Here is a 71,105-nt window from a genome sequence, read left to right as displayed (position 1 = left end):
TTCAAAGTAATAATGAAGGCGAGTAAGTTAATACCGAGCTTCGCTCTTTCTTTGATATGCACGGTATTGTTCATCACACCATATGTCCATATACTTCTTAGCAAAATGGAGTGGCTAAACGGAAGAATCAACATTTGTTAGAAATGGTTTATGCTTCTCTTCTTGAGGCATGTCTTCCCTTGCATTATTAGGGGTGAGGCACTCACGTCTGCTGCCTACCTTATTAATCGGCTTCCCTTTTGTACTCCCAAGTTTCAGACACCATTTCAGACCCTTATGTCCCTGCTCAGTTGCCCACTAATTCCCAACCTTCCCCCTCAAGTCCTTGGATGCGTGGTTTTTGTCCACGTGCACTCTCCCTAATGGCAAAACAAACTCAAACCTCGAGTTCTTCGATGTGTGTTTATAGGGTATACTACTACGTAGAAGGGCTATCGTTGCTATCACCCTCCAACCAAGAAAATGTTTATCACTAGCATTGAGCAACAGGCCACTACACAGCAACCTGTCACCAAGCAAATGTCGATTGCGCAGTAGCCTATCGCTGAGCAGCAAACCACAGCACATTAGCTTACCGCTGACTAGACACCAATTGCACATTAGCCTAGTTTCGAGCAAGTTGTTGGCGCACAGCAACTTCCTGCCAATCCTGAGATGGCAGTTGACACGGCCCCCTTGGAGCTGGACCCCACAGTTATAAAAGAAATAGTACATACCGACTCGTCTCTTAGTGATTCTCATAACTAATCGTCTTTTACGTTAAATGGAACACATCTCTGTAGTCTCCCAGAAAGGATTAATCGAGGTATTCCTAAACCCACTTATGAGGTAGACCCTAAGTGTAAAACTAAATATTCAGTAAGCGAACCAATCCATAACTCGAGAATGAGGTACCCATTAAATAATTATGTGTCTACCTGTCACTTGTCTGAATCAAATAAGTCATTTATAAATCAATTGTCTATTGCATATATTCCTAACAGTGTGCATGAAGCCTTAGCCGATCCTAGATGGAAAGAATCAATGAATGAGGAACTAAGATCGCTAAAGAAGAATGCTACCTGAGAACTATCGGACTTACTAGCGGGGAAGAAATATGTGGGATGTAAATAGGTCTATACAGTGAAATATAAAGCAAGTGGAACAATTGATCGTTTTAAAGCAAGACTAGTGGAAAAGGGATACACTCATAAACATGGCATAAATTACACGGACACCTTCGCGCTCGTAGCCAAGATTAATACTGTTTGAGTTCTATTATCCCTGGTAGCAAACCTAGACTAGCCACTTCAACAGTTCGATTTCAAAAATGCATTCATACATGGAGATTTAACTAAAGAAATTTATATGGAGCTTCCACTGGGATGTACCAGAACAGACATGAACAAGGGTAAGGTATGTGTAAGCTAAAGAAGTCACTATATGGATTGAAACAGTCACCAAGAGCATGGTTCGGTAGGTTCACTAAATCAATGAAGGCATTCGGGTATCGATAAAGCAATTGGGATCACACTTTGTTCTTGAAACGGAAGAATAAGAAGATTACAACACTCATTGTATATGTGGATGACATGGTGGTTACAGGGAATGACCCAGTTGAACAGTCGGCACTAAAGAAGTATTTGTCCACGAAGTTTGAAATGAAAGATCTCGGATCTCTGAAATACTTTCTTGGAATTAAGGTATCAAGAAGCAAGTCTGGAATATTTTTGTCCCAAAGAAAGTATATTATTGATTTGTTAAAAGAGACGGGGATGTCAGCATGTAAACTTGTAGCAACTCCGTTGGCTGAAGGAATGAAGTTGAGTATCGACCAAAATCAAGTACCGGTAGATAAAGGAAGATATCAGAGGTTAGTTAGGAGATTGATATATTTGGCCCATACAAGACTTGATCTTGCTCATGCCTTAAGTGTGGTCATTCAGTATATGCATGATTCGGGAGAACAACATATGAGTGCGGTTATGAGAATATTGTGTTATTTGAGGGGGAGTCCAGGAAAAGGAATCTTGTTTAAGAAAAATGAGCATCAGGATTGAAGGATATAGCGACACCGACTGGGCGGGTTCGGTAGATTACCGACAATCGACATCAGGTTACTTCACTTTTGTTGGAGGTAATCTGGTAACATGAAGTAGAACGTAGTAGCTCGGTCGAATGTAGAAGAAGAATATAGAAGTATAGCTCTTGGTATTTATGAACTCTTGTGGGTTAAGTTTCTATTACAAGATTTGGGGGTTAACCATAGTCGGCCGATAAGGTTATTCTGTGACAACAAGGCTGCAAGGGATACCGCTCATAATCTGGTACAACATGATAGGACTAAGCATGTGGAGGTTGATAGGTTCTTCATTAAAGAGAAATTGGAAGGAAAGGTAATTGAATTTCCCTAATTAGGACCGAGGATCAAGTGGCAGATATAATTACAAAGGCCGGTTCTAGTGACAAGTTTTCAAGTTTTTTGGACAAGTTGGGCATGTGTATATGCACCAACTTCAGGAGGAGTGTTGACTTGTATAATATGTCCTTTAATTCTGGGATTCCTATAATCTTGTGTTTCCTAGTTTAGGTGGTAGATTGCTTGTAATTATTCTTTCTTTATTGTAGTAGGATTGTATATGATTATATATACCTCAGAATGAGAAGAATACAATTAACACATTCAAAGCATTCTCTTCTTATTTATTTTTTTTGTCAAGTCCTCCCATCATTTACTGTGATAACATGTCAGCTATTGCCCTAAGTTCCAATCAAGTCATTTCCAGAATTAAAAATTTTGATATTGATCACCACTTTGTGAGAGAAGGGGATCTCCAATGAGATCTTCATGTTAAATGTCTATATAATGATGATCGAACTGCTAATTTGTTGACAAAAGCACCTCACAGTCCTGCATTTGTAAGATATTGTTTCAATCTCAAACTAGGTTGCCCTAGTTGAGATTGAGGGGATGTTGACGGATAAGTCAGTAATGAGGTGCCAAGGCTGCCTAGTTATGTTTTGTTAGAGAGTCGGTTAGATATCTTAAAGATTAAGCAAGTTCGTTTCTTTTTCATTTCTATATATAAAGCTGTGACTATTGCATTCAATTCAGTTAAGATAATAAACAAAAGTTCAGCTTTTTCTGTATTATTCCTCTCTCTTATCTTCCTTTTTCTCTGTTTTCTTCTTGCCTATTCTTCTAGATTTCTGCATAATGGTTAAGAATGGCGAGCACATACACGGTTCCTTCTCTCCCCAATATAAATTCATACTCTTTACAATTAGAAAACATTAAAAACGCGCATTGAAAAGTTGGATTTTGACCTAAACCAATAAGCCGTGAATATATAACAAATAGAAACACACTTATATAATGCATTCAACTCTGATTAGTGCCCCTAAAAAGAAACGCAAAAGTACGTTTATCATATGTAAACTTGGCAACTCTTTTCTTGTTCTCTCTTTTGTTCAAAACATGACACCTCTGATTATGGCGTGGAGTGCATGCCGGTAGATCTTGTTGATATTATACCAAAAGAGACACTAAGATGCAATATAGGATGTCAAAGCAGGTTGGCATATATATTCTTGGAACAAAATATGCTCAAATAGATAGTCGGTGCATATAAGATAAAACTGTGCTTTAATTTTGCAGCTAATCTTAGGACCCTCTGTGTCACTTTATCCTCCAAAAGGCAAAACAGTTATACCGATATTAAGCATCTGGGTCAGTATATTAGTCCTATAATCTTTAGGGTATATACCCTGTCCAAACCGAGTAGAGAGGCTTAAGACCGTCTGTTGCATTGTTGTATGGTACCCCAGGGGGCCTCGACAAAACGACAACGGACAAGTAAGTTTTGGGGCAGTGGTCCCTCCCAGAGGCACCCTAAAATGAGGGGAGTTTAGTGTTGAAGGTATATGGCTATTGCCACATCATCAGTCGTCTACCACAGCATTTGACACATCATCACAGATTACCACATCAGCTATTGGAGTTAGTTTGTTATCAGGTAGTTAGAGTAATAGCGTAGCTGATAAGGCATATCTGCAGGATATATAAACATGTACTCTGTGTGTGTGAGGAAGTATTGAATCAGTTGAGAAATAACAAAAGCTTTCATTCTTCTTAATCTTTCTCTCGCTCTCATCTCTCTATTTCTTTAGGCTTTGCTGTTGTGTGTTCTGCATACATACATTCATCTCTATTTATCTGGATGAATGTTATCATTTAGGAGCACTAGACAAATTTTGGACATCACAATATATTTACAACTTTGAAGGGCGGGTGCGCGGAGGGTCACTCACTGGTCATCTTTGTGAATTAAATCCGTGGGCAACGTATAATTAACTCTATTTCTATATATATATATATATATGTGTGTGTGTGTGTGTGTGTCAGACTGTACTATCATTTCATGCTTTGGACCACACATTGTGCTCCTCCATTCGAATATCTTGCATTATATAATTCAAACCATATGTGCTCCTTGGAAAAACCGAAATCCAAATCCTACCCTAAGGTCATCTCTAACCGAGGGCTGGCCAGATGGCTCGTTTTAGCCCTCTGGCCTTCCAAGATTCTTCAAGATATTAATATTTTAATGAACAGTACAGGGTCATATTTGCCTCCGTCTCCAACCGAGGGCCAGAGGGCCAGAGGGCTCGTTTTAGCCCTGTCACAAAAAACCGTCTCCAACCGAGGGCCAAAGGGCCATAGGGCCAAACATAATTTATTATTTAAAAACTACAACTTAATTTTATTTAAAAATCATGTTGGTTAGTGTTGTGTAATTTTTATGTTGGTTAATGTTATTTAATGTTGTTTCGTATTGTTTAATGTTGTTTCATGTTACTTAATTTAATTTAATGTTGTATAATGGCTTAGGAAGTTATAGAAAAAAAATAGAATTTAAAAAAAATATGAAACAAATTTTGTGAAATAGAAGTTATAAGAAAAAAATGGAATTTAAAAAAAAATATGAAACAAATTTTGTAAAATAGAAGTTATATGAAAAAAATATGAACCAAATTTTGTAAAATATAAGTTATAGGAAAAAAATAGAATTAAAAAAAATTGAAACAAATTTTGTAAAATAGAAGTTATAGGAAGTTATAGAAAAAAATAAGAAAAAAAAAGGTTTAAATTCATAAAAAAAAAAAAAAGGTTTACAACGGCTAGTGGCGCTAGCCGTTGGAAGTTTGAATTCAAATTGTTATTTATGTCGGTTATAACCGACAGAAATGAGAAACATTAAAAAAAAAAAAAAGCCAGCCAGCCAGCCCTCCAGCCCTCCAGCCCTCTCCGATCCCGTGGGACCCTCCCAGATTCCCGAGCCCTCTGGCCTAGCCCTCGGTTGGAGACGGTTTTAGGGCTATTTTCGGCCCTCTGGCCCTCTGGACCCTTCGGTTGGAGATGGCCTAAAGATCCACTTCATTACAGTTTTGTTTCTGTTTCATCTAATTTACCTAATATTGTGAGAAAACCAGGGAATATTCTTGTATGATATATATTGTTATAAGCAGTAAGCACAATATATAATTAATTATTTTTGCATCTTTATTCTACGTATTTTCTGAAACATGGAACCTAGTTTACAAATGTTTCGAGTATTTTTTATATGGGCAATGTGTAACCTCGATAGGATGATATCCCAATATATTAATTTCTAAAGTTTATCCATCTGTTGTCATGATCATTTTCAATTCAGATATAATTTTTTCTCTTAAGCCATATAAAGAATTGCAATTCTGCAATTACATATCAGGAATGTATAGCCTTTATAAAAAGTCATAACATTTAATTTTGGAATATATAAACAAGATATGGGAAAGGATTACTCTGAAAGAAATGAATGCAGAGGAGAAAAAGTGAAGGGGAAAAAGAAACAAAAAAAATGAAGGTATGTGTTTTTTACGCCAAATGAATGATTGTTACATATATACTTGGTGAGACCTGCAAACCACACGAGCGGAGAGGTAAGGATGGGGCCGAGCCATGATATCTGGGAGCAGAGGGGTCTTGCTGGTTTGCCTGGCTTTCAGTGGCTGATCTGAGGGAGATTGAGACTGATAGACAGCAAATTATTTGAATCAATCCGCAATACTCTAATTGGATATTGAACTGAGCCACGTCTACGCACCCATGACCATTCATGGTTGTCATCATAGCTGCAGAGGGTGGACCCCAACCAACCTGGGAAAACGAAACACCATCATTCATCATTGGACCCAATTTGGTTCTCTCTAGTCTTGTCCTGGTAAAATTTACACCACACGATCTTACCCTAGGATTTTTCTACCATGCAAGTCTTTGGTTTCTGCATGTTAATGGTTGTGCGGTTGTAGATATTATGTATATATTTTTAACAACTTCGATTCATAGTTGTGAGTAGCCCATCACGAGAATATAGTTTTTATGATTAGCCAGATTATTTTTCTGCATGGTCATGGTGCGGTTGTCGTCGTATTTGTAAGAACTTAAATATTTGGTTGTCACTCTCGTTTAGTTTTTGTAGTGGCAAATGTGAGATCCCGAGTTTGTAGCCCATTCATACCAGGATTATTATATTTTTCTTTTAATTTTTGGTTAAGATTAAACACAAAACTGAAAAGTAAAAGGGGAAACCAAATGATAGAGAAAAATGACTTCCATCAAGGTTCTGACTCGATCCAAGGCTACTGAAGGATAGATGGGCTTGCACATGTATATAGTTCTTAGGTTGAGACTTTCGAAAATCTGAAGGCTGATAATGGTTGCTGGATTTTCCCCAATTAAAATCGAAAATAATTTTTGGATTACGGGCCTTAAAATATTTACAGGCTTACCATCCTAACTTGTACCTTTAACCAAAAGGTAAATTACATTTTGCCTTCTCAAGTCAATTACAACCTCATACTTCTTAAAATATTTTCACCTTATGCATTTAATTGTTATTTCATTTGAATACCATGCAAAAGGTAAATTACATTTTGTCTTCTCAAGTCTGTGTTCAATTACAACATCATACATATTAAAATATTTTCATCTCATGCATTTAATTATTATTTCATTTGAATATCATACACATGTTAGTTAATTTGTTAAATTAGCCGTTAAGTAATGATATAACAAGCATGATTGATCTAAAGATAAAGGGTAATGTTAAGAAGATTAAATTTGTAGACGAAATCTTGTAACCTAAATGACATAGAAGTTGATGTTTAAATTAATTATTACTTAAGTGTTGATTAGCGTGAGTGTTTTTATTGGTGGCACATCATTTGGTTTATAAATTTAGTTTACCTCGCATTACTCAAAGATAAATGAATAGCGTTTGACGATTTTTTTATACATATCTATCCTAGAAATACGCCTAATATCAAGTCAACATGCACACTATCTAGCCCCTCAACGTTGACATGATCATTATCCATTTCTTGAAAGAGATTTTGAATTGAAAGTTCAAGAACAATAGTGGTTTACTAGTAAAAAAATGTTGAACATTCATTTGCAAGATCAAACCATCATCGGTTATCTAAATGCGGAAACATATAGTACCAAACATTTCATTTGAAGACCATCATACTAGAATTTGACCATCCATTTAAGAACACACTTGTTTAGATCATAAAGGCTACATGAATTCAACGTTTTTAACTCATTCCGGTCTGCTGTTTACTGAATTGCTCAATTCCTAAATTTCATTTACATGTCATGTATTTTATAGGATTAGAGACAAAACATATAAATGTCAAACTCTATGACAATGAATGAGTATATCTCATAAAATGTTGGTTGCATGTATTATTTGCCACACTAAAATAAACTAAATATCATTAAATTCATGTAACTTTTTGTAAATGAATGTTCAGCATTTTTCACATATTATACTCGCCTCCTATTGTGCCTATTGGGCTTGGGTTATTAATTTACAATTATACTTTGGTTTTAGGTTTCCTATTATTAGCTTGTGTACCAGGTCATGTAATTATGTATATTCCTTCTTATAGAGAAGAATAAAATAAGAATAATTTAGAAATGACTTGTTTTATAAACACTTCACATATTATTAAATATACATCACATACTTATTACGTTCTACATCTGCTTTTTTAATTAAAATCTATCTTAATACACCTCATGTAACATCTCACATCGATCAACAGCAAGGGGGTGATGTACCTTATATGTATATGCCCACCTCCATATAGCACGAGGCCTTTTGGGAATTCACTGGTTTCGAGTTCCATCAGAACTTAGAAGTTAATCGAGTTCGGGCAAGGTCAATCACAGGATAGGTGACCCACTGAGAAGTTGCTCGTGAGTTCCCAAAAACAAAACTGTAAGGGAATGGTAAGTCCAGAGTGGACAATATCGTGCCACAATAAAGCTGGTTTGGGATGTGACAGAATGGTATCAGAGCCACTCTGTTGTTCGGTGCGGATGTGCAGGCGAGGACGTCGGGTTCTCCTTAAATGGGGTGGATTGTAAGATCCCACATCGACCAATGGAGAGGGGGTGATGTGCCTTATATGTACATGCTCCCCTCCCTATAGCACGATGCCTTCGAATTCCATCTAAACTCCGAGGTTAAGTGAGTTCGGGCAAGAGCAATCCTAGGATGAGTAACCCACTAGGAAGTTCTCGTCTGACTTCCTAGAAACAAAATCGTGAGGGAATGGTAAGCCCAAAGCGAACAATATCGTGCTACGACGGAGCCGAAACTAGGATGTGGCAATTTGATATCAGAGCCACTCTGTCATTCAGTGTGGATATGCCGATAAAGACGCCATGTTCCCCTTAAGTGGGGTGGATTGTAACATGCCACATCGATCAACGGAGAGGGGATGATGTGCCTTATATGTACATGCTCCCCTCCCTATAGCATGAGACCTTGTGGGAACTCACTGGTTTCAGATTCCTTCAAAACTTCGAAGTTAAGCGAGTTCGGACGAGAGCATTTCTATGATGGGTGACCCACTGGGAAGTTCTTGTCTGAGCTTCCCAAAACAAAACTGTTGTTGGAGCAATATTAAAAAATATGAAAAATATAAAAGAATTCCAATGATAATAATCATAAAGAAATTCACAACATCAATTATATATGAGATTAATATAAATAACTAGGGAGAAAGTTAGAAATACTAACAAACTTGGAGATTGAGGCTTGCATAAAAGCAATGTCCTAAAGATAGAATTTCGCCCCTACTCTTGTGCTTGTAGTTCGATAGGCGTCCATCTCCCAGGATTCAACAATCTATAATCCGAAGTCAAAGCACTTCAATTTTCAGACTCTGGCAAACTTCATATATTCCGTACTCTCAAGACATGACTCGGAAAACAAACGAAGAATGAGAGAAATAGAGTGGGGAAACCCTATTTCTCAAGAGTAATTAAATTTGTTATTCTTCTACTACTTTCATGGCTTAGTGTTACTGGGTTTATATATAACCCAAGTGCCTTCTTCTAAACTGCGTGACTAACTCTATACCGATGCTTTGCAACGAAGAATGAGAGAAATAGAGTGGGGAAACCCTATTTCTCAAGAGTAATTAAATTTGTTATTCTTCTACTACTTTCATGGCTTAGTGTTACTGGGTTTATATATAACCCAAGTGTCTTCTTCTAAACTGCGTGACTAACTCTATACCGATGCTTTGCGGTTCGCACCACTTCTATAACCATGACAACCAATAAGGGAAAGGTTACAACTATTATGTTTTAAATACTATACAGAAAGTGTTGCATTCTCTGCATGAAACACTTCACAAACTAATATTTTCATTCAAACTAATATTAAATATTATAATATTATATTATAATATTAAATATCCAACAATCCCCCACATGAATGAAAATTTAGGAAGAATTTGAGAGTACAGGCGGAAAAGAGATGCATCGGGAGAGGTGTCTTTTGGACTTGAACCTACCCTAGTGAATACTTATCGGATTTATTTGGTGACGCAGTGAATATAGAATCTTGAACTGTTCACCGCAGTAGTAAACCGAGACAATAAGCAACACACATCACTAATCCTAATATATTCCAGTTCATACGGTTGTGTTCATTTTGGTCCTGAACAAATCCCGGATTCATGAGAGCTTTAGAGAATTTAGCCATCTCATTCTCATAGAAGCGACCCACTTCTACTCTCACATAGGTGACCACTGATTAAGAATAGTCTGCTCTATTCCTCTTATTTATAAGATATCACTGTCATTAAGTATAAATATACAACCTAAAACATCTGCAGACAACACACTTCTTCCATCTTAGGAATGAGGTATATAGTGTGTTAACTTCTTTGAATCATGCCCAACCAGTTTGCCTATTGAACTTAGACCATGGGATCTCCAACCAACTAAGTTAGGTTTCCGCTCGGCTGATTCATTAGTTATGTTGGCTTTAGCCTCATTCCCCTCGATGATCAACTTACTCTCTAGTCTAACCTTTAATAATTGGATTCACTATTAGGTTGACTATTTTTAATGGAATGCACAATTCATCTTATGAAATTATATTTCATACGAGAGTAGTTGTTTTACAACGTCAAGTCCTCAACATGTTGGGACTTTAGTTAGTAATTTGCTAATACTTGGGCATACTCCCCCACATTTAAGGTAGTTGTAAAAAGGTCTCTAACCTTGCCATACCTTAAACAATTACTCATTACAGGAGATGACATCTTAAATGTCTTTCAATCAGCAACTTACTTTTAACCAACCCCCACAATTCTTTCATAATTGTAGTTTCTTGTAATGCTATCATTAAATCGATCACATTTTCCACTTTAAGAAGTAAGGAACAACTAAGATAGACCTTATATATCTATCTTCTTAGGCCTTCATGCCTCACTAGCCATTATGGAAAAATCACTTCTTGGCTTTCATCCTTTCCACACTATGACTAACATACATGACCCAATGTCCATGTCCATTTATATGCTTACTTAATAAGTATCATCATGCATGTCTAATACAATTATGTGAAATGCCCCGCACATTTTTAGTGTTGTCTTTTCCTTTGTGAAAGACCCCCACAATTTCAAGATTATTTCTCTATATTGAGATCATTTTGAATAACACTCAATAATATTCATTTTCTCCATGACTGACATGGCAAATGCATCACTCTCCTCGGCAAAGAAGCAAAACACATAAACTAAATGCTTCTCAAGAAATCTTCCAGAAAGTTAAGTGTTGCATCATATACTAGTTGGAAAGGTCGTACCCTTTCACTGTCAAAAGCAGCACTTCAAATGGCATGCTTTTTCCTTGGAATCTCATATGGCAGACCAAATACAGTTCAACACTATAGTTTTTCAATATATCATCATGCTTTATGACATTTTCATTTCGGAAATGATAAAACCTTAATAGTTATTGAGTTCCAAACCGTTTGACATGCAAAACAACATGATCCATTGTCCAAAAATGAATGTATTATGGCGAAATTACCATTCAAAACTATGTTAAAACACCAATCCAAACTATTGTAAGAGATACGTATATTCAACAGTATGCAAAACCCATCAAATGTAAGCAACAGTGTAGCTTTTTAATCAAAGCAAATGGCAATTCATTCATCTACTAAATCAATATATCTAAAACTGATTGTCAAAAAGAAACGAATCTAAGTTTCTTAATTTAAGTGCTTTGCGAACACAAAAACCATACTTCAATGAAAATACACACACACGGGGCAAAGCCTCTTAATTAATTGTGACTTATGGTACGATTCATGTAATCCAACATGTGTTTGGCTGTTTTACCAATTAACATGTCTTTTTATTTTAAATGCAAAAGATACACCATTTACGTCTTTAGCAGGAAGACGTGATTGCCAACCGCAAACTGATGCTGTTCATAAACACCATTGATCTCCTTCGTTAGTCTGAAAAAGATCAAGTCATAACCACATCTCCGTAACTCAATATAGTTACTGACAAAAGACCCATAAGTCATCATGCCCCTTCAACATTTTTGGAAAGATGGCATCTACTTAGTCTTCCATGCATTTGTTCGATTTGAACAGTCATAGCCGTTCCCTTTTGGGCTTGGCAGGAAGGATGTAATTTCCTGCCTTTGACATCCTTTCACTTGTATTCAAAAGGTTTAACATGAAAATTACAATCAACTATTACAGGTATATTCCCTTAAGCCTGAACTGTACCGAGAATATAAACATAGCCAAATGAATCCATATTTTTCTAATTATTGCATGAAGAAAATTCTATCTTTAGATTGTTGGAGCAATATTAGAAAATATGAAAAATATAAAAGAATTCCAATGATAATAATCATAAAGAAATTCACAACATCAATTATATATGAGATTAATATAAATAACTAGGGAGAAAGTTAGAAATACTAACAAACTTGGAGATTGAGGCTTGCATAAAAGCAATGTCCTAAAGATAGAATTTCGCCCATACTCTTGTGCTTGTAGTTCGATAGGCGTCCATCTCCCAGGATTCAACAATCTATAATCCGAAGTCAAAGCACTTCAATTTTCGGACTCTGGCGAACTTCATATATTCCGTACTCTCAAGACATGACTCAGAAAACAAACGAAGAATGAGAGAAATAGAGTGGGGGAACCCTATTTCTCAAGAGTAATTAAATTTGTTATTCTTCTACTACTTTCATGGCTTAGTGTTACTGGGTTTATATATAACCCAAGTGCCTTCTTCTAAACTGCGTGACTAACTCTATACCGATGCTTTGCGGTTCGCACCACTTCTATAACCATGACAACCAATAAGGGAAAGGTTACAACTATTATGTTTTAAATACTATACAGAAAGTGTTGCATTCTCTGCATGAAACACTTCACAAACTAATATTTTCATTCAAACTAATATTAAATATTATAATATTATATTATAATATTAAATATCCAACAACTGTGAGGGAATGGTATCGTGTTACGGCGGAACCGAGACTGAGATGTGACACCTCACATATTTTTCTATAATAGCCTCACGCTGCATAACCCACATTTTCTACATACACTCCACACTTTAGGTGCAAATACATATTTTATGTTTTTATTTTTATTTCTTATTTATGTGTAATCACAAAACAATGAAATTGGGTAATGTGATTTCGTATGTAGAAAAATGAATATAAAGCCTCCATGAATCATTAGATCGAAAATCGAGATACTCTGAATGAGTTTTTTCTTCTTTTTTTGGTTATATAACGTGCACAGCTTAGCCAGTGATTATATTCTTAGCAGCAGGTGTCTAGTTTAACAGCAGTCTTCTGTCAAAACATCGAAGGAAAAGTTTTGGAAGATAAGGGTTTTTTTTTTTTTTTTTTTTTTTTTGTTATAGTTTCGCCCTTTTTTCTTTATCATAGCAGATCGATTAATGAGATCTTTCTTCTCTTCGTAAAAAAATTCTGTAATAAATTTAGATTTTGGGTTTGAGCCGTCCTTCTCTATTCATTGGTTAGGGTTTTGTAGCTTGGGATATACACGTTTAAAGTGATTTGTGGTGTATTTAAAGTTTATTTTTTAAACGTGAGGATCAAAATTGTCATTGCATATAAGGGTATACAAGTCATTTAATATGAAAATGTAATATTGAACATTATGTTAAGTGCTAATTAAAAATGCATCAAAATTCTCACAACCTTAGGGGGTGTATTCAATTGGGATTTTAAAGGATTTTAATTCTTTTAATGAATCTAGGGGTATTCAATTGAGATTTTAAATGATTCTCTGAAATTCTAGGTGTATTCAATTAGAATTTTAAGATAGTTTATTAAAATCCTTAGAAATCCAGGTGTATTCAATTAAGATTTTAAAGAAGTTTATAACATTACAGGTGTATTCAATTAGAAATTGATTTTAAAGAATTTGAGAAAGTTGAGGAATTAGAGGGAATTGGAGAGATTTCGTAGTGTATTTTAAGCATCCACAAATCTCACCTCTTACCATGAGATTTTGAGGGAATTGAATCAAAATTTTATATGGAATCTCTACAAATCAATTAAACTCCATAAAAATCCATGGATTTATAAATCCATTAAAATCTCTCACATTCTCAATTGTAAGCAATCTTTAGCAAAAGAGTAAATTGTAGCAATGGTATTTCAACTTTAATCAAATTGGAGCAATGGTCCCTCAATTAAAAATTTATTATCATTGGTCCCTTAACTCATGAAAACGTATAGCTATGGCCATTTTCATCAACTTTGTCAAAATTTTGTCAAAATGAGTTATGTTGGAAGGACCATTGCTACAATTGGATTAAAGTTGAGGGATCATTTCTCTAATTGGGTTAAAGTTGAGGGACCATTTCTTTAGTTAGATTAAATTTGAGGGATCATAGGTAATGAATTTTTAATTGAGGGACTATAGCTGCACGTTTTGATGAGTTGAGGGATCACTGCTAATGGATTTTTAGTTGAATGACCATTACTCCAATTGAGTTAAAGTTGAGAGACCATTGCTACAATTTACTCTTAGCAAAAATATAAGTCAATCCTAGAAACGCACTTGAAATGCTTTATGTGCTTCTTGCATGAAGCAATTCAAATTTTTTTAGAACCCAAAAATATTTCTCTGAAAATACTTTCAGTCATATTAAAAGTACTTCCAAACAAATTCTTTATCATGCAATAAGAACAAGTTATTTACCTAGACCTGAGCTACTGAATCCATTCAATTCTCTGGTCTTGGGGTATTTATGTGCTAACGCTCAACTTAAAGGACCAATGTGGAATAAGAAAGATAACGACCTGAACTAAAGTATTTATCAACCAACTTTCTTCTAAAGAAGATTGGCGATCTTCTTTTGTCACCCAATAACAGATTTTAGTATCTTCATTGATATTTAAACTTTTGCAAGTAGTTTGTCAACCCTGTGTATACTATGGAATCAATAATCAACGTAGACGACGATGGTTCGTGATGTTTCGATATGCGTGCTAGAGAGTCGTAGCGCAAACCTCAGGTGAGTGGGTCTTTTCCTTTCTATCGTATATTATATATATGGTTGACAATTCCACAAACGTTTATAAATTGATTATTACATATAATTACTGCGAATGCTTTGAAGTACTATTGTGAACTACGAATGGCTTGATCCCTGTTTAGGATACATAGGCAATCTAACGAGGAGTTAGATGCAGCCATACAATAATTGAGACAATAGTCTTGTTTAGGGAATTGAGCAATGTGAGAGACATTGGTGGAAAAATATGAGATTTAACCTTATGTTTTGGTGGCTAAATGTTGGTCATAAATCAATGTGTAAAGAATCAAGAATTTGAAGTAAGGAAGCGTAAGTAATGATAATTAATTAAACTAGTGTCTAGTTGGGCTCGTCACCAATAATTATTTCCGAAAATAAATAATTCGGGAGTAGAGTGTTACAGCTTATGCATTTTTTTTATGCCACATTATATATATATATATATGTGTGTGTGTGTGTGTGTGTGTGTGTGTGTGTGTGTGTGTGTGTGTGTGTGTGTGTATAATTGGAAATGCTATAATGTGGTTGAGTATCAGATTTCATCATGGTTTATCTATATGTATATTACCGGCACATAATTATTATGAACGCTTAAAGTGCAAAGGTCAATGCAGGACACCCAGGTAAGTTCAGGTGAGTTTATGGTATTAGTTGAAATGATGGGGTTATGGTATGACTACACGTATGTTTAGGCAACTCTGACCTTGTCGTATAGGTTGCAATGATAGCCAACTCCGACACTGTCATACAGATTGCCCATGAATAGTATATGTTACAATAGATACAATTAGAGCTCATAAACCTGCACCCCGGTGTTAGTGCTTCCGCCCGTGGCCAGGGCACAATCCTTCACGTGATGTTCACCTCCCGCACCTCACGCTCACCTTGGATCCAAGGTAGGTGCATAGTCCTATCGTACAGACCACTATAGGTGGTTCCGACTAGGGCTGGGTTCGGTTCTTATCGGTTCGGTTTTTTGCCAAAACCGAAACCAAACCGAATTTTCGGTTCGGTTCGGTTCGGCTCAAATTTTTTTCGATTTTTTTCGGTTCGGTTTTTTTTTCGGTTCGGTTTTTCCGGTTCGGTTTCGGTTTTTTTTTTTTTTTTGTTCCTCCAAAAAATGCAAAACAACCACAAATAAGATAGAAATAGAAAATATGACATGTTTCCATCTCCCCGAATGCGAATCATATGCAATATGCTTAAACAAACATCAATTATTTATACAGAGAGAGGATGATAGCATCAATCCTAATCCAGATTCGCAGGATTTACCTGAAGAATTGGACCAGCATAATACAGTACACTTGGTTGTCCAGTTATCTGCAATGTAAGGTAGTAAATTGGCTTACTTATTCTTAGTATTCTCTCAAGTACATGTTTTGAAAATATAAAAGCAAAAGAGTTATTCTCTCAAGTACTTATTCTTAGTATTCTCTCAAGTACATCCTCCCTTGAATTGATCACTTTAAATAAATGTTCGGCTGTTGCTCTATCAACTGATCTTCCTGGTCTTCTCCATATTCTTATTAGGACCTTATCTCTTAAATGACCATAACTATCTTGCAACATAGCAACAAAGACACTTCCCCAAGCACCTGCACCTACACCAACTATCCTAAGCGGATCACCTTCTGCTTTGCCCATTAAACTCCGAAGCTCATCAAGCTTCTGCTCAACAGAATCACTTGAGTGGTGAAGCAACCCATTTGAGTAGACATTATCGGTCACTCCATCAGTCCTCCCAACCATTTTCTTCTTCTTTTTCTTCGTCCAATTAAACGCGTATCCAAGCAACTTAATATATGCACAACCAATTACAACAACAAATGCTCACAGACACTACAAATGTTTCCAATATTATACTCACTGAGAAGCGAAATCAAGATCAAACTGGTAAATGATCAATCGCAAAAAGATCTCTTCGCTCTTTGAAGCTGCAAAACCTAACTTCCTAATTCCTAAATTCAAACAAACATACAAAGTTTGAAACAACTCACATCTGATTTTGTATCATAGATTCACACCACCCTCAACTGCACAGCTCAGATCAACAAATCACAACAACAAAATCGATTCGGAAAAAAACTTTAGATTTTCTTGGTGGGGTTTTCACCAAAATCTAAACAACCCCTTTTGTCAAACTTCCAGCTACCTTTTTCCCCTACCTTTTTGATCATATTAAATCACTAATCATCAAAACAAAAAACAAAAAACATAAAGCTGAAGGTATACCTGTAAAGAGAGGGAATTTGTGGGTCGAGACTCGAAATGGCGAGAGGAAGTCGTGGGTCGCGCCCGGGTCATGGGTCACGGGGGTGAGAGACTGATAGTGAGATGGCATCGGCGAGATGTGAGACAGGTCGCAGGTCGCAGGTCGCTGGGAAGGAAGAAGACGAAGCGGAGAGAGACCCAGCGAGAGAGAGAGGAGGCTCGGCTGCACGAGATGGTTACTTGGTTAGGGTTAGACTGGAGGCAGGGAACGAGAGAGAAGAGAAGAGAGGAATGAAAAAAATAAAAGGTGCGGCTGCTAGTGGCTAGGGTTAGAAGAAAGGGTTTTGACGATTTCTCAAAAAAAGTTTAAAAACTCTTCTGAAATCCTGGAGGCATGAGGGTTCGAACCCATGCACTGGGGCTTTAAAAATTTCCCGGAAACCAACTTGACAACAGGTTATATTTTGTTATGATTGTATGACTAAACTATTTATAATATTGAAACAAATAATTAAATATATATATATATCGGTTCGGTTCGGTTCGGTTCGGTTTCCGAACCTCAAAAACCGAAACCGAACTGACCAGATTCGGTTCGGTTCGGTTTGACAGTTTCGGTTCGGTTTTTTTTCGGTTCGGTTTTTTTCGGTCTCGGTCCGGTTTGGTTTTCGGTTTTTTTCGGTTTTCGGTTTTTTGAACCCACCCCTAGTTCCGACTCGTAAATGACCCGCGATTATTCGCACAGTCTTCACATGATCATAGCACTTGAGCGTATTTAATTACACCTAGTCCTGTCGTTCCAACCACTTTAGGTGGTTCCGACTCGTGTGCAGGTATACTTATTGAGCTATGGATAAGTCGTACAGGTCACCAAAGGTGACTCCGACTTATGAGCTAGTATATGTGATGAAATATGTGATGAGCTAGCATATGTGATGAAATATGGGTAAGTCGTACAGGTCACTATAGGTGACTCCAACTTATAAGTTAACATTGATTGATGAGATATGGGTGTAGTCGTACTGGTCACTATAGGTGACTCTGACTTGTGTGCTAGTATGGGTTATTAATCACATGATTATTGATATTGCTGATAAGATGCTGTGTTGTGGTATATTTATGATTTTTCTGTAAATTATATAGGTGTTATAGCGAGAAGTTATAATGTTTTATATGGTTTCTATTAAAATTTTATTTCCAGGACCACTCACCCTTATCTTGTTTTCGCCCTCCAGGTTCTATTAGTTGAGCTTTCTTATTGTCGAAGATTCGTGGTGATTCTTAATATTGGAGATTATTTCGAGGGTATGATTCTCGATTCACTCAACTGTACTGTTTATGCTCTAACATCACGTGTGAAGTGGGTTCATTCCCACTCACCAGCACATTCTGGTATTTAGACACTCTTAGGTTTAAATTTATTCACATTTTTCCACATCATCATACTTTATGGCTTCGTCACCCTCCAGGTGTCAGCCAGCACAACTCGATTCGGAGTTCTAGTGGACAACCCTGGTCGGGGTGTGTCAAATTCTATCATTCGATATAGACACCATTGGTTGTAAAGGTTTGGTTTCCTCAAGCACTCAATGACCTTGGAAGAATCGCTCTCAATGATGATATGGTTGAAACATTTGTCTTTGGCAAAGTTCAGACCCCCAAGAACAGCCTCTGCTTCGGCGACATCAGACGAGGATCGATGTGATTGTAAAGAAGCACCACCTAAAAGTGTACCATTGTGATCGCGTGCAATAATCCCTGCACGAGCTTCTCATGTAACTCGACATTAACAAGTGTAGTGTTAATAGCATCTTCCTTAAATTTATGTTATCTCTCTTTAATTTTATATTCCAAATAATGGATTTATACACACAGATGTTTATATATAGCATTAATAATATTTGACCTTGGCTTTTCCATATATGTCAACAGCTATCAAGAATTTTATGAATTTCATGGTCAAGACAGAGACGCATTTCTCAAAGAATTTGACAACTGGAAGCACTATGAGTACTGGATCTTGTAGTCTAATTTTTGCTTATACTTTTTAGGATAAATTGTCAAAATGGTCCCTAAGATTTGCATAACTCATCACTTTGGTCCCTAAGATTCCAAATTGATAAAAGTGGTCCCTGAGGTTGTCCACCATCCATCATTTTGGTCCTTCCGTTAAAAACTCCGTTAAGTGTCCCGAAGCTCTTGGCCGGAAGTTTGGGCAATTTTCAAAGCTTCGTAACTCAATCGTTTCTTAATCAAATCTGACCCATAATAATCAAAATGAAGATAGAAAAGTATAGAATAAGATTATACCTATTTTGAAGCCCAATGGTTGCCAGAGATTGCCGGAAAATAGCCTCAGAGTTGACTGGTCCGAGTGAAAACTTGAAAACTCGCCAAAAACTAAGTAAACTTTAAACGTTCATAACTTCTTCAATACTCAACGAAATCAAGTGATTCAAAACGAAAATCATACTTCTCGACGAGACAAAGAGAATGATACCTTTTTGACTGCTAACTCTTCGTGGTTTGACCAGAAAACGGCTCGAAAGTGGCTGTATTGGTCTCGAGTTAGCCACTTTCAAGCTATTTTCCAGCCAAACCACAGCGATTTAGCCGTCGAAAAATGTACCTTTCTCTTCGTCTCATCGAGAAGTATGCTTTTCGTTTTTGAATAACTTGATTTCGTTGAGTATTGAAGAAGTTATGAACGTTTAAAGTTTACCCAGTTTCCGGCGAGTTTTCAAGTTTTCACTCGGACCAATCAACTTTGAGGCTATCTTCCGGCCATCTCCAGCAATCATTGGGCTTCGATATAGGTATAATCTTATTCTACACTTTCCTATCTTCATTTGATATATTATGGGTCGAATTTGTTTAAGAAACGATTGAGTTACAAAGTTTTGAAAATTACCCAAACTTCAGGCCAAAAGCTCCAGGACACTTAACAGAGTTTTTAACGGAAGGACCAAAATGATGGATGGTGGACAATCTCAGGGACCACTTTTATCGATTTGGAATCTCAGGAACCAAAGTGATGAGTTATGCAAATCTCAGGGACCATTTTGGCGATTTACCCTACTTTTTATCTTACGTCTTCTTTTACAAGCGACTTTTTGGGTATTCCCTTTGTTTCTGCACAATTCGTGCTCATAATTTGACATTATTCTATCTTTTCTTGCGTACTGGCCAATTTCAATACGAAGAATACTGTGTTTTAATTATATTAGTTTGGTTTAAGGGTGAACGGTAAGGGTTTAGCGCCCTACGAGTAACTAAGACTTAAATTAATTGTCAAAGGTAACTTGGATTGGGCCAATCCGAACCCACCCATGTCAAATCCCAATTTTAAACCCGAAAGGGTGGTTGTTTTTTTTTTTTTTGTCATAACCCGCTCAAACCCAATGCAACGCCAAACCGACTATTTATTAGGTTGAGCTGTGTTGATGCTTTGTCCGCCCATACCTAACGAAACCCAACCCGATAAATCAACCCACTCAATTGTAGCCAGAATCAACTGATGCACAATTACATCCAACAAGTCCAAATGCCAACACCCTACAACAACAACAACAACAAAGCCTTTTCCCACTAAGTGGGGTCGGCTATATGAATCCTAGAACGCCATTACGCTCGGTTTTGTGTCATGTCCTCCGTTAGATCCAAGTACTCGAAGTCTTTTCTTAGAGTCTCTTCCAAAGTTTTCCTAGGTCTTCCTCTACCCCTTCGGCCCTGAACCTCTGTCCCGTAGTCACATCTTCGAACCGGAGCGTCAGTCGGCCTTCTTTGCCCATGTCCAAATCACCGGAACCGATTTTCTCTCATCTTTCCTTCAATTTCGGCTACTCCTACTTTACCTCGGATATCCTCATGCCCAATCTTATCCTTTCTTGTGTGCCCACACATCCCATGAAGCATCCTCATCTCCGCTACACCCATTTTGTGTACGTGTTGATGCTTCACCGTCCAACATTCTGTGCCATACAACATCGTTGGCCTCATTGTCGTCCTATAAAATTTTCCCTTAAGCTTCAGTGGCCTACGACGGTCACATAACACGCCGGATGCACTCTTACACTTCATCCATCCAGCTCGTATTCTATGGTTGAGATCTCCATCTAATTCTCCGTTCTCTTGCAAGATAGATCCTAGGCAGCAAAAACGGTCGCTTTTTGTGATCTTCGCTAGATTGCTCCAGTCATTAGTGTGGATAAGTATATAAATAAATAGAGATAGGAAAGCAAACACAAGATGTACGTGGTTCACCCAGATTGGCTACGTCCACGGAATAGAAGAGTTCTCATTAATTGTGAAGGGTTTACACAAGTACATAGGTTCAAGCTCTCCTTTAGTGAGTACAAGTGAATGATTTAGTACAAATGACATTAGGAAATATTGTGAGAGAATGATCTCGTAATCACGAAACTTCTAAGTATCGGAGTGTGATATCGTCTTGACTTGCCTTATCTGTCTCATAGGTAGATGTGGCATCTTCTCTGGAAGTACTCTTCCTCCATCCAGGGGTGGTATCTTTAACTGGTGGAGATGCACAAGGTAATGTATCAATTTCACTTGAAGCTTACTTGTAGTTTCAGGCTTGGTCAAGCGCGATACAAATCATGTAGTAGGAGTCCCTCAAGTCGCCGAGCTAGGGGATCTGCTGAAAGAGGTGACAGACAAGGTAAGCAATCAGAGCTCCGGCTGATTGTTCACCTTCTCCCCATCTTGCAGCAGCATGAAGGATAAAGAGAAGAAAAATGAGAAGAGATGATATGGGATACTTTTGCTTTTGAAGAAGTAACTTTCCACAGGCTTATTCTTGAACTGAGGTGGAGGGTTTTCTGGTTTCCTCCAGAGCCGACTGAAGAATTTGAGGGTCAAAACAAGTCCATCAAATCTAGAGTACGTTCGACCCTGCTGATATGGGATACTTTTGCTTTTGACAGAGTAATGGATGTATCGGCACGTGTGCTGTTACGCTTGTCTCCACATGCTTCCTTGTATACTTCGCACTTGCCCTATCTGTTCCTCAAGCAGATGCGGTATCTTCCCTGGAAACATAAGATGTTGAAGATGAGTACTCGAGAGCAATGCCAGGTAAGTAATCAGGTAAGGGGTTCCAGGCAGTCAGTTCCTGGTTGGAAGCTTGATTCCAAGTGCTGACTGATTGCTCTCTTTCTCCTTGTCTTGCAGGTAAAAACAAGGCCAAAGGAAAAGACAGGGAAAAAGCATGATATGGGATACTCTTGCTTTTAACCCTGATGATATGAGATATTCTTGCTCTAGTATAGCTTGTTTGCAGAGGTATTATCGGGGGGAAAGAAAGCTGAATATTTCGAAAGGCTTCGTTGGGAGTGCCCTCTCAGATATGAGGAAGGGTTGAGCATTTTTGCAGGTCTGCCTGTCCGTTGGGGATGGAGGTCGACATATATAGGAGTCTCCCTAACAACAAGTAGTAATGCTATTCCTTTAACCTGCTTGGTCATAGCACGGTAGTGGGAGCTGCCAGCTTCACATGTTTTAACTATGTCAGAGCACTTTGAAAAAGTGGTCTGTGGTATCTGGCTCTCGAGAAGTCTTCGACAGAATGCCCATAATTTCCGCAAAGCTGAGTGTGCGTATGACAGGTGCTGACAAGGCTAGAAAAGTAGGTGCCTCTTCGATTTCTGAGATCGGCCCTCGTGGTCTCTGAGCAGCCCAGCTTTTGAGAAAGCGAGCGTCTCTTCGATTGATTCGGAGAACGATGCATCTTCGATTTTTAAGAAAGCAATCATGCTGGGGGTCTGGCTCTCGAGATTCGGGGAGCAGTGTCACTTCGATTTTTGAGAAAGTAATCATGTTGGGAGTCTGGCTCTCGAGATTCGGAGGGCGGTGCCTCTTCGATTTTGGAGCAAGCAATCTTGTTGGGAGTGTTTTCTCGAAAGTGAGTAAAGGTTGGGCATGTTTGCTAGTCTACCTTGCCACGAAGCACAGAGGTTGACACACAGGGATTTTCCAATTATCCAGCAATGGTACTGTTCCTTTACCCTCTCTTCGATTTTTGAGAAAGTAGTCATGTTGGGAGTCTGGCTCTCGAGATTCGGAGGACGGTGCCTCTTCGATTTTGGAGCAAGCAATCTTGTTGGGAGTGTTTTCTCGAAAGTGAGTAAAGGTTGGGCATGTTTGCTAGTCTACCTTGCCACGAAGCACAGAGGTTGACACACAGGGACTTTCCAATTATCCAGCAGTGGTACTGTTCCTTTACCTTTGTGGGTAATAATATGGTAGCTAGACCTTCAAAATTTATGGGTCTAAACTTTGTTAGTGCTGTTTCTTTGCTATTCTTTTACCTTTCTTGGTCAGAGCGATATAGTGGGAGCTGCAAGCTTTACGTGCTCAATTTTGGCAGAGAACTTTGGCAAAGTTATCTGTGGTACCCATGAGCTATTGTTGCGTGTGGGAAGTGGGTGATTGAACAGTAAGATTCATGTGTTTTCTACTTCCTCAGAAGTCTTCGACAGAATGCCCATAATTTCCGCAAAGCTGAGTGTGCGTGTGACAGGTGCTGACAAGGCTGGAAAAGTAGGTGCCTCTTTGATTTCTGAGATCGGCCCTCGTGGTCTCTGAGGAGCCCAGCTTTTGAGAAAGCGAGCGCCTCTTCGATTTCTGGGATCGGCCTTCGTGGTCTTTGAGCAGCCTAACTTTTGAGAAAGCAAACGCCTCTTCGATTTCTGAGATCAACCCTCGTGGTCTCTAAGCAGCCCAGCTTTTGAGAAAGCAAATGCCTCTTCGATTTCTGAGCAGGCGCCTCTTCGGTTTCTGAAGCTCCGTCGAGTGCAGATTTTTATAGGAGCTGGCATTAAGTTCCAAAGCACACTTGAATCTCCACCAGTAGAAGCTCCATTCTTGCACTTCTAAGATCTTGATTTGTCCAACCTCTTCTCTCTTCAACACCTTTGAAAATGTCTGGCCCCTCCGACCGTCGTTTTGACTTGAACCTTGTTGAAGAGGCAGCCCCGCCTTCTCCAGACAACATATGGCGCCCATCCTTCGTCTCCCCTACTGGTCCTCTTACCGTTGGGGATTCCGTGATGAAGAATGATATGACTGCTGCGGTGGTGGCCAGGAACCTTCTCACTCCCAAAGATAACAGACTACTTTCCAAACGGTCTGATGAGTTAGCTGTTAAGGATTCGCTGGCTCTCAGTGTTCAGTGTGCAGGTTCTGTGTCTAATATGGCCCAACGCCTATTTGCTCGAACCCGCCAAGTTGAATCATTGGCGGCTGAGGTGATGAGTCTCAAACAGGAGATTAGAGGGCTCAAGCATGAGAATAAACAGTTGCACCGGCTCGCACATGACTATGCTACAAACATGAAGAGGAAGCTTGACCAGATGAAGGAAACTGATGGTCAGGTTTTACTTGATCATCAGAGATTTGTGGGTTTGTTCCAAAGGCATTTATTGCCTTCGTCTTCTGGGGCTGTACCGCGTAATGAAGCTCCAAATGATCAACCTCTGATGCCTCCTCCTTCTAGGGTTCTGTCCAGTACTGAGGCTCCGAATGATCCCCCTCCGGTGTCTTCTCTTTCTGGGGCTCTACCGACTGCTGAGACTTCTCCTAAGCAACCCTTGTGAAGGCTCCCTCTTGTTTGTTTATTTTGACTCATGTATATGTACATATTTGTAGCTTGTCGGGGATATCAATAAATAAGTTTTCCTTCATTTCAACGTATTATGTTAAATACACCAAAACCTTCTTCGCTAAGTTCTTTGAATTTTCTTTTGTTGAAGCTTGTATGTTGAAGCTTTCTGAGTGAAGCATGTAGGTTGGGGTAGTGTTCCCTTAATTTCCCGAGTGAGGAAAACTTCTCGGTTGGAGACTTGGAAAATCCAAGTCACTGAGTGGGATCGGCTATATGAATCTTAGAACGCCATTGTGCTCGGTCCTGTGTCATGTCCTTCGTTAGATCCAAGTACTCTAAGTCTTTTCTTATAGTCTCTTCCAAAGTTTTCCTAGGTCTTCCTCTACCCCTTCGGCCTTGAACCTCTGTCCCATAGTCGCATCTTCTAATCGGAGCGTCAGTAGGCCTTCGTTGCACATGTCCAAACCACCGTAACCGATTTTCTCTCATCTTGCCTTCAATTTCGGCTACTCCTACTTTACCCCGGATATCCTCATTCTTAATCTTATCCTTTCTCGTGTGCCCACACATCCAACGAAGCATCCTCATCTCCGCTACACCCATTTTGTGTATGTGTTGATGCTTCACCGCCCAACATTCTGTGCCATACAGCATCGCTGGCCTTATTGCCGTCCTATAAAATTTTCCCTTGAGCTTCAGTGGCATACGGCGGTCACACAACACGCCGGATGCACTTTTCCACTTCATCCATCCAGCTTGTATTCTATGGTTGAGATCTCCATCTAATTCTCCGTTCTTTTGCAAGATAGATCCTAGGTAACGAAAACGGTCGCTCTTTGGTATTTCTTGATCTCCGATCCTCACCCCTAACTCGTTTTGGCCTCCATTTGCACTGAACTTGCACTCCATATATTCTGTCTTTGATCGGCTTAGGCGAAGACCTTTAGATTCCAACACTTCTCTCCAAAGGTTAAGCTTTGCATTTACCCCTTCCTGAGTTTCATCTATCAACACTATATCGTCTGCGAAAAGCATACACCAAGGAATATCATCTTGAATATGTCCTGTTAACTCATCAACACCCTCCATAAAATTATTTATGCTTCATATCTTCCGTAAGCAAATCCAGTACAAAGTATATCCATCCAAGGATTTTGTGACTCTTACCAGATCAGAAGTTTGTACAGTTGCAACAGAAACAAATTCTCAAGATAAACCGAGCCCAACTCGGAGTGAGTAGGCATGGAGTTAAGACTGATCTTTACATTGAGCAGTAAGCACCGGCTTCCAACCAAAGACCGATACAAAAAGACAAAGAAAATACACACTTCATTGTCAAGACTGAGCTGTAAGAATTTCACATAACAACTCAAAGCGATCAAATCCTTAAAAGCAAAGGTCCACATCGGCACCAAGCAACTTCCCCTCATCCCTGAAAATATACAAGTAGTTGGTTATGAAAAAGATGTTAACCAACTACAATACTTGGTAAATAAATGGCATCAACTGTACAAAGAATACTAGTATGAACCAGACTTTTGAACACTATGAAGAGCAAGTACGAAGTCAGCTCTGAAATAAATAGAAGCAAGCATAGCACTATATTGAACACATCCCATAGCAGCCTTGTAGGACACAAGGATTCTACTCAATGAAGAAATCCACTTGGCATAGTATGGGTATTTAAATTTTGCTTTTGAAGAATGGTTATTTAATGATAAATAATGAATAAACAAACAAAGATGGTCCATCATTGAATTGTACTTCAGATTTCCAGCTTGAATAATTAGCTAAAATCAATCGGGCAGAGATATAAATCCAACTTCTTCGAGTTAGCCAAAAAAATGCCTAGCCACTGTCATTACGCCTATCAAAGCGCAGACGTGCATCAATTGACTCAATTGACTCAATTCACACCCTTTGGGGCTTAGTCTTGTCTGTGCACCCACTTTCAGCCTAAATCAACTCTTTATGAGTTGTAAAGCTCATAAATTAATCATGAAAATAGGAAAATGCTTTGTCACCCTTCACAACACATATATACCAATATGGCATATAAACTTCATAAATCACAAGAAAAATGAATGTGGCTAATTACCAATACGGTATATGAACTTCATAAATCACAGGAACAAGGATGTGGCCAATTACCATCCTACCCGCCAATTTTGACATATTGTATTCAAGAACAATCAATCTCAAGGTAATTGTGCAATGATGGTCATATTTAGCATGCCATGGGTAGAAAGTTCCATATATGCGTGATTGACCCAAGAGGACCAATACCTATACCCCAGTGTGGGATAAAGTGCAGGTACAAGAGCTCAGTAGTTGAGGTATAAAAAGGAGTGATATTCTTATATAAGAAACGAAAACAGATACTAAAACCAAGTAGCCTTAGGTTCAACCAAGACCATCTAGATAAGTCGCAAATTTCCATATTTTTTTCATCATCTTAGGAGATTGCCATAGACTTTTAAAAGCATTGTACCAAATTTTCAACCGAAAATAAACTACAAACCTCATGAACAGAAATGCAAAAATATAAACTATCCAACATTAACAAGTAATGTGAACCTGCTGCTTTTTCTTCTTTGGCCTCCTTTTTCTACGGGGCTTATGAGCATCAGAGTTGGAGCTCAAATTGCTACTTTGACCAGCAGTTGAATTAGAGGATCCCCTATCTTTGAAGGAAGTTTCACTTCTGCTACTTGATGTATTGCTATTTGATGTATTGAAGGAAGTTCCACTTCTGCTATTTGATGTATTGCTTGATGTGGTCATTTCAGCAGGCTTTTTTGAGGAATTTTTGCTCGATGAAGGACCAAACCTTGACTGAGCACAAACTGAACTTGAGTGAGAATTGCTGGATGGCCGGGGTGGAGGCATCAAAGCTCTAGCAGAAATCTGTCGCTATTTAAGAAAGTTCAGGTGAGGAGGCAGAAATATAGACACTCAATAAGTACATATAGTTAATTACAGCAGTGCAATAGTGAGAAGATGGGAAACCTGATTTCTCTCATCACTGGACATGCCAGAAGTTGCTTTTCCAGAAGCACTGGAAGCCTGTTCCCTGCAAAACAGATGACAAATTTAGATGCAACTTCCATCAAAGCAGACCATATTTCTAATCAACAGGTAAAACACATAAAAATGAAGGAACAGATTATATACTAAATCAAATTACAAGCAGTGGGCTCATGTTTCAAAAAAGTGATAATGATCGAAGTCCGCAACAGTCACCTAATTCAAAAATAAGCTTTCTATTCCACTGAGTACTTACACTTCTTTTTTTTTTTTTTTTTTTGATAAATGAGAACTCACACTGTTTTGTTTTGATAAATGAGAACTTACATATTAACGCAGTCCATTCAAACAAAAACAAACATATAACCCTACCTTAAAACAAAAAGGTTCTCAAGAATAAATAATAGTATCTCACTCATAATTTTAATTATTTGTGCAAGAAACAATTTTATTACTAAAAACTACAAACAGAATAAGATGGAAAAATACTTTGCACTCTTATCTGTCCATTCATCGTCAGCATCTGCTTCATCACTAGAACTCCCATTTAGGAAGAAATCATCTTCGCTCATATCCAGAAGCCCGTCATCCTCACTCCCTGTTTCTGTAGGAATTCCAAGAACAAAAAGCATTATTGTCAGTGTAACAAAATAGTTCAATAATTTGCAACCCCTCAGATTATGTTCATAATTGACAATTAAAAGAAGAAAAGAGATGTAAAACAAGCATCCCACAGAGAAAACATAAAACATCTTCTGGATTTTTGAAAGAATATAATAGCATGGCAGAACTGTGGAAAGCATAAGTTGGTAGATGTTTGTGTTTGATATGTTATCTTCCAGCCATTCTTACTTCTACTATTAACTTCATTGAAAGACTAGATGTTTTGCTAGGTATTTTCATCCTATATTTTCTTTCAAGTGGTATTTACCCTTAATAAATATTCAGATAAGGCTGCACCAAGTTAGGAATTCACCCTCAAACAACTTCAGAATACTAAAAAATATATTGATGCATTACATCAGGTAGTTATTGCTTATATAGAGGTTGTTTGACCTGATCTTATGAAGAATAACTCTACGAGAAAATTTCTGATGGAAGTAAGGCATAAAAGAAATACCTTCCAGATCCTTTCCGCTAGCTGCTGCAGCAACTATATTGGCCTTAATCTGCTTACGCAACTTATTTCTCTTATCAATCACATCTGATTCTTCACCTCCAGTAAACAACGAGACATATTTTTCGGTCTTGGGAAAGAACTGATGGTCAACAAATATCAGCCTTTTAGTTTGACATTATTTGAAACAACTACAGTGTTATTTCAAAAAACAATTCAAAAGTCTGTAACAAGCAAAGTAAAAAAAAAATGGCTCTTCTCCAGTAAGGCACAAGGTCAAGTAGAAGTTCACATTTCAAGTCAATATAAGCTTAAGATATTCTCATGAAAGAAGAAAAAATACCAAACTTCCAATTATAACTATCATATCAATGCACCGACATCAACTTAAAAGCAGATAAACCAAGGGCCACTATATAGCTTACCCTAACATATTCAAGATCTTCTTTCAATTTGGAAAGTTGCAACAAAATCTCTGCATCTTGTGCCTGACCAGAAAAAGCACGTTGAAGTTTCTCCAGACGTCTTAATCTTCTCTCTATCTTTCTTCTCTCTGAAAAAGGTGCACGTTATTTTCACAACTCAAAGCAAAACATACACCACCAATGCAATTAAGCCGTACATCATGCAAGAATTCACCTACAAAATAACTAGAATAACAAATGGAATCGGTTCATTATACCAAAAAACTTTATCTTCCTGTCACGCATAAATATTTTGCGTTCCACAGCAAGACGGGAATGAATCTCCTGCTGTTTCTTGAACCCTTCCAACTTCTTTTCCTGAGCCTCCCTAACTTCAGCTGGTAAATTCTTAGGAAAACAATCATCGTGTTAGGCATTTCACGATGATTATCACTTCATCAATAGATAAAACCACAAAGTTGCCTACTACAAATTTCTAATCTTACGAAATGAATACTAATTCAAGCGGTATTAGGTCAGACTTTTTCCAATTCCTTCAAATTCCTCAGAAATTCCAGTGTACTGTACACACTTTTGTCCATATACACACACAGCAGGGCTAGCGAAGAACTAGGTGATTGAAAACCCCCAAACCACACAAACCCTAACCCCAAAATCGACCACAACCGAAGCAAGGTCGAAATGGAATAACAGATAAAGAGCTGGAGATTGGGAAGAAAGAGTGAGGGAGTACCTTACGGAGCATGCGCTCGATGGAGCGTATCTGGTTTTTGAGGGTGACGGACTTGGGCTTCTTCTCCGGGCCCAAGACCGACTTGGACCGACGTCCGGCGGGGTTCACCCGCCGCTTGCTGTAGCCACCGTGAGCCATGGCGTTACCTCTCCAAATAATCGCCGAGGGCACGGACAGATGACAGCGAGCGCTTTCTAAGAGCAATTTGTTTTGTTGAGTTTTCTCTTTTTTACTTTCTTTATAAAAATAAAAAAAAGTTGAGCCGAAATAAAATTTTCCTCGCGTTTGACCTAAATTCCATTTCGGTCTTAATCCGCCGTCTCATGCGGAGCTAAACATAGCACTCAGTAACTATGCTTAAACTTTCTTGATATTTTATTGTTTTTAAGTACACACTTTATATAAAACTGCAATACTTATGTGTTTAATATCATCAATATTTTGACGGTTAGATGTTCGTTGTATTAAATATATATAAATATTGTAATTAGTTCCGTTCATTTAGAATTTGGCTACAATGCTAAGATATTTGCTAAACTTGTCACTTAGTACTATGATTTAGTAGCATTTTTCTTTACTTGTGAGTGGGATGTCTTATGTTCGAATCTTATAAATGGCGAATTCACAACCAATTTATATAAAAGAAATACATTTATTAAAATTAATGAAACCACTCATTAATATTTATAATTCTTTAAAAGCTCGTTTGGTTGTGCATTTGAAATAATCAAAGGCGCTTCCTAATGAGTGAAAGCGCTTTAGTTTTAAAAAATGGTCATTTGGCAAATATTTTAAAAGTGCTTTAGAAGCAGTAATAAGCATTTTCTAAAAAGCACGTCCTTCCTAAAAGTGCTAAGCACAGAAAATAACACTCCGTTTGGATGCGGTAAAATAAAACAGAATTTGACTTAAACTAGGGAATTTAGGATGGGAAAGCAGTTTTCCCTCGTTTGGGAACCTTGCAGCGCGAGAAACGGCAAATTCTACGGGAAAAAAAAGTGGAAATTGGGGATGAAGAATTCCGAGTTTAATTTCCGCCTAAAGAGGTGTAATTTCACAATTCCAACAACGATGAGAATCCCGAATTCATCTGCGGGGAGATTTTGTGCGCGCCAAACTTCAGGATTAGGGCGCCAAACTCGGATATCTACCGCCAAATTTCACAACAAAAAGGCTGCACAATCTTCACTCTGTTAACTCTCCAATCTTTGAAGGGATTTTCGATCGTGCAATCATCTTCTTCCTTTGTTCTAGGTCAGCGTCTCTACTCTCTTCCATCTTGAATTATTTTTAGCTTTTTGGGTACGATCTTCCTGTAAGCATCATGATTTCTGGTTTCATTCCATCCTTATCTGGGTGCGATCTTATTTTTGGGTGGGATCTTATTACTGGGTGGGATCTTATTTTTGGGCTGTGATCTTATTTTTGGGTGGGATCTTATTACTGTAAGCATCATGTATTTTTGGGTGCTATCTTATCTGGGAAGGGTGAATTGTCTGATTGAATTGCCATTTGGGTGTGATCTTATTATGTTTTATTTTCTCCGATTGAATTGTCTATTTGCTCTGTAACCTTATCTGGGAAGGGTGGAATGATTTGCTCTGTTTCATATTCAACGATCTGTTGTAGAAGATCTTCTTTCTTATGTCACTTTTACATCCTCCTTGGGGAGATGACCATACGCATAGATGCTAGTATGATTAAAGCCGTCACTTTTACATCCTCCTTGTGATCTTATTATGTTTTAGTTCCTTGTTATAGATATTGTGCTTTTTAAGGTTAACTGTCAAAAAACTAAAATATAGATGCTAGTATGATTAAAGCCGTGACTTTCATTGCTGCATTTAGCAATATAAATAAGTGTTGGATTGGTATAGTCCTACTGGGATTCAGAGATCCCATCTATATCAAATATATGAGTTTACGATGATCACATTAACAATAGCCAAGATTGATCAGATGTTGTGCCCTTGGTGTTAGTTCATTGGTCTTTTGGTTGCATCACCTCATTCTTGCCTAAAAAACCTTGTGTGTTTACATTCATATATCACAATATATCTTTGTTCATACATTCAAACAGGTATGGAAAATACTCATATTGTAGACATGCTAATGAGGTTAAAGCGAAAGCGTGCTATAAATGAAGAGGAAAATAGGAAAAAAAGGAAAATTATTGTCAGCACAATTATATATGTTATTGTCATGGTCATGCATTGGTATAGTACGAGTGTTCTTCTCAAAGAACCTTCAAATGATTGGGATCAAGAAAGGCAATCTTTCCTCGGCCGATTGTTCGATGGAAAGGATTCAACGTGCATTGAACAATTACGAGTTAGCAAGAGTGCATTTAAGCAGTTATGTGAAATTTTACAAGGGATTGGTGGATTAGTTCGCACGAGAAATGTGTCCATTGAAGAATCTGTTGCAATTTTTTTTAATATACTTGCCCACAACTTGAAGTTTAGAGTCATCGGTTTTCATTATTATCGTTCCAAGGAAACAATTAGTCGGCAATTTCACAATGTGTTGCATGCAATGATGAAAATAAGTCAAGAATATGTGAAATATCAGCCATGTGTTATTGGCAATTCTGAAAGAGAGAAGTGGCGGTGGTTTGAGGTAATCAATCAACAACTATACCAAATAAATATGTCTTCGTTTGATATCTTCATTAGCTTTTTAGACTTATCTTTTCTTTTCTTTTTTCATTTGTATGACATTTTTATTTAGAATTGTCTTGGAGCACTTGATGGAACTCTCATACCAGTAACAATAACGGCTGAGGAAAGACCAAGATATCGAGATAGAAAGGGTGATATATCCACTAATATGTTAGGAGTTTGTGGTCCAGATTTAAGATTTTTTTATGTGTTACCTGGATGGGAAGGCTCTGCATCTGATGCTCGTGTTTTGCGTGATGCTTTACATAGAAGTAACCGGTTTCATGTTCCAAATGGTAATGTATGATACTAATTAGCTCTATATTAGAAAGAAAAAACTTAAAAATATATCTAAATTTGTTCTCTAAATTTTTTATTGTAGATAAATATTATCTTGTGGACGCTGGCTATACTAATGGACCGGGGTTTTTAGCACCTTACCGTGGAACTAGATATCACTTGAAAGAATGGGTTGGAAACCGTCGACCTGAAAACTACAAAGAACTATATAATTTGCGTCATTCAAGGGCAAGGAATGTTATTGAGAGGGCATTTGGATTGTTAAAAAAGAGATGGAGCATATTACGCACACCATCCTTTTTCGACATTAAAACACAAGTTAGGATTATAAATGCATGTTGTGTCTTACATAATTTTATTAGAACTGAGCAAGCTACTGATCCAGTTTTAGAAGCTCAAGATTTACAATTTTTAGCATCTGTCGACTCAGAGTTGTTAAATCGTTCAACAAGAGAGGAAAATGAAAATAACTCTGATGGGATTACATCTGTTCAAGCTACAGTCGAATGGACAGCGTTTCGTGATACATTGGCATTGCAGATGTTCCACGATTATCAAGCTCAGACAGCTGCCAATAATTCCTAATGGAAAATTAGTTGCTTTTAGTTTGTATTGTCATTTAGGTGCTTAGGTGGATCTGGCTTTACCTTATTTAATATTCTATATAATGTCTGTGGTATGTTTAGAAGATGCATCAGTGAATGTAACTGTTTCAGTGCACATGATTTTAAGCTGCAACGTTGTTCTATTTCACTTCGTGTTTCTGAGAATGCTTCAGTGTATATGTGTCTGTGTACCTAAGGTTTCTCGTAATATGAATGGTATGTGTGGGCATTTGTGTTTTTTTTTCAACAATTCCTGTCCATGAGATTTGAACAGTTAGGACGCCATTGGCATATGGTATTTGTTTGTGTGGGTAATTTAACTAGGAGTTGGGACTTATGGAACCTCAGTATCTTTAATGGACTGAAAACAGGGTAGAGAAAAGGATAGGAGAAGAAAAACAATAACAGTGAATTCCCCTTTAGACATGGCTAGGTTATAGGTGTTTTCTCTGATAATATTGTATGTCACACGTCAACTTTCACTATGTTAGCCTTTGTCTGAACATATTTAGATATAGTTACTTTGCTTGCATTAATATCAGCTTGGTAAATTGAATCTTTTGTTTTTTCGTTCTGAATTTGTTATCCTATTTATTTCAGGTGCAAGATTTACATTCAATAGCCCCTAATTACTTCTTGGAAGTAAGTGGTGGAGTGATACAACCTCTCTTGTACCAACAGGTTGGTTGATTTTGCCGTTTGTACTTTGCAAACCCGCCTATTGACATAAGGTTTCCTCCATTATGTTCGATATAATTATGTTCGATATACTATGGGTTAGTTCCATATAATTATGAATACTATGGCTTAGTTCCATATAATTATGATCAATATGTGATTCTCTCATTTTAGTGCTCTATTTGGGAACTTCAGCTGAGATCACATATTGAAATTGCAACTGATAAGACTTTGTGCTTATAGACCTATATTATGCAGAGCAAACTGAAATTGCAACTGATAAGACTTTGTGCTTATAGACCTATATTAGTCGGCAATTTCACAATGTGTCTATGAGTGACTTAACATCTCAATAATATATTTTTAATGTTAGGAGCAATGGAAGGATCTGATAGAAAACCAATATGCAAACAAAAACCAAGGAGAAAGAAAGAGAACCAAGAAATTGAAAATGAAGGAGAGGACAATAATTATTTTAGATGGAATGTAGATATGAAACGTGCTTTGGCTGACATTCTTCGCGAAGAACGAAGATTGGGAAACAAAGGAGATGGTGGTTGGAAGACTGCTGCTTATAATTCTGCTGCAGCCATATTATCTGCTCAATTTGATATTCATATAACTGCTGATAACATTCGAAATCGTGTGAAGTCTTGGAAAAAGTTTTATGCAATAGTGAGTGATATACTAAGTCAAAGTGGATTTAATTGGGATGCAACCAAAAAGATGATTAGTGTAGATGAAGACCCTGCCTGGCAAGAGTATGTGAAGGTAACAAATTCATTATTTTTCTTTTGTGTGTGAAATTCTTTTAATTGTTGCTTTTTGATCTTTTATGTTTTCATTGGTAGTCACATGCTGGTGCTAAAAGCTTTCGTTGGAAGGTCATTCCAAATTGGGATGATATAGTGGATTTATGTGGCAAAGATAGAGCGACGGGTGAGGGTAACAGGTGTAGAAGCCGTGGAGATTATGACTCCTCCACATAATGAACCTGATCATGTAGATTTGGTTGGTGATGCACAAGGTTTAGAAGATATTGAAATTATTAATGAGATTTCACCTAGTTCAGCTAATGGTCAAAAGACTCAAAGCAAGAGAAAGGCAGCAAGTTTTGTTGATGTGCCTCATACAAAAAGAAAATCAACCACCCCTAAAGATGTGATTGCAGATTCACTTGCCAAGATGGCTTCATCATTTCAAGACTATATTTCTGCAGACACAAAGAAACTTGATCCAACAGAGGTATATGATGAAGTAAATGCAATACCAGATCTCAGCGAAGAAGAACAAATCAAAGCATGTGCTTGGTTGATCGAAAATGACAAGCAATTTCTCGTGTTGAAGACTCTCCCAATTGAGAAGAAAAAGAATATGGTATTATTGTTTACTTCACGAGGCGCATAAGATTGTTTTCATTATGTTTCTCATTTTAGTGTTTTTCAGTAAGACATTAGTTAGAATAAAAGTCTTGCATGTCACAAATGTTGGTTGATATTTGCAAGTGTGCTTTACAGGGATTTTCCTACTTCAATCAACTCTTATCATATTATTGCAAACATTTTTTTCCAATGAAATATTATTGCAAACCTTTGATAAGTTCTTAATTGCTGGAAAATTTAGACAATTTTCCCTTTAGTGCGGGTTTGGCAGCCCCAATCTTGGGGGTTTGATGACCTTTATCATTGATGACTTTGTTAGCAGTTTAACATTTTTCTTTTTTCAAATTTGTATTCTTCTATGGAATACATATTCTAGGGAATATCCAAACAATGAAAATTGTAATTCCCTTCATTTTACAATTTCCATGTATCCAACATCCAAACACTGAAATTTCAATTAACAGGATTTCAATTACTGGGAATTGTAATTCCCGTCATTTAGAATTCTATGAAAATTTAGAAATTCTCCATCCAAACATAGTGTAAGGGAAGCATTTTGCTCTCTTTAATGAATTTTTTTCAATACCCGAACTATCCCTATTTTTTAATTTGTAAAGTCTAAAATGCCATTACATTTGAAAAAAAAAAAACATCAAAATTGCCATCACCAATTTTTTCTAGGTTTGCATGTTAAGAACCCAAAAGTCTTTATTTTCATATTATTTTGGTGGCTGAAGAAGTCATCTTGGTCTCCATCTTCCCCCAAATCTCTCTGCATCTCCATCGCCTGAAATTCTTTGTGGAGGTATGTTTGCTATTTCTTATCTTAAAATTTGTATGTAGTGTGTGAATTTGATTGTTGATATGTCATTTATATCAAAATTGTTGTGAATTTTGAACTACACGAAAATAGTTTTAGGATTTAGTGATCGTTCATTGACATTCCAAAGGTATTTTCTGCTTTCTCCAGAGTCACTCTAGGTACGGGCGGGTCATCTAGTTTGTTGGTAGGTATCATTGTGAACATATATTTACAACTTAGTTTGCTTCGAAAATTAATTTGTAAATACTACATGCATTTGAGCAGGTCAAATATTTCTAATCAGGTTGCTCAAAGGCCTTCATGTTTGAAGGGCTTGTATTGCTGTTGAGATTTAATTCCGCATTAACGATCATAGATACTACTAATAGCAAATTAACTTCCAATGACAATACAAAGCAACACTAATGAATTTAATCAGAGGCATTCATCCCTAAGATGCACAATAGAAATAACTTTTGGTGCTTGAAAAAATAGATAGACATTGATTCGTCTCATGCGTAACTTCCCTTTTGAAAAACATGTACAAATTGTTGTTACTTCAATAGCCTTACACAATTTTATTAGGAATCATTTCATAACAAATCAAGAGTTCCAACCTTATGATGATGATGATGATGATGATGAGCTACTTCTGCCTGGACAAGAGGAAGATCATAGAAATGAAGAAATTGTTGATGAAATTTTACTCATAGGCGAGAGATGGATGTTGAACGAGAAAGGATTGTTAATCTTCTTATATCTAGTTAATACTTATTTCACATTTGTTTGTCATGCAACTATAACGTGTCCTTTTGTTTTTAAGAAACAAACATATATTTTCATTAAGTATGTATCATTTTGTTAGTGATCATTATTTTATGTAATTGAATTTTCATCAACCCTTAATCAAGTTGTATGCTAATTATGTACAAAAAATACTTATGCAAAAAGTATTGAGAATTATTAATGAAAAAGCTTTTTCATTTGACAACCAAAAACTCTACTTAATATCAAAAACGCCTCTATCCAATACAAAAGCGCTTAGTTGGTTGCATGCCAAACAACAAACTACTTCCTCATATAAGCGTTATTGAAAAGTGCTACAAACAAAAAACACTAGTGAGTAAAAGCGCTTTATAGAGTAGCACATCCAAACAAGCCCTATATAAAATTTTGGGTAGTGCTATCCACACCCCTATTTTTACTTCTCACATACTCTCTCAATTTTCAGCCGTCGGATCGAATTAATTGATGAAGATCAATGATTAACAAGAATGTGTGGGGTCACTTAGTACTACGGTCTAGTGATATTTCTTTTCACTTGTAAGTGAGAGGTCATAGGTCAATTCTTGTCAAATGCGAAGTTGAACCACATGGTTCTGATAAGCCCATTGTAAGGCTTAGCTCACTCCTCTATCCTTAGTGTAGATACTATTATTTGTTAAAAAAAAATAAAAACAGAAGGTGTGTAGAGGGTAAAAATGCCGATGAATAGCGCTACCCTAAATTATCCAAGTACTTTTTTAATATAAATATACCAAACAACTGAGTCTGTATTATTAATCATATTCAATCTCTTATATGAGCTGCCAAACAATTTCATGGTGAAATTACTTCAAGCGTATTACGAATTGAATCCCTATAATAAGCATCATACCATTGTGAAACCTTGGAATGCTTAAAAATTTCATTAGTAACGACGTTCTTTAATCGTATTTTATTGTTTTATGTGGAATTTGATTGAGTATTATAAGCAAATAGCTTAATTGTATTCTCAAGAAACTCATCATTCTAACACATGTAACATTACACATGGTCTTATTTGAGATTTGAGAATGATCAAGCATTCAGATTTGGATCACCCTTTGTTACTCGGACTCAGAATGTTCTCTTGGTCATCATAAAAATGTTCTCTTACTCATCTGATGTAAATGGACGTGTTTTTATTGTTTAAATCTCAATCCTTGGTATCAAATCTAAAGGGCAGTGACCATCAATCCTTCGTCATCAAGTGACCAAAAGAACGAGACTCTATTCAGACTTTGATCTGTTGCTAAGAGAGCATTATACAAGTGGCCAGCTATAATTAACTTCTTACTAAAATGCGTACCTTACGGCATACTCAACCCACAAACTTAGGACGTCTTCCAGCGTCGGAAAGAGACATATTACTAGAACAGTTAGACGAAACTGTAAATTTCGAACACAAGGACAACATCAAGTTATAATTAACATGACTAACAATGCTTATTACTGTTAATCCAGATTTTCTTTATTGGACAAATTTCCATGAATTAGTGCGGTGTCTGTATCAATGTTACGGTCTTAACAACAAAAGAGAGGCTAATACTGCAAAATAAAGAAGCTAAAACAGTCTCTTCACCAATTTGCTAGTTTAATGCCGGTTCAATGGTCAAGCTCGGAGAACACTTTCACTGTCAAAACATGAGTACTTCCATTTAGCATGGGATTCAAACTTTCACGAGCAAAATTTGGGCGGTCGTTTCAACTTGATTGGTTCTCCAGAATGATAGGTTGTTCTCCTTCAAGTTCGGATATAACTATCAACGAATCTGTCAACTCAAGGGAGAGGGGTTCGGACTTGGGAACTGGATTAATAACCTGCAACATGGCATAAGAGATGAATGGGAAGTCTGAAGCAATTTAGGAGCCGAATCCAAATCAAGACCTTTTTACCTTTTTGTTGTTTTTCACATAACCTATCGCCACTTCTTTCCGCAGTTGTGCTCTTTCAGAAAGCTCAAAGAATGAAGGGTTCTCTCCTTCTTTAATGTAGAGGCTGATATCCTGTCGTAACAAAAGCAGGCAAAGTTTAAATATACAGTTTAATGGATATCCAATCCAAATCCTCTAGCCGAAAATACAAAAAAGACAACGTCCAATCGAGATCAACATCATAACATTAAAATTGAGGATTCGAGGCGCTTACCTTTACATATATTTCATCACCCTCTGCGTTTAGAATGTCTTTCCACACTTCGTTTAGTTCACTGTTCTCAGCAACTGTTATGCACAAAGAAATCATTTACCTGTTATAATATTTTGGAATAACCATATTATATGTTGTGAGAGCTAAATCTAGTACAAGGATTCAAGACCTTGAGCTGTTACGAGGCTCATTACTTCCTCTGCGGCAATGTAAGTCAGGGACGGCTTAATTCTTGTGATCTGCAGTGATTGTGGGTGTATAACAATCAATAACATTAAATATCAACAGAAATAATAAACAGTGACAAAAGTCTGTCGGAGTTTACTTGTTTGCCCAATTTCGAGTCCACGATCTCTGCAACGAGATTCTGTACCTGCAATGCACCACCTTGTTACTTTGTTTGCTCTAGGTGACGATTATGACAAAGTTATTGTGAAAACTATTTAATTAATTAAACTCTAAGTTTGAATTTTTACAAAATTGGAAATGATGAACTTGACCTACCTTTACACCAAGTTTGTTGCAAATATTTTCAGCAAGAAGAAGAGAATACGCAGATTGCTTGTCTGCCCTGGTTGGATCTGAAGAGAGGGTACTTCAACGCAAATTGACCAAAAGCTAATTGAAAACAACATAAAACCAAGAAAAAGGGAGGAATTCATGTATGTTCACCTCCAAGAAGCCATTCCCTATCAGATATTACAACGACCGACAAGGGAACATCTTCGTTCTTCAATGAATTTTGGATATGCACTATGGTATCTTGTAAGGTTTCAAAGTTCATTGGATTTCCAATCTGCAGCTCATGGAAAAAATGGAAGTTTATAAGCAGAAAAGGAAACTTCCCTGCAAAAATATTATAGAGAAAGAAAAGAAACACCAGAAGGTACTACTCTAGGTTGAAAGAGAGAGGCAGTACCCGATGAGAAACCTTGACATGTTTGAGTTTTCCTTGATCAGAAACTTGTCTTGTCCTCTTTCTGTCCTCTAAAGGTACATCTGACAAAATTTCCTGCATGCATAAAGATGATGAATTGTGAGTCACCAATGCATGTATGTCTAGAAACTTAGTCTAGGTGATCAAATGAAAATTATGTTTAATCAAGTGTCAAATTTCCTGCACATATAAAACAACGATTCCCAGTTGTGCAGACAAAAAATCTATTTTTCTCAGTCTCTATCATGCTTCCTCAAGGTGAAGAAAAATTCCTATAATCCGTTAATTTCCTGCAATAACATCCCAATTGATTTATTGGCAATTTCACCGCCTGCACATTACTTTGGAGTACCTTGCAACCACTTAATATAACCACCACTCCATGTTCCATCACACATGTACTTGCACAAGCAACAATTTACCTCTTTTACTAATGTTTTACAGATCTGGGTAATTGATTTATTAGAGATTTCACTGCCTTCTGTTACTTTGGAGTCTTGCAGCCGCTTAATATAACTACCTCTTCAAGATTCCATCACACATGCACTTGCGTAAGTAACAATGTACTTTTACTATTGTTTTACATTTTAGGGAAATTGCTGAATATAGGATCCACAACAAGAGTTCCAAGCGAATTAGAACATACCACAACACTGCCAGGTCCAAGATAATTGTCATATTCTTCAATCATCTCTATGATGTCGGGGCGCCATCCAAGCAGAAGGATAAATTCTTTTGGTCCCAGATTATAGTCTGAGGCCTGCATTAATAAGAAAAAAATTATTCAGATTGGAGACCAAATCTATCAAGCCCTGGTGACCTTCAAGCAATTATGTCTTAGTCAAGTTGCACCTTAGAGCCTGGTTTCTTGGGACGCCTGACAATATTCTCAAGTCGTGTTTTCACCAGTTGCAAGGCATGCGGGTGAGTACACCCGTTTGTTTCTAGATCATCCAAACTTTGATCAGCGCCTATTTCTTTGACAACATTTGAATAAGTAACATCTGGTGTCTTACTCCCATTAACAGGTGCAATGAATAATACCTACATGAGGAAAGTGCAGAACAATAGGAACTCATAAATAAAAATGATGGTTAACCACGACCCATTCAGTCAGCAAAACAACATAAAGCAAGTACTAAAACAAATGAAGCAGTCACAGAGTGAATCCGCTCAGGTTCCCATAATCATCTTTGTTTCTTTCGTCTATTTTGCAATTATCAAATTTTACTACACTTTTGTCTAATTGTCTGCTCGCGATACATAAAAACAGGAACCGCGAAAGTCAACAATCCAACCAACCATCAGTGTCTAGAGATAAGTACAAAACAAAATTTTAACAAACATTGTGTTCATGATTCCATTTTTCACAAGTCAAAAGAAATATCAAAGTTATTGGTGATTGTTTTAGTTCAAATTAAAAAAGTCAGAACTTCTCATACTTTGTCAGTTTCCCGCAAGATTTCACTGTCATTGGGGTGGAAGTCTATCTTCCCGTTCCTATAAAGCCCACAAACAACTGCCTGAAAGGGATATCGAGTCAGAGAAAAATTCTCAATCAGCCAACCGCTATAAGTTCTTCACTACCAGAATTACATTTGACAGATGGTGTTACCTCTTGAAACCCATGTCGTAATCTCCTATACTTGAGCCCAGCTAGACTTGGGAAACTGCAAAGATTAAAGACATTTTCTGCACTGAGTAGAAATGACATCAATTAGTGTGTCATCTCAGAAATGATCGGAGAGATGGTTCCATTTGCCTAATAACCAATATGATGTAAAAATAACCACCGTAGTAAGAAACAACGCATGACTTGGGTTGACAGGTCTAAGTTCTAGTTACCACCGAAAGATTTCAAATTGATATATAAGATGGGCTCAAAGTATCAATTTATTACACATCCGATAAAAAATTTCATCTTTAACTTTGCAAGTGTTGGATTTAAATCACATATCCTTTTGGTAATACATATAGTATTAATATTGAGGGTTCAAAAAAAAGAATTTCATAAGCATCATCACAAGAAAACCAGTTATAGTTCAAACAGACGCTTGTACCATACTTCGATAATTAAGCAAGTGCCTGTAGATCTTTATGAGTCCCTTTTGACGAGAACATTGTACAAATAATTTTGATGCACCATTTTCCACAGGCTCTACTTTTAACCCTGAGATCGACTTTAAGAGTTCACATGTATTGGAACTTGAAACCTGCATTCATTGGGCACGGAAAATTTAACATGATTTAGCAAACTTCGTAACAAAGTTCAGTACGAAGACTAGATTAGTGATATACCTCAACAACTGTGGGGACAGATTCCATGTTGGGAATAGGTTGAAGAGCCAGAACAGACAAAAAAGCATCAGTGTCAACTTCATACCTAAACAGATGAGGATGTGAAGTCAAAACACATTTGAGAGATAAGAAATTTCTAATACTAGGAAATTCCAAAGAAACTTTGTCGAAAACCTTGTATACTCTAATATAATTTCTCACATAGAAGTAAAAGTAGATCAAGTTCTCACCGGTCTCCCTTCGTTGGCAGTATAATTATTGCACGTGCCTTGTTGGCAGCGGCTCTTTCAAATGATTTTGTTAAACTAAGGCTGCAACTGTAAGAGTAGAGCCTCAAAGTAAGAATCAGAAGCACACGAAGTCTCAATTTTATTATCAAATCCAATTACCCATTACATCATTTCTTATTGATAATTTTTTATTTTATTGCACTGAGGCCTTATGAAATCAGACGCAGATGAGTTAGATGATTTCTTATAGTCCTACCTCTTTGTAAGGATATCAATGTGTATAAGATCTTTCGCTAAATTGTCTGCAAGCTTGTCCATCTGCTTTCTTGGGAGATCGGACATAAGAAGAATTCTCTGCCTCCTGTGAACATATAAGCAAGACAACAACACAATCCAGTAATTTTACCACACAATCCTGATATAAAAAACTCCATTCGAGTACAAAAAATAGATTACCTAGCTGTAGCAGTACCTAAGCGGACAGCAAGTTCGTGATACTTGTTTAGTTGCTTTAGTATGAAGGAAAGATGACTGTTCACTCCACAAATAATGATATGATCAGTCTCCAGAACTTGCATTTGTGCGCCTTCTTTTAGTCTGTACATATTGTTCTGAGGAAATGATGGCCATAAGGATGCCATTTACATATAAGTTAGATGTACGATAATGTTCCATGATCCAAGAACTTACCCTGAACTGTTCAGTCATTGTGCTCAACAAGCGAGAGTAAAATAATATGCCCCATATTGCAAGAACAAAACCAATAACACGTTCAATGCGTGTTCTTTGCTGCAGTGTATATTTTACAATGCATGTTATTTACAATCATCCAAGAAAATACAGAATTAGTGAAAACTTTTAGAATGAACCAAATGATAAAATTAGGAAGCGGAATCACACTTTTAAATGTGTCGATGATGAACACAGACATGCCCAAGCCTCCCAGAAGCAGTCCTCCAAAGACTCATTACTACCCCTGTGTAATTTGAAATGCATCCGGATTGTAAACAAACATGAGGAATTTATTCATTTGATAAAAATACTATTAAAAGACTGCTTAACCGTTAGAATATCAAATATTTGTCAGCCCACATCGTAACAACTTAAATTTTTCGGAATAGTGTGGTAACAACAAACTTTAGCATGGTATCAAAGCAGGAAATCCTGGTCAAATCCTGCAAGTGTAACCAATATAAGTTGAATCCCACACGTTGGGCTTTAATAGTGAAGAGAGGCCCACATTTGACGGGGAGGTGTTAGAATACAAAATAATTGTTGGTCTAAGATGCTGAGACCCTTGTGAAGAAGAGGGCAAGAAAATGATGAAACCATATTGTTTCAGATGGACCCCAAATGATTAAGCTGTTAGGGAACTGGTCAACAATGTATATCAATCTAACACTGTCCCTCACACGAACACGTTCTTTGTTTGTATGTTAAAATCAAACGGAAAGAAAAATATAGCTGAAACCCCACCCTGCACCAAAGAAATGGGGAATGGATTGAGGGTTCCACATCCAGTACCCCCTGCTAGGCTGCTACCACCAAAGCTCTGATATGGTGATACCATATTAGAAAACTTCAGCTGTTATAAATGGGCCAATAATTGCATCAATCTGATAGTCTAGACACAAGGAAAAAAAATGCTATTTAATGAAATACGATAAAGCAACATGAAGCAGAATATGCCAGAGAAAGTAATTCGAACTGCTCTTAGAAAGGATTATAGGTTACCTATACTTGTAGAATAGGAAACCACCAATGACAACAAATGAGAAGCATGCTACCAGGAGCACCAGAAAGAACCTAAAAAATATTTACAAAAGAACTTAGCTAAATGAGAACATAGACCAAACAAATTACAAGCATGAAATGATAGATATAGAAACCATGCAAAGCTCCATCTGATATCTTCACTTACGTGGCAACATTCTTTTCAAGTTGGATGTTAAATAGATACAGTAACCGTGCAAAGCTCCATCTAATGTCTCGAAATGAAGGAAAAGACACATCCAACCGAAGAGGCACAGGTTTATTCAATGAATTAGAAACACAGGCAAAGGGCAAGGCGGCAGCCCCGAAAGTTTGAATGATAGAGGGAAGTTTTGCTTGGACGATCTTAATGAAAGTATGAAAAACATTTGACTGTCCTAGCCTAAATGAGAAATATAAGGACAGCAATCCCATCGTGACTTTAGCTACGAGAACCTGCATATACAGAAAATTCTGTCAAGAAATTTACTAAATACTAGAAGTGCCATGACATGAGTCAAATGCAAGATCTGAAGTTATCATGGATACAAATACTTGATAACAGAGAGTAAACAGGTGAAACCACTAAATAGAGGAACATTGAAAGGGGTTTAAGCTGTTATCCAATTTAATCAATTCTAATTCAAGATATGTTCTTTTTCAGATTTAAAAAAAAAAAATTACAATCTCTTATGCAGATTCATCCATCTAATGCTCTTGTTAGAAATTAAACAGATAAATAAATAAATTTCCATCTAATGCTCACCTGAGAAATATTAATTGGGTCTGTATTAAAGAGTTGGTCATTCAAATCATCTGCAACATTTATATACACAGTGGAATCTAGCTCATTTTCTGCCCTTTGAGAACTGGCCTCACATTTCGCTGTAAAAAGAATAAACGTAAGTAAAACATGAACGAATGTAAGTTATCAATACCTTGCTTTCACACATGATAAAGCATACATACAATATTCTCACCTCTGTTGTGTACTATGAAACTACTTGCATGTAAAGACGAAGATTTGATCCACCAAAATTGGCATGGCATTAATTTCCTGGTAAGTATCATCAACGTTAGCATCATATGGCTCGTCTACACTAAAATTCAGGATAACTGTGCTTCAACACTTGCCCCATGTATGTATCATAGAGTACATTGCACATATACAGACATCAGCAAATGTACTCCAAAATTACAATTTCCCTCAGTTACAGAGTATGGTATTATCACAATATGCTTCAGATAGAAGTCGGAAGCTTTTTATACATAATACTATATGCTGCGTTCAAAACTTAAATGTTGATAGCCTAACAGTTTATAAGGATTATGAAACGGAGCTCAGCCAGGAGAACTTATGCATACGGCATCAGACATCAACTAATTTTCATTAGTAAATTCCTACTCTACAGGAAGAACACATACTTTTAAACAAGCAACGCATGCGAAAGCCATTTATTACTAATTTAAGTAGACAGGAGAACTTATGCATACAGCATCAGACATCAACTAATTTTCATTAGTAAATTCCTACTCTACAGGAAGAACACATACTTTTAAACAAGCAACGCATGCGAAAGCCATTTATTACTACTTTAAGTAGACAGGAGAACTTATGCATACGGCATCAGACATCACCTAATTTTCATTAGTAAATTCCTACTCTACAGGAAGAAAACATACTTTTAAACAAGCAACGCATGCAAAAGCCATTTATTACTACTTTAAGTAGACCATTTCATTGAAGATACGCGAAACAGTAAAATTTGAGCTAAAGTATATAGAATCTCAGAAATTCAGTATGCCGGTCTGAAGAGGAAAGGCGAATCAAAAAAGGTCGTACCCAGTGCACAAGGCTCCCGCTTTACGCAGGGTCTGGGAGAGGTGAATGTCGGCTAGCCTTACCCCCATTTATGGAGAGGAAAGGCGAATCAAACCCAGAAAAATTCCTCACAAAAAGTACTCATCTTGATCACTCCCTTTCCCCTAGCACCGTACTTCCTCTCCATACACGGCACCTTTGTCTACCAACAAGTTCACACTTCCAACAAAGAATTGGCACTACCCAATTAGTTAAAAACCCAATTAGTTAAAAACCTGAAATCTCTCGGTTCACATTACAATCAACAATTCACAATTTCAAGCCCTAGCCAGTTCACAAATATCTAAGAAACACACGAAGATTAACCCAAAAACAAAGGTTCAAAAGTTACCACCAACCAAATGCCCCAAATTAGTTTGCTTTCATGACCAAGAGTGTAAACCTTGGACCAAATTTGGAGGCTAAAGAATCTAACATTCGAATTCAGAGACGAAAATGCAACTAGAACTATAGTTCAGGACGATTTCTACAATTAAGCCAGATTAGTGTGGGCAGAGGGCACAATATAGCATTACTAGTCCATAAACCAATCAATAATATAAACCCTTTGATCTTGAATGCGAAGAAAACCCATATGAATGCCAATGTCAATGCCTTACAAACAACCAAAAAAAAACAATCACTTTTGGTAATTGAAAAGATGAAGAAATGAAATTCTGAATACCTTTTTGGGGAAGAAAAACGGTGGGAGATCGGAACCCGAGGAGGCAAAACGCAGAGCTGCAATCCGTGCAGCTGACCACTCAAAAGAACCATGTTTGTTACAGTCAGCCAGAGCTGTTTTTTTCTGGAGTTTCGAGGTTTCAGAAGAAAGAAGAAGGAAACCGGGGCCGATGAGAGAAACAACAGAAACTTTAAACAAAACAGGTGGAATTTTGGAAAAAAAAAGAAACAGAGAAAAGTGGGGAAATCATGAAATTTGGGATTTTTCGGGAAATCCAACGTGGACAACCTGGTCCCTCCCCGAAAAGTCATTTCCTTTCCTTTGCATGCTTGCAACTACAGTGGATAGTCGTTGTCCAACCCTTTGTCGTCGATTGTTCATTGTTCATCAACAAGAACACCACTAATATTTGATGGTATTTCTGTTTTATTAGGATTGCCAAAAGTGGTTCCTGATTTTCTTATTCCGATCTCATCAACAACAATCAAACAATGCATCAGCGTCTCACGTGAATAAAATAATATCCGAACTTATTAGGATATGATTGGTTTCTCCTTGCATTTTGTTTATTCCACGTTTTATCGACATTCTAAAAATGTTTCTTTTTAATTGGAGATCAACACGTGTTGATGCACAAAATATAATAGACTTTGGAACAGCGTAAAGTGTCAAGCTGTAACATTCGTTAAAGTGTCTAGCTATAACATTCACAAGGGTGCTTCAGTCAAGTGCAGGTAATATGTAAAGAGATAATGATAAGAAAACAAACATAAGATATATGTGGTTCATCTTAAGTTGGGCTACGTCCACGAAGATAGTGGAGTTCTCTTTAATAATATAGAGTTTACATAACACAAAGGTTCAAACATAATCATCATTAGTAAGTTCTAATAATGGGTTAAGTGGAATAATGTCATTATTCATTAGTTGTGGGAGAATGGTCTCCTTTAATAGTTGAGGAGAGTCACACACTTTTGTCCGAGGTCGATCTGGGACTTTAGGAGCTTTATTTTGATATTAACATATGTCGTTTTGTGATTGGTCTTCTGGTTTGAGAGAAACTCTTGTGTTTCGGCAGTAGTGCGGCTAGTGCCTCAACACAAATCCTTCAATGGGGCTCTGAAGGTATAAAATTGATTGGTACTCAATAATTTTAGAACTGATAAGGTATGATACAAACAAAACGAAAATAGGCTATGATACCATGAAGGATCCTAAAACTAATTTAACAGTAGTGGAAGTAATTCAACTCAACTCCAACCACATGGTTGGCAAGAAAGTTAGAATGCCTACTTGGATGGAAAAGGATCCAAGTATAACTTTTTATAATATAAATCTGTTGTAAAATCAACTGTGGGTGCAGTGGAATAAATGAAACAAGACACAAAATTTACGAGGTTCCTCTACAGTCAGTGTGACTGGAGTACGTCCTCGGGGCAGCAGTGGTGCTTTCATTATAATTTGAAATAATAAGAGTACAAAGATAACTCTCTTTATTATCTCCCCCTCATCTTCCTCATCTTCGTCTCTTCCTCTTCTTTCCTCTCTCTCTCTCTTCCTCTTCTTCCTTTTCCTTCTTCTCTCCCGTGAACTCCACCACCAATTATGAAACTCTCTTCTTTTGTTGTGTTCCATAGTGTTGTTTTTATAGAAGTAAATCACATGCTAAATAGTGGAAGGGCAACTTGCCCATTATTTGAGTGGACATCCATTTCTACAACACTCCCCCTTTGATGGCCACAAGTCTTCGATTGACTCGTTAAAATCTTGATCTGTTTTGGATGCTCCCCTGATGAGTATCTCCCCCTGATTTCAAATCATTTAGGTTGATCGTTGATCATTCTGCTTTAGTCTCTTAGTAAGAAGAGTTGCTGAAATAGTTGCTTTACTTGTTGTTAACTTTTCACAGGCTTGTTCTTGAACTGGGTTGGAGGGCCTTCTGCTAAACTTGATCCAAAGGTCTGAATTTACTTCTTTTATCTGGAGCGGAATTTGATTCAAGAGTAGTGAACACTTGATCTTGAATCGAACTTGTGATTTCTTCAAGGACCTTCGAGGCTTGATCTTGAATGAAATTGGACCATGAGGAGCTTCATGTGGCAAGTGATCTTCAGTTTTGTCAGGGATGAATCAGCACACGTTTGTTGCGCTTGTCTCCACATGCTTCAATGTATCATTTTCACTTTCCTTACTTGCTCCCCTTGCTTAAGTAGTATTTTCCCTGCTTTCCCCCCATGCATGTGTGGCATCTTCTCCGGCAGTATTTGCCCTCTGATGCCGGAGTGGAGTGCAACCCTTGCATTTGGATGGTTCATCACTTCTTGGTGACTGGAGACCCAGCTCGAACAACAGTTGAAGATGACTACTCTAGAGCTAGGTAAGCAATCAGGAAAGGTTCCAGGCAGTCGGTTCCTTACCGGGAGTTTGAGTGGAGGTTCCGCTATATTGCTTTCTTTATCCTTGTCTTTGCAGGCAAGAACAAGGACAAAGGAAAGGACAGGGAGATTGCATGATATGAGATAATCTTGCTCTGGTCCCTGAAGATATGTGATAATCTTGCTCTGGTGTGACATGTTTGAAGAGGTATTCTCGGAGAGGAAGAAAATTGAGTATTTCGAGATGCTATGTTGAAGATGCATTCTCGGAGATGAGGAAGAGTTAGGTATTCTTGCAGTGTTGCAGGTCTGCCTTGTTATGGAGAACAGAGGTCGACATATATAGAGATTTCTCAATAGCAAGTGGTGGTGCTGTGCTTTTACTCTTGTCAGCAACTGTGGTGTAAATAGAACAGTAAGATTTACGCGTTTTCAACTTTGTCAGAGATCTTTGACAAAGTTGCACGCGATATCTGAGAAAACTAAGATTACGTCTGAAAAATGCCAACGAATTTTATTCAGGAAAATCTGGCTTTTGAAATTCGGAGAGTGGTGCATCTTCGATCTCTGAATGAGTGGCTCTGTTGCCTCTTCTTTTATAAAGACATCAATTGTGTTCAAGAGTATGCTCAAAAAGTTGCTGCCTGTAGAAATTTCCCTTATCTTGCACCTTTGAAATTTTATTTGACCTCTGTTTTTCCTTCATCATTTCTGAAAAATGACTTGCCCATCTAACATTTGCTTAGATTTGAGTCTTATGAGTGATACAGATGAGCAGCGTCAGGATAATATATGGCGCCCGTCCTTCTTATCTTCTAATGGTCCTCTTACGGTTGGGGACTCTGTGATGAAGAATAACATAACCGCTACTGTGGTAGCTAGGAATCTTCTCACTCCAAGGGATAACAAGATCATTTCAGAACGGTCTGAAGAGTCGGCCGTTAAAGACTCATTGGCTCTCAGTGTTCAGTGTGCTGGCTCTGTGTCCAATATGGGCCAACGCCTACTTGCTCAAACTTGCCAAGTTGAATCATTGATGGCGGAGGTGGCAAGTCTTAAACAAGAGATCAGAGGGCTCAAGCACGAGAATAAGGTGTTACACGTGCTTGCAAATAATTACTCTACGAGCATGAAAAGAAAGCTTGTCCAACTGCAGGAATCCGAAAGTCGGATTCAAAGTGATCACCAGAGGTTCGTTGCTAGATTCCGAAAGCAACTGATGTCTTCCCCTTCTGGTGTTTTGCTAAGTACTGGGGTGCCACATGATCAATCTCCAGTGCCTTCCCCTTCTGGGGTACTTCCGAGTACTGAGGCTTCACATGAGCAACATTTGTGAAGGCTCCATCCTGTTTGTTTGTTTTAACTCATGTGTATGTATATATTTATAATTTCTTGGAGATATTAATAAATAAGCTTTATTTCATTCAATATATTGTGCCAAATACAATAAAGCATATACTTCACTAAGATGTGGTACTTCTGGACTAAATATTAATTTATCTTTACCCTCACGAAGATAAATGATTATTCTTAGTGTCTTCATCATATGAGTATTCAACTCATAATCTTCAATCCATATGGTTCTTTTAATATCATAAATATCATGGATATGATTCGTGTTGGTAGATTGTTCGATCTGCAGCTCGAGACAATAATTCCTTCAACACTTTATAATTTTTCTAGACTCTTCAGGAGTCCCAATTTAATATCATCAACTCTTCAAGAGTTATAATTTAATGTCATTGACTCTTGCAAGAGATTTTAGTATGTTGCAACAATATCATAATGATAGTACTCACTAAGGCAATTGATATCATCCATTGGTACTGAGTACATATTTTATTTTTTACCCTTCAGAGGCTTACTTCAAGCAATTTGAATCCTTCAAGGGTTTTCTACACTTCATGACACATTTTCCTTTGGAATTTATACAGAGCAATTTGCTCCCATGTATACTTGAGGGATTTACTTATGGAGATATAATGTGGGCGACTCACAACCCTTCGTATATAATTCTCCATTTATATGAACTTGTTTACAAGAGTATAATTTCAGGTTTCAATTAGTAACCTTGTGTCATATCATGTGAGTGTATTACACTGTATTACAAATCCCCATATGTAACCTCCTTGGTTCAACATCTTTTGGCTATTTGTATTGTATTCAAATATATATAGGTTCATTTGCCCACGTTCTTACAAAATTGTAATGGAATTGCCTTTCTCCATTTTGGTCAATAATTTTTTTTCTTTTGTCGACGAACAAAAGAATGTGACTCAATATTAACACAGCTCATTGATGAATTTAGTAGCTACTTGTAAAAACCAAAATTACCATTGGTTATCATCAATCTGTGATCCCATATTCTCTGTGCATGCGCATGCATAAAAGCTTTTCATTTCTTTGGATATCCATTGCCTCTTCATGGGCATGACGCTATCTCTTCCAGGATAGTCATAATTTAGAGAATGTGGATCATAACCTCCTCTTGAGCGTTATAGAGCTTGGATTTTAATCTCCACTTCCGGGAGTTGAGTCATTGGAACCTATATGTCTATTATGCTCCATGTATGAGACATCAACATTCCCATGTTTGTGGATTGTCCTATCTGGGACGTGTATCCAATTCGGCGACTGTCATGCTTTTGGCATGCAACAGTTATGCTTCGGGAATGCAATAGTTCAGTAGTGCCATATTATTCTTCTTTCGAATAACTGAACCTTTTGAGTCTAAAAATCTGTCACGCTTCAGGCGTGTAACAGATAAATCATTTACTGTCTCATTATTTTATCCAACAGAGACATCAATTCTTGTAGGCACATTTGCAGTAAGTATATATGATTTCATCACTTTCGTTGCATCATTCAATTATTCATATTTCATTTTCTCATTGATTGTTTCGTGAATCAAAATAAGACAAATTCTCTTCGTTCTTCTCGAACGGTCTTTTCTCATCATTCTTTTGGAATGATATTTTCTCATCGTTCTTCTGGAACGATATTATTTTCTCCCCCTAATGGCAGGAAAATTGTCTTATCAAAATGACAGTCCGCAAACCAAGCGGTAAATATATCCCCAGTCAAGGGTTCTAAATATTGAATGATAGATGATGTTCAATATCAATGCCCATTTCAGTATGTTGTGGCAGTGCAATAGGCACATAGATAACACAACCAAAAACTCATAAATGTATAATGTTTGGCTAGTTCCTAAAGACGAGTTGTACTGAGCAATATTGATGGTTGGAAACTGGTCTCATCCGAACTTAATAATGCGTCATGTAAAATGACATGTCCCCATGTAGAAAACTAGTAATTTCGTTTTCATGAGCAGAGCGCGGGTAATCAATTTTATCCGCTTAATAAATGCTTCTGCTAAACCATTTTAAGTATGGACATAAGGAACTTATGGTCCTTATTAAATAGTTTATGGACTGAGACTTTTATGACCTTTATTATAATTAAGTTGAGGCACTGTGGCACTTCAAACTTAAGGTACTTATCAAGAAACTTCATGTCCGATCTTGAGGATCTAGGGACTTCATGTTTGATCTTTTTGCATGATGGAACTTCGGGTCCTATCATTTTATGTGATGAGGATCAAGAAACTGCAGGTTCTGATCTAATCAAGGAACTCTGGGTCCTTGTTATACTCATCGTAACAAAAGATAAGTACAATAAATAAATTAAAGCAATAGGCGGTAATTCCAGCCATAGTAAATAAATTGAACAATAAATAAATTAAAGCTTGTGACAAGGGCTTTAATTCAGCACCATTCACATAAATCAAAACTTAAAGCAGTAGGCGGTAAAACCGTCCATGATAAATAAATTGTTGTAAAGTAAATAAAGCTTGTGACAAGGGCTTTAATTCAGCACAATTCACATAAATATCAAAGCTTTAAAGCAAAGAGTAATAATTCTACCCACTGTAAATAAATTACTTTAAATAAATAGAACTTGTGAAAGTGTTTTAAGCCAACACCATTCATATAAATAAATATATACATATTTTCTTCTTTCTTTTCAGATGGTGTAACACCATCCAAAAACCTTTACCTTTATTTTATTTTTATTATTTTCTTATTCAACCACATTCTACACCATTCCAAAAAACATTGCCTTTTTCTTTCATTTTTACATGGTGCAACGCACCTTTCCAAATCATTGGCCCCATTTCCTTTTTAATTTTATTTATTTATTTCTTGCTTTTTCAAATGGTATCATACATTATTGCCTTTTTCAGATTGTGCCATGCATATTCCATAATCTTCCCCATTTTCTTTGTCTGTCTCTACCAGTCTCGAAACCCAGTATCAGCTGGGTTGTTGTGGAGGTCACACAAAACCAATTCAATCCAAAAAGGCTACCAGATACTGGCGTTGTTCTCGCATGGCCCAAAGAACATGGCATCGCAAAGCAAGAATCTCTCCACAGAGACATAGATGACAGTGAGGTTGACGGAGGCACAAGAAAGGGAGGCCTATGTGGAGTCAGTCATGCCATCACCATCTCAGACAATTGAGGATTCATGGAGGTCCTCGAGATCCATTGAGAACGACACGATCTGGGTTTCCAAGTCTAATGAGATTCTTCTGGATCTCTGGAAACCAGTTGTCAGGTACGAGTTTTCTTATCTCGTGACGACTTCAGGTCGTTGGAAATTTCAATTCGCACCGGAATTCGGTGGGGCGCTTCTGGCGCGGTGGGAGAAATGAAAAATGGACATACCTTTACTTGTTTTGCTGCACCTTTGTTTGTCTGTAAGATCTCTCCATCTTTCTTGTCCACGAGAGAAAAATAGATTGCAGGTCTAGCAGGGATAAGAATTAGCACATCAATAGTTAGAGTGATAAAGGAAAAAGTGATAAAAGAAAGGTTGATGGATTTTTGTGACAAGATGATCTTCCCTGTTTGACATGTCTGGCTTGCCGTCTCTACTCTGTGAGATTTTAGCTGACCGAGGTGAGAAGTAGATAATGCTTCACCGGATTTATGGTGTTGTGCTTTCCACTGACATGAGAGCTTTTCGTGCTAATAACGTGTTGTAAAATCAACTGTGGGTGCAGTGGAATAAATGAAACAAGACACAAAATTTACAAGGTTCCTCTACAGTCAGTGTGACTGGAGTACGTCCTCGGGGCAGCAGTGGTGCTTTCATTATAATTTGAAATAATAAGAGTACAAAGATAACTCTCTTTATTATCTCCCCCTCATCTTCCTCATCTTCGTCTCTTCCTCTTCTTTCCTCTCTCTCTCTCTTCCTCTTCTTCCTTTTCCTTCTTCTCTCCCGTGAACTCCACCACCAATTATGAAACTCTCTTCTTTTGTTGTGTTCCATAGTGTTGTTTTTATAGAAGTAAATCACATGCTAAATAGTGGAAGGGCAACTTGCCCATTATTTGAGTGGACATCCATTTCTACAACAAAATCGACTTTATAAGAACAATTTTTACCGATGAAACATGAAAATTTTATGGAGGGGATTGACATGTCCTACATCTATACTACTATTCTTTTTATAATGTTGAAGGTATCTCACAATAATGTCACCAATATGAGCATATCGTCGATTACTAGCTCCTATGATTCGAATACACATCAATTCTTGAGCAATGCTGTTATCCACCACATTCAAATGGGTTTGAGGTTGAATCATATCATTTTTTTATTGGTTTTTTCTTTTTCAATGCAAAGCAAAGGTATACAATATATATATATATATATATATATATATATATTATTTGTTCAACAAAAAAAAAACCCGCAATTTTTTTTTTTCATCCCAAAGTCCCTTCCATCCCTTGGATAGATAGAGAAGAGGCAGAGCTTTTGGTTTGTCATGTTGTCAAAGAGTTGAAATATGATTTTTCGTGTTGTCAAAGAGTTGGTGACATACTAATTTCTCTTTCCATGTAGCCCGAATACCGCAAGAGACGGTGGGCATACTTTTAGCACCCGAATCAAACGACACATCAAAGCAGAGCCAATGGGCCCAAGGAATGCATATGTGGAAGTTCAAATTCGGATTGAAAGCTCCAATTCTTTGCTCACTTTTCACTAGATCAACCCTTTGGAGTTTCTATACTACTATTTAAAAATTAATTCAATGTGTGACGCGTAGCAAGAGACGAGTGATCACTTTAATGAAGACAAAGTGGCGATGGAGAACAAAGACAACACAAGAAGCAATGAAGGTGGGGCAGGTGGGGATGCTAAATCCAATTGTACTGGCGTGAAATATGTCATTCAATGTTGTGTGGTTGAGAAGCTTGAAATAAAGCACTCAGGCATGCACGCCAGTACTAGCAAACATGACCCAATTGTCCCAGGTTTGGCTTCATAAAAACCAATTCACTAGTCCGATCCCAGACCTCTCAAAGTGTGAAACTTTGTTCGATCTCCTTCTTCAGCTCTGTCTCTCTCTCCTGTGGCACAAATTGGACTTTAAATCAAAATGTGTGGTTTCCACGTTTGCCACATCATCTCTTAACAGTTAATTTAACGGTTGTACGAAATTAAACTAAAATAATAACTAATTTATAAGATTGAAATGTTTAGGGATAATTCATCGTATTTCTTAAATCCAAACTAAAATAATAACATCCCTTTCATATGATTTCGTAATACATATAGATATATTGACTTTACATAAAATTATAATTTACCCTAATAATTTCTTTAGTGCATGTATTGTTGGAGAAGGAGATTTAAACTTGGCACATCTACAAACATTGCAAAAGAAAATACTACAAAAGAATAGCTAGTTCGACTCTAATTTTATCTTTCCTGACCGATCTAGATAAAAGCGTAAAAGAAAAAAAACAACCTTAATTCATCGTGATTCATCTTGCTCTTACTGAGAGGGCCGATGATCCATTGTCGTAGATGTTGAAAAACAAATCGTCATCACTCTCACACAAGGCATAGACGATGTCACCATGGTTGCCCTTTTTGAAAGATCTCTTTGTCAATAACAATCCAAGAATTTGCACAAATTGATATACTAGTTCAAACTCTTATCTACTTATATAAATTTATAAAGTAAAAGGCTCTTTGGACAAATTTTTCTGATTTATTTTTAAATAATCTTCATCCTAAAGGCCAATAATATGTTGGAAGCATGATTCATGAATAGTCAATTTTCTGTTTTATCTGAGCACAAATAAAGTGAAATATTTTTGCACCACCTCCAAAAATGAGTATGAAGCTTTGATTTGGGGCCAATGGGTTATCTCCCAACTGGGAACACACCACATATAGCCGGCCTGGAATCGGGTGATTAAGCAATTTACTTGCTTTGGCATGACCTTTTGAGACACTTAGGTCGAACAATGATGCTACGACACATCTTCTTACCCGAAGTAAGGATCTTGTGCCTACAAGCATACTTTGCCAAACCTGTTCATTAGGGAAATTGATCTTCTAAATCATCCCTCGCAAAGATACGAAATCGCCATTTTTCATAAGTGGATTCAATGGAATATATGTGGACTAATCCAACCAAAATGTGGACCATATAAATTCTTATAGTTTTGGTTGATGAATCAACAAACTGGTCACATGTTTGTTCACACACATTGTTGCTAAACCTCCAGGCCGATTAAAGGTTCACCACCCTACTTATCCCATAAAGTCCAGGAGACTGGATAATGCCGGAGAGTTTATATCGACGGTTTTTTGATAAAGTATTGATTGTATTTTGGGTTTATAATTGAACAAAGAATTCTCATGATTCACCCCAAATAGCCTCGCCTAGCAATCAAAAAGCGCAATTTCAATAATCGCCCGAATTTTGGTGAACATACCAAGTTTTTTGTTTTTTTGCCTAGGGCTATGCAATCTTGTACGCAGCTATGTTGGTCCATCTTGAGGCCCATTGCCACCCAACCTATTTGACGTTACATTTGGTTACTGGGTACGAACCTGACGATTTTTCGTATTTACGCATTTGGGTGTGCATTCCATGTGCCAAGTTGAGTCGTCGCAACGTACCAACATAGGTCCTCGAAGAAGGATGTGAATCTTTATCGATTATGATTCTCCTTCACACTAGCTCTCTTTGAGCCATTGCACGCAATCTCTTTTACTGCTCATTTGCGGGTTGTCACTTTTATGAGATAGTATTCCCATCGTTAGGGGGAGATAAGAACGTCAATGTTCCCGTAGAACGGCGCGAAGTTGTGTGAACGTTGCCCTACTATGTCTCATCTCAATCTTCATAGCGCACAAGTATGATAAGCAAGTACGATGAATTCTAACTTTCAAAATGTTGCTCCAGACACATTTCTCTGATCTAGCTAAAGTGACGAGATCATATACCAGCTACAAACATGCCTGCAAGGATAGACGTACTTAACGGACATCGAGTCAACATCCTTGGAGGGTGTGCCGCCCCTATTGAATGGTTTGGACGCCCCTGTTGGACGGTCTGGTACATCGGCGGATAGCCAATCAATCTGTTTTGGCCTGGAGCACGACAAATCACTTGGTTCGTATGATTCACTTCCCTATAAGAGGAAGACACAGCACAAAAACGAATCCATACTTTATCGCTGTCTCAAATCATTTCCATCTCATGAGATTAATCTGGATTACTCCTGAGACTTGAAGTTCTTGGTCCAGTATACTAGTTTGGATGAGCTAAATAGAATTGAAATGAGATTACCATCGATGACGTTTTCACTTATATGGTAGTTACCGACATAAATGAAAAGTGACGATCCATGTTCCGTTGATTAAGTGACAACGTATAACTGATTGGACAATTGAAATTACAATCCAGGTCAAATTCCTTACCAAAGTGTGTATTGGACTTGTCGTTCCTACACTGCCCAATGTAACCCTGTTGTGTTACAAGTGGGAAATGAATTGTTATGAGATAAATGAAATAGTGCAATATGATGCACGCCTTATGAAGCAAGGTTTCTCTCAAACATCATGTGATTGATAGCAGCATTATGAAATGCGGTTAGTGTTTTCTTTATGGGAATATTGATACAGAGATTTACATGTAAGTTTCCGAAGAATTACATGAACTGGTTCAAATAGTTCCAAAACCACGGAACACCCTCTTAACTTGATTGAGGCGTTCACTTACAATCTGACAGATGTGGTTTACCCGTCTAAGTGAATATTTGATCGGTCAGGGATATGAATTATGCCCTTGTGTGTTAAACTATGAAATCTTATTCCGAATTGCTAAAGTTACAGTTTATGTCGCTGAGACGAATCTCACTAAGACTCCGAAAGAGTTTGAGAAAACTGCCTCGCACCTAAAGATGGAATTTGAGATGAAGGATCTTGTGAAAACTCGTTTATACCTTGACCTGAAGCTGAAGCATTGTTCTGACGGTACCTTGGCATACCAGTCGAACTACACCCTGATTGTGTTACATTTAAGTATACCTATGATCGTACATACGTTATATGCAAATGAGACCCTTAAAAAGGTTATGGAATCCGAAATTCCATATCTAAAGTTCAACTTTGCACTTCGTTGTACTTAGCTCATTGTATTAAGACATGACATCTTCTTCGTTGTTGATCTTGGTAAAGATGCAGCACCGCGCCTACATGCAACCACTGGATTGGTATTATAAATGTACCCTGAAAGTACTATGAATTTGGGTAAATCAAATCCCAACACATCTCGAGCGGATCCAACCCCCTGATCGTCGAAATGATGCTTACCTTGTTGTTATTTTGACACAGATTACTTATCAAACCCGCACAAGGCAAAATCTCGAATGGTTATGTCTTTACCGTTATGGATATCGCAATATCTTGGAGGCCCACGATATGACCTTAGTTGCGAAATCTTCGAATCGTTCCAAGACTCACCTTACTTCACTACGCCATAAATGAGACATGGTTAGAAGTTATTGTTGAGCATATTCGAAGTACTTGCTATTTTCATCCATCGTTATGTCCCAACGACGATCCATGAAGATTATGCAGCATGTATGCACCCGACCAAGCCATGATATATCAACGAAGTCAACACCTAGACATATTGCGTCTACATCTACATCAGCAAAGCATCAAGAGATTGAAGTCATGCAAGCCAATCCCAGACAACCTAGCCGACCTTTACACGACGTCACTGCTGAAGTCAACCTTCCAGAAGCTTGTCTGAAGAATTGTTATGCCTAAGTATTCATATGCAATGCTTGTAGTTCTCATTTGGAAGTTCTATCAAACTCAAGGGGAGTATACAGAAGTATACTCACTTGATCTTAATATACTATTTTTCCCTACGATTATGAGCATTTTTCCCACTAGGTTTTTGCTACCTAACTAGGTTTTAACGAGGCACCCATCTTGGGCTGATCATACCCTTATGAGCTATTCTACTTGCGTCCAAAAGACGTATAGTTTTGACTTAATGCAACTTCTCACTTTTCTCCTTAGTCTATGGGTTTTTCTCCCACCTTGGGTTTTACCATAGCAAGGTTTTGTGAGTTTTACTTTTTATGCATTCTTCCGTTGATTTGAGACTCACATTCGCTCATTGTGTCAACGACTTCATCAACTGTACTTACTTTATCGCTGAATACCTAATGTGCCATTCACTTGAGTATTCACACACTCAAGGGGGAGTGTTGCAGTCCTATTAGATTAGGAATGTGATTATGTAAATCCTAGTGTATCTAGGAATATCTTTAATATTCCCTTTAGTAGTTAATATCCTATTAGAGTTGTAATCCTAAAAGGGTAAGGAATTAACCTTCCATACTACTATAAATAAAGGCATAATTGGGTGAAGTAGAATACACCCACAATTACACATCTTTGTCTTCTCTCTCTATGCCGCACCCTCTCTATTTTTCTAGCCTCCATAATTGTTCAGTAAATTATGCCTACAACACAAACGATATTATTACACTAAGGGGAGGGGGATTGTCGTAGCTTCACAATGGGCTAGCAATAATTTAATTCAAATTCGTCTTTGACAAGAATCGAACTTAACACCTCTTACTTACAAGTAAAAAGGAATATCACTATATCGTAGTAAAATCCATGGAGACTCAAATTGGAGAAATAAAACCCTACGCTACTGGCTCTAACTAATTCTTATAGTGAATTTTCTTATATCGACATGTTTTGAAAAATAGATGTTTTATATAGAAAGATTTTATTCACACGAGTGTTAAGTTCATGCGAAAGAGAGGCTAATAACTAATGAAAGCAAAAATGACCATGAAAAACAAAAGCAACAAGAAACAATAGAAGTGTGGCAAGTAGATACCTGCAAATGCTACCGTACAAAGTTGTCTCGTGCTATGCGAGTCTGGGACAACCATGATTCATAATTTACAAATTAAGTGGACGGAGTTCCACATCGGAAAGCACTTGCTTAGCACAGAACAGATGCATATAAGAAGTTCTACTAAATATAAATGTTGCCGAGCTCAGTAGTATAAACGTGTAATTAAGTAGAACATTAAAATGATTGATACTGATGCAGGTTGGGTAAAGGTGTTTAAATTTTGTACACAAACCACCATTTATGGAGCGTGGGATCATACCAACCAAGCACGTCACATGTTGCTCGAGTTATTAGGACGCCTCTCTAAAAGTGGGTGGCAAACCAACAAAGAAGTCAACAGACGGTTTAAATGGGATTCAACAGCCAGCGGCTGCTCAGATCGTACGGATGATGATGCCTTTACCTAGTGTGCTGCCCGGCTCAACTCCCCCATCTTACAACTACTTTTTTGCCCACTTGTCCTAAATTTTTTCTAGTTTACGGTTTAAATCTTTACAGCTTTTCATTGGAATGGAATTGCGAAACTGGGTTTCAGCTTTTGAATGCAAAGTTTGCCAGAAAAACGTGGTTCAAACTTGGCACCTAGTTCAATAGTCTGGAAGAGAATACCGCTAAATTAATAGCCAGTTGGTTGCATAGCTCTTGAATTTGAGTTTTTATTCCAAATGATTTTTTTCCCACCACTTGAGCAGTAATTAACAGATTTTACTCACCATGATAAAAATATTACGAGTACGAACACATGCCCGAAAATGCCAGATACATGACATTTATTTACAGGTACATAATAAATACTTAGACACGGCAAGAATTCGACTCTAACCCTTGCCTTCCCTAAATGTGATGAAAGCCAAAAGAGTTCCTCGCCATTCATCTTGCTCTTACTGGGGGAGCCGATGATCCATTATCGGAGATGTCAAAAAACAAATCATCACTCTTACTCAAGGCATAGACAATATCCACCATAGTTGGCCTTTTTGAAGGATCTTTATGCAAACAAGCAATGGCAACAGTCACAACATTCAGTATGCTCTCAATTGAGCATGACTCCAAGAAAAGTTCATTGTCCACCCATTCCCTGAGTTTCCTTGCCTTCTCTTCCTCATTTCCCTCCAAAATCCTACCAGCACTTGTCCACAAAACATTTCCATCTTCATCAATCGCCTCCTTCCCCGAAATGAGCTCTAATAACACCACTCCAAAAGAAAAAACATCCATTTTTGTTGACACCACCCCGTCAGCTAGATACTCTGGTGCAATGTAGCCTTGAGTTCCAACAATGTGCATTGTTATGGCATTGCAACCAGACTTTGCTAGCCCAAAATTGGCTATTTTGGCTCTCATGTTCGAATCTAAGAGAATATTGCTGCTCTTGATGTCTTTGTGCACAACCCTCGGCCTAGTGTGCTCGTGAATGTATTGGAGACCGTTTGCAACGTCAATAGCAACTTGCAGCCTTGTCTTCCAACTCAATTTTTCATTCTTGTTTTCATGCAGCAATGAATAAAGAGAACCATTTTCTACATACTCGTAAATTAGATAGCAACAATCATCCTCCGAGTCTATGCAAAAACCCTCCAGCTTCACCAAATTGCCATGGTTTACCTTCAAAATTCGAAAAGCCAGTATTTTGTCAATTATAATTGAAAATTGTGCACATAATCACATACTAATCATGTTTCCTAACTAATTAAAGTACCCTATGCAAAGTAGTTAAAATGTCTGCTAATAACAGTATATTGGAAGTCATCAAAGTTTTTCAGTTCAAGTATGAGAAGCAATCTCATATGCACCCCAGTTGAAGTAAAATCTTCAATGTTCTTTTCATTTTCCGGACAACGCGATAAATATTCTAAACTACTTGATGAATGGTATATATTCTAAACTGCTCTAATCTATATTAAATTACGGATATAAAAGAAAAGAGAAAAGTAAGTAAATGTTGTCTTTAACCTCACCAAACCTATTAAAATAACATGAAAAATGATTCCAACAACTGAATGGGCCCTGCAATACTCTCCAACAAACAACTGAACTAAATAGAATGACTAAAAACCAAATTGTAAGTTTCTGCACATGGTTCACTTTGTTATCTTTCACCTTATACTTCATTTGACTTTTGATTTACCGTGACGATATTTTAAATTATTCTCTAATTTATGAGAAGAGAATTCAAATTTAATAAGATAGTGCAAGCCAACTAATTTAACCCACGCTTACATCATCTATGGCTACATTCAAAGGCTCTACATTTGAATATCCATTTAATTGGGCCACAAATGCGAAACCACTGACGGCAGACATTTTTCCTAGCATTGTTTTCTTCCTAAGAATGCTTTAAACACAATTAATATCTAAAGCTTCCTGCCAAACAAGATATCCTATTATAAAAACTTAAAAAACTTAGTAAGCAGACAAGTCACATTGCCAGATTACCCAAATCATATCATATATTAGCAGTAATTAACTGAATATTGCAACAGATCAGTTTTATAAGGAGGCTTCTCAAGAGCTGTCCTAGTCTGAATCCTTTATCTTTTGGAATGTTTCAACCTTTGGCTCAAACAAGTCTGCATCTTCTACTGTCTGTGCGTTTGTTCTTGAATACTTACAGACACTAAAGTTTCCACACATATTTGCATAAAATCTGACAGTCTTCGGTCACTCAGTTTAAGTTGTCGGATAATCCAACGGTCAAATATGTGTAAGGCATTGAGAGTGCCTGTAGGTATTCAAGAAAAATCGCTATTTGTGACCTTGTTCTTGTCCCTCCAGCCAAAACATGCTTACGAACATTAAACTGCACTAATTAATAATTAAAAGAGAACAACCTTCATAAACGCCATGTTTTTGCTTAAGTAACAAGTTTTGCTTAAACTGAAGGAGAAGAATCATTTAAATGAGCCGACACCGCCTAATTTGACAACGGTTCATATCCGAAACAACGTTTCACAAAGTTTGTTTAGGTTTCATTTATTTTATTACTTTTTAGATATAAATCTAAATACTAAAACTTAAGGGTAGTGATTTTCGTACTCCCAGTTTCTCCTTTTACACTCCTCAAAGTGAACCTTGTTTTGATAATTTTTGTAGCAAAGTCCTTGTTTCCATGTGAACTCATGAACCTAACAAATGCTAAAGTGCGTGCTACGCAAAAAGACGAAAACTTTACCAAGTACCTAAAAATTAAGAAACAAAAACAGAGAAGAAAAGAAGAAGGTGAAATACCTTTTGCAAAATCTTGAGCTCCTCGTAGGCATTCCACTTCATCTTCTTGATGGCATACAAATCTCCATTAATGGAGCCTTTATACACGGACCCTTCAATCAAGCTACTTTCTCTGAACCCATCTGTGGCCTCTCTCAACTCTTCAATCCCAAACACTTTGTACTTGTCCAAGCAATCCGAAACATCCGCCATCAAACCAACCTCCATTTCCTTCCGCCTCTCCGACCCCTGCTTGCTCCTGTACAGAACCTTATTCTCCTCATCTCCCTTCCCATCAATCTTCTTCTTCAGCAATCCGTCTCTGTAAATCAAAAACCCGACAACGAAAATCAGCACAAGTCCGGTAATTCCCAGCCCAATTGCCAGCCCTCTGATCACTCCTTTCCTCTCTGTCTTCCCAGACGGTGCAGCAGAAGGAACAACAGTGGGTTGGGAGAGTACTGGAAGGCGAGCCACCGGCACGAAAATCGTGTCAAAAGGCTGGATGTTGTTGCCGTTTAAATCGGTTATGGCCTTTGCTTGCACCCCGAAAAATGAAGCAACGGTCGAGATGTTGTCAGACGGCTGGAAAACGTACGAGATGAGGTAATTGGTTCCGTTTCCGAACTGGGTTCTGTTGGGGCACTTGCAGAAGATCGGAAAATAGGCGGTGACGCCGATGGTTAGGTTGGTGGCTTCCAGATTAGGGTTTACGAGCTCGACGGACTGGTAGGTGGTGAGGTTTTGGAAGTTGTGGGTGGAGACCTGGTAGAAAGTGTCGCCGGATTTGATGGTGAAGGAGATATTGGCGTAGGAAATGGAGATGGAGGAGTTGGGGGAGTTGCAGGAGCATGAGAGGGGGACGAAGAGGGGTTGGCCGGCGACAAGGGGGGCAGTCGGGGAGGAGATGTTGCTGGGGTTGGAGATCATGAGGCGGCTGACTTGGAAGAGGTCTCCGACGGCGGCGAGGTCGAGGAAGTCGGGGGAGAGGGCTCGGTACAAGGCGTAGGTCTGGCATGGGTAGGCGGTTCGGTTGGCTGTGGCTGAGCAGGTGTATCCTACTGTGCTGGGAACTTGAGCTTGTGCATGGCGGAGGAGGTGGTGGCAGCTGAGAAAGAAGAAGCAGAGCAGGGCGGAGGGGACGTTCAGAGTTTTGGTTCTCATATTTTCTGGTTTTTTGTTTTTACTCTGAATGGCTTCTGATGTGTGTATCTATAGGTTGGCGGGTCTCGCTATAAACAATAATTTTATTCTTACCATATTTTTTTACCACAATTATATACCACACAGTAGTGGCTTCTAATGTGGACAGCTACATCATCTAAATTAATTAGCATTTAATTTCAAAATATTAATCAATAATTAATAAAAAAAATTGTTAACTAAATGATGATTATGGTATACGAAGAGTCTTCTTCTGCCACCTAAGATTATTTAAGTGTTTTAATTAATAAAAAAGATTGAAATTAAATTACGTAACTTCTTCAACTCATCTACCACCTAAAATGCTAAAAAATTATTATATAAAATTGTAATAAAAATAACTCCGCTATAAATAATGGAACAACAAGATAATAAGTGTAGCATTATTTGTTCTTAGAATTAGAAAAGCATTGTAGTCAAAGATGCTTCCGTAGAGTTTAGTCTATTTTTCATCGTCAATTTTCCTGCCGGTCCTACCACGTGCATTTTTCCAACTAAAACAAATTTATAGTCAACCAGGTCAATGGGCGTAGCCGTCACTCCACAATCCTCTGTCCCTGTTTTCTTCCGATCAAGTGGTTATACAAGATTGGATTTCTGATCAGAACATTAAGGCGCAATCTACTGGTTGTAACACAACACTGAGGATTATTAGGTGGCTGTAATTTAGCCTGTTAACGAGATTATCGCCACGTGATATTCAAGTCCATTCTAGTTCTCATCTTGTATGACATTAGAAATTGTTTGTCGATACCATCATATTTAGACAATTTAAAACTCTGTTAATCTATCAGTTTAGACAATATTCATACATCAAACGGGCTTGTAACGCAGAATGTGACTAATATTCAATAATAACTATATTTCTAACTTATTGAAGGGGGAACACTACATTACAGATACAGTAACTGCTTGACCTAGAAAGAGGTTAAGGTTGTGAACACAGAGGTGATAGGATAAGGAGCTTGGAAGCTTCTGTTTGACAGGAGAGGCCAAGTGGGTTGCCGTATGGGACGGATCGCACAACGGATTGATATTCTTACAAAACGTGATTAGGTTTGAAACCTCACACTTCCATTCAGTGCTTGACTAATTCAACATAGTCTGTCTCAAAAGTCATGGTACGATGTTGATTCCAAAAGCCAAATGAAAACTTTCATATCCACACTTTTTTTTACTTATTACATATTTTTTTAAATTTCTACCGTTGGATCGCAAGAATTAAAAAAGATTAAAAGACATAAATTAATAAAAAATGCAGGAAAAAAAAAAAATATGTAAATAGGACGCTCCAATGAAAAACTGATACCTGGCAGTGGCAGCCACACAGGTTTAGTCTTCCAAAGCCAAACGGATAGACATCCCCATTTCAGAGGTATAGGACAAATGATAAAACAACTAGGCCTTGTTAGATGGGTGGGATTCGTTTGAAATCGATAATTCTTTAAATTCAATAAATGTCAAGTGATTTATGAACATTTTGACTACAACTAGGCCTTGTTTGATGGGTGGGATTCGTTTGAAATCGATAATTCTTTAAATTCAATAAATGTCAAGTGATTTGTGAACATTTTGACTAAGTGAAGGTAAAAAGTATTCGTTTGAAATTGATTAATTCTTTAAATTCAATAAATGTTAAGTGATTTGTGAACATTTTGACTAAGTGAAGGTAAAAGATGAATACGTGACGAAAAGAAATTATTCCAATCCTGCCAATCTTGTGTAGATTAGGAGGGACAAGTTTATGTCATGACTGATTCGTCTTCCACATTTACTTGGACAAATTGTGCAGTGTACATCCACTTCTTCGTTCGATATTGATTGAATCTAGTAAGTTATTTAATCTAATATAAGCTAGTAGGCCAATCATATACACCAAATAAGGTCGAACTCTTGACAAATATGACCCTTATAGCTTCTTGAACCGAACTATTACCGCACTCGATTGTTAATGACACTAGTTGAGGGGGATTTTTTTCTGTCTATAAATTATTTTTAAATGCTTCTCACTAATAATTGTTAGAGAGAAGTCAAGTGAGTAGTCATTTAACAGCGATATGCACCATGATGAGCTACATTATATCTTTTATACACCATCCAATAATATATGACAAAATTGAAAGAGGACTAAATCAATCGCTATATACCTTTCATGCTCAAATTGGTTGAGAAATAGAGAGTTGGGTGCGTGTTACTCAATACTCAATGACTGGAAATAAGATCAATGTGCAACATATGTGGAAGAAAGATCATGGACAATTTGTCGAACTGATTCAAGGTACATCTTGGATCAAGCAATTTCTGGCGAGTAAATACAAACAGCTGCAAAAAGATTCAAAACCTTGGCAAGAAGCCATCACAAAAGAGGAAGGAATTTATCGAAGTGGCGATAATTAATCTAGCCAATGTGTTAATAATATTTATTATTAATAAATTAAAAATGTAATTAATATGTTATTATTTTGACCTTTGTTATGTAAATTTTATGTTGTTTCACAATTTTTTTTCAACAACTATAAGCACAAATGTAGTTCAATCTTGATAACAAGAAATCATTCACAAGGCATGAATATTGAAACATTGTGAAGCATACTCCAAAGTACCAAGTTTTTCCTAATGGTCCACAAGTTGAGTTAAATGAGACTCCATTGCACGAGCCAACTACTGAAGAGTCGTCCTTGAAGACCCAAGAAACACTGAGGCGGTAAGAAAAGAGTTGTGTTTATACCATACTTAAGACCTCCGTATTTAGACCTCGTATAAATACCCGGGGGACTCAAATGTAATTATGTAATAAATGGAGGGGCAAATATGTAAAAAAGGGAGGAGCCCTTATTCTATAAAAGGGCCTTCTCACCCTCACAAACCCTAAACCTTCTCAGATCCCCTAAGCTCTAAGTTCTCTCAAAGCTCTCACTCTCATATTCAGAGTTCTCTCTCCTGCAGAAATACAATATCAGTGTGGACGTAGCCCAAACCTTGGGGTGAACCATGATACATCTTGTGTTATTTACTTTCTTGCAGATTCACAATCAGATTTACGTTGTTCCAAGACCCCTCTAGTTTTGTGCATCAACATTTGGCACCGTCTGTGGAAAACGACACGAAAAGCTATGTCGTTTCTCTTTCATTTTTTCACCTCCGCCGAGGATCTGCAAAACCAAAAAACCAAACCAACAAGCAACAGAAAGAGCAAGAAGAAAGAGAGAGACGCAATGGGAATAGTGGAAGAAGCTCACAACGTGCGGGTCGTAGGGTCGGGTCAGCAAGTCCTAGTCCTGGCCCACGGCTTCGGCACCGATCAATCGGTCTGGAAACACCTCGTCCACGACAACCGCGTCATTATGAATGACAACATGGGCGCCGGAACCACCAACCCTGAATACTTCGACTTCAAACGCTACTCCACCCTCGAAGGCTACACCTACGACCTTGTGGCCATTCTTGAGAAGCTCCATGTCGAGCCACATATCTTTGTCGGCCATTCCGCCTCCGCCATGGTCTGCGTCATCGCTGCAGTCACCCGACCCTCACAAACTCTCTCTGAACCAGCCATGGCCGCGTTGTAGTACAACTTCAATCAGGAACCAAATCTCCAGATCTCATTGCAGCGTCACCATTGTCGAAGTTAAAACCCTTAAGCAATCCAAGCTCGCCGAAGACACCAACGCTGACTCTGTCCTCATCTGCCATCTTCGTCCCGAACTGCAACTCCCGAGCTCTATGACTCAGTGAGTGACTCGACCACCAATTTGAGAGAGAGAGAAAGAAAGAGAAAGAAAGAGAAAGACAGATGAGAGGATGAGGATGGGAATCATCAAAGTTGAGAAAAACAGCAAAGAAAATGGCGGTGGCTGCTACAAATGCATGTGATAGTTCCCTCTCCCGCAGAAAGACCATCGTCTCTGATCATACCAACACTAGCACACCCACTATCTCAGGTTCTTCAGCCGTGTCTCCAGCAGATCTCCCACCACGACGACTGCAACAGCCACCACGACTGCAACAGCCAGCTTCTTTCAGACGCATTCTCTTCTTCTTCCACCGTGCCTTCACAAGGTTGGGCTACGACACATCCGTCGTCATCTACACCCTCGCCCAGCGCTGCTCATGCTATTGCCGCGCCACGATGACACCCAATTGCAAACTCCAGCACCTCTTGTGTGCACCACGAACTCCACTTCTTCATCTTATGGCCTGTTTGCTGCTCGATGTAGCTTTGCCACGACTGCTGCCCGCCGTTGTTTCGACTCTTCAACTGGCTGCTGCATCCACTGCTCAGTCGACACCATTGATGGGCGGTGAAGTTGAAGGACCAAAGCTTAAAGAAATCGAAAAGCTCCTCTAGTTGCCTTCAATATAGGAAGATATTGGGCTCAGTGAGCGTTGATGGGCTAACGGAGGAAGGGCATGCATAATATGGAGAAAGGCTCAACGATGGTTGATGACCTTCACAAGAGAAACATAACGTAGGCTCGGAAAGGTCGACAAGGTTACGATGGCAAGACAGTAAGCAACACAGTCGCAGTGCAATGGTTACAGTAATGGTTCGATCCCATATATGTACATATATATATATATCTATGCAAATAATGGTGCGATGATGTCCTCGACCACAGCTCCATACTCGTCGCCGACAATGGCTATTCTGGCGTCTTCCACCTCGCCTCTCCCTGCATCGTCGATCAAATCCACGACCCCGAGAAGGAGCTTCTGGACTTGGCAATCAAAGGAACACTCAATGTTGGGTCAGCCGTGTGGTGCTGACATCATCCATCTCCCTCCGTATGTCCTGGCGTTTCGAGACCCAGAAGCTTGGGCAAACATTTACAGAGCCTACAAGTCCAAGAATGGTGGAGCAGTGCGTGACCGGCGCAAGGATCAGGTGCGCCATCAACGGATCGGAGAAAAACCCCCATGGTGGCGAGCTCTGATTGGTCAGAAAGCGCTGGAGACGGCAAAGTGTAAATTGCAAAGTTCAAACGGAGGGCGCATTGAGCAGATCGAGAAAATAAAAAGAAAAGAGAAAAGTGAGAAACAGAAAAACAAAAAGCAAAAAAGAGAAAAGAAAGAATTATGCTTTCTTTAGTTGAAAGCTGAAAATAATAGCGGTTGGTGCTTTCTTTATTGTCGACCACCCACAAAAAAGCTACGGATAGTAGGCATGTAAATCTGCGAAAGTAAGGAATAAAGGGAGCAGATCATGCCTGCTGACCAAACCCCATGATGTAAATCTGCAATGGGAAGAAAAGGAATATGTCTGGGGAGAAAATAAAAAAAGGTGTCGACCACTGAAAGAAGATAAAGAACTCTATTATCTTTATCAGGCAAAATGATGTAATTTATTTTTCTTATCTTTCGGAGACATCTATATAAACCCCATCAGAGAGTAATAAAAAAAATGGCAAGCCAAAAATAATGGGCTGGAATACTATATGGAGGGAGAATGCCCATATGCCCAAAAGAGCCAAGCCCTCTATTATGACCAACCAGATGATCAAAAGTACGTCTAGTACTACAAAAAATTATTCAACAACCTGCCGCTATTATCACCAACCAGGTGATCAAAAGTATGCCCAGTACTCCAAATTTATTCGGCATCAAAAGTACGCCCAGTACTTCAAAATCATACATGAGCATTACTCATGTCAATCATACATAAACATTCATGAGCATTACTCAAGTCAATCATACATAAACATTCATGACCATCATTCATGTCAACATTCATGAGCATCACTCATGTCAACATCCATGAGCATCACTCATGTCAATCAACATAAACATTCATGAGCATCACTCATGTCAATCAACTTCAAAAG

At 37.8% G+C, this 71,105-nt stretch overlaps 6 protein-coding genes across 10 annotated transcripts; 3 read left to right on the top strand and 3 right to left on the bottom strand.

The window, feature by feature from the left end:
• Window positions 1-25,868: 25,868 nt before the first annotated feature.
• Window positions 25,869-30,588, bottom strand: LOC103422668 (rRNA-processing protein EFG1-like). 3 transcript variants are annotated; one of them, XM_070810336.1, is made up of 9 exons: window positions 30,479-30,588; window positions 30,087-30,364; window positions 29,611-29,740; window positions 29,354-29,481; window positions 28,932-29,070; window positions 28,301-28,415; window positions 27,794-27,857; window positions 27,362-27,697; window positions 25,869-26,216 (listed from the first exon to the last, which is right to left on the bottom strand). In XM_070810336.1, exons 2-9 carry the CDS (start codon window positions 30,222-30,224, stop codon window positions 26,211-26,213), a joined length of 1,056 nt encoding a protein of 351 aa, XP_070666437.1. In that variant the 5' UTR covers window positions 30,225-30,364; window positions 30,479-30,588; the 3' UTR covers window positions 25,869-26,210. The 3 variants fall into 3 exon arrangements, with proteins under 3 accessions (XP_070666437.1, XP_008358952.3, XP_008358953.3); XM_008360730.4 differs by lacking the exon at window positions 30,479-30,588 and having other exon boundaries at window positions 30,087-30,421; XM_008360731.4 differs by lacking the exon at window positions 30,479-30,588 and having other exon boundaries at window positions 27,362-27,691; window positions 30,087-30,421.
• A 376-nt stretch (window positions 30,589-30,964) lies between these two features.
• LOC139190527 (uncharacterized) lies at window positions 30,965-35,928 on the top strand. The gene is made up of 4 exons (XM_070810872.1): window positions 30,965-31,340; window positions 34,252-34,332; window positions 34,703-35,100; window positions 35,181-35,928. Exons 3-4 carry the CDS (start codon window positions 34,708-34,710, stop codon window positions 35,316-35,318), a joined length of 531 nt encoding a protein of 176 aa, XP_070666973.1. The 5' UTR covers window positions 30,965-31,340; window positions 34,252-34,332; window positions 34,703-34,707; the 3' UTR covers window positions 35,319-35,928.
• Window positions 31,497-33,736, top strand: LOC108175057 (protein ALP1-like). Its single transcript, XM_070810997.1, has 3 exons — window positions 31,497-32,705; window positions 32,817-33,042; window positions 33,129-33,736. Exons 1-3 carry the CDS (start codon window positions 32,169-32,171, stop codon window positions 33,629-33,631), a joined length of 1,266 nt encoding a protein of 421 aa, XP_070667098.1. The 5' UTR covers window positions 31,497-32,168; the 3' UTR covers window positions 33,632-33,736.
• Window positions 35,929-38,735: 2,807 nt separating the features above from the next.
• Window positions 38,736-47,612, bottom strand: LOC103403237 (putative ion channel POLLUX-like 2). 3 transcript variants are annotated; one of them, XM_070810645.1, is made up of 25 exons: window positions 47,227-47,610; window positions 45,661-45,737; window positions 45,447-45,565; window positions 44,850-45,136; window positions 44,663-44,734; window positions 43,829-43,904; window positions 43,619-43,717; window positions 43,385-43,539; window positions 43,185-43,289; window positions 42,929-43,015; window positions 42,699-42,783; window positions 42,466-42,613; window positions 42,016-42,092; window positions 41,843-41,923; window positions 41,253-41,444; window positions 41,047-41,160; window positions 40,383-40,475; window positions 40,136-40,259; window positions 40,024-40,044; window positions 39,968-39,993; window positions 39,789-39,836; window positions 39,633-39,702; window positions 39,464-39,537; window positions 39,211-39,321; window positions 38,736-39,135 (listed from the first exon to the last, which is right to left on the bottom strand). In XM_070810645.1, exons 1-25 carry the CDS (start codon window positions 47,535-47,537, stop codon window positions 39,019-39,021), a joined length of 2,769 nt encoding a protein of 922 aa, XP_070666746.1. In that variant the 5' UTR covers window positions 47,538-47,610; the 3' UTR covers window positions 38,736-39,018. The 3 variants fall into 3 exon arrangements, with proteins under 3 accessions (XP_070666746.1, XP_070666747.1, XP_070666745.1); XM_070810646.1 differs by having other exon boundaries at window positions 39,234-39,321; window positions 39,968-40,044; window positions 47,227-47,612; XM_070810644.1 differs by having other exon boundaries at window positions 39,968-40,044; window positions 47,227-47,608.
• A 13,897-nt stretch (window positions 47,613-61,509) lies between these two features.
• On the bottom strand, window positions 61,510-65,467 carry LOC103429881 (serine/threonine receptor-like kinase NFP). The gene is made up of 2 exons (XM_070810335.1): window positions 64,102-65,467; window positions 61,510-62,478 (listed from the first exon to the last, which is right to left on the bottom strand). The coding sequence occupies exons 1-2, from the start codon at window positions 65,242-65,244 to the stop codon at window positions 61,744-61,746; spliced, it is 1,878 nt and encodes a 625-aa protein (XP_070666436.1). The 5' UTR covers window positions 65,245-65,467; the 3' UTR covers window positions 61,510-61,743.
• Window positions 65,468-68,396: 2,929 nt separating this feature from the next.
• LOC139190835 (probable esterase KAI2) lies at window positions 68,397-68,852 on the top strand. The gene has a single exon (XM_070811324.1). The coding sequence runs from the start codon at window positions 68,397-68,399 to the stop codon at window positions 68,850-68,852; it is 456 nt and encodes a 151-aa protein (XP_070667425.1).
• Window positions 68,853-71,105: the final 2,253 nt, after the last annotated feature.

Source organism: Malus domestica, chromosome 13 (genome assembly GCF_042453785.1).
Source record: "Malus domestica chromosome 13, GDT2T_hap1".
NCBI lineage: Eukaryota > Viridiplantae > Streptophyta > Magnoliopsida > Rosales > Rosaceae > Malus > Malus domestica.
Note: the sequence above shows the minus strand (reverse complement) of the source record. Positions and strands in the feature narration are given on the sequence as shown.

Excerpts from the sequence above, each read along its gene's own strand:
- LOC103422668 (XM_070810336.1), bottom strand. The coding sequence starts at position 30,224 with ATGGCTCACGGTGGCTACAGCAAGCGGCGGGTGAACCCCGCCGGACGT. Across the intron at positions 28,416-28,931 it reads TAGCGGAAAGGATCTGGAAG|AAACAGGGAGTGAGGATGAC; the intron begins GTATTTCTTTTA and ends GAATTCCTACAG. Across the intron at positions 27,698-27,793 it reads CCAGTGATGAGAGAAATCAG|CGACAGATTTCTGCTAGAGC; the intron begins GTTTCCCATCTT and ends TTTCTTAAATAG.
- LOC108175057 (XM_070810997.1), top strand. The coding sequence starts at position 32,169 with ATGGAAAATACTCATATTGTAGACATGCTAATGAGGTTAAAGCGAAAG. Across the intron at positions 32,706-32,816 it reads AGAAGTGGCGGTGGTTTGAG|AATTGTCTTGGAGCACTTGA; the intron begins GTAATCAATCAA and ends ATTTTTATTTAG. Across the intron at positions 33,043-33,128 it reads CCGGTTTCATGTTCCAAATG|ATAAATATTATCTTGTGGAC; the intron begins GTAATGTATGAT and ends TTTTTATTGTAG.
- LOC139190527 (XM_070810872.1), top strand. The coding sequence starts at position 34,708 with ATGGAAGGATCTGATAGAAAACCAATATGCAAACAAAAACCAAGGAGA. Across the intron at positions 35,101-35,180 it reads CCTGGCAAGAGTATGTGAAG|TCACATGCTGGTGCTAAAAG; the intron begins GTAACAAATTCA and ends TTTCATTGGTAG.
- LOC103403237 (XM_070810644.1), bottom strand. The coding sequence starts at position 47,537 with ATGACTTTTCGGGGAGGGACCAGGTTGTCCACGTTGGATTTCCCGAAA. Across the intron at positions 44,735-44,849 it reads CTTGAAAAGAATGTTGCCAC|GTTCTTTCTGGTGCTCCTGG; the intron begins GTAAGTGAAGAT and ends AATATTTTTTAG. Across the intron at positions 40,476-41,046 it reads TTGGACCTGGCAGTGTTGTG|GAAATTTTGTCAGATGTACC; the intron begins GTATGTTCTAAT and ends TTATGCATGCAG.
- LOC103429881 (XM_070810335.1), bottom strand. The coding sequence starts at position 65,244 with ATGAGAACCAAAACTCTGAACGTCCCCTCCGCCCTGCTCTGCTTCTTC. Across the intron at positions 62,479-64,101 it reads AGCTCAAGATTTTGCAAAAG|GTAAACCATGGCAATTTGGT; the intron begins GTATTTCACCTT and ends CGAATTTTGAAG.
- LOC139190835 (XM_070811324.1), top strand. The coding sequence starts at position 68,397 with ATGTCGTTTCTCTTTCATTTTTTCACCTCCGCCGAGGATCTGCAAAAC.